The 72,089-nt window shown below is 41.4% G+C and overlaps 1 long non-coding RNA gene across 7 annotated transcripts; it reads right to left on the reverse strand.

Annotated features, from left to right (window-relative positions):
- Window positions 1–2,841: 2,841 nt before the first annotated feature.
- Window positions 2,842–33,052, reverse strand: LOC140687791 (uncharacterized). 7 transcript variants are annotated; one of them, XR_012062336.1, is made up of 6 exons: window positions 32,970–33,052; window positions 32,327–32,444; window positions 32,135–32,218; window positions 31,442–31,495; window positions 3,197–3,287; window positions 2,842–3,012 (listed from the first exon to the last, which is right to left on the reverse strand). It is a non-coding gene; the product is annotated as an uncharacterized lncRNA (long non-coding RNA). The 7 variants fall into 7 exon arrangements; XR_012062339.1 differs by lacking the exons at window positions 2,842–3,012; window positions 3,197–3,287 and adding exons at window positions 25,262–25,399; window positions 26,070–26,251; XR_012062334.1 differs by having other exon boundaries at window positions 2,842–3,287.
- Window positions 33,053–72,089: the final 39,037 nt, after the last annotated feature.

The following is a 72,089-nucleotide window of genomic DNA, read 5'->3' on the forward strand; positions in this document are numbered from 1 at the left end:
TCTCCTAATAAAAGGACTCGACTAGGAGATGCTGAATATTTTAAGCCCCTGGAGCATCCAAAGTGAGGTAATGTAGCGTCTATTTCAAAATAACCTGTGGCCTGTCATAAATGCAAATTCCCAGTGACCTGAACAAATGTACTGGATCAAAATCTCCGAGGTTGGTGCCCCAGAATCTGCATTTTTAAGAAGCATCTGGAGTTATTCATATGCATAGGAATGCATGTCGCATTGCAGAGAGCACAGGGGAGAAGAATCTGGGCTTCGGAGAAGACTGATCTGGTTTCCCCTTTGACCTGGGGAAATGATTTCTCCTTCCTAAGTCTCAGTGTACTCATCTTTAAAATGGGAGATAGCAATAATACCTACCTCCTAGGGTTACTGGGAGGATTAAAAAGAAAAAAATAAATACATAGGCATGGCAAATGCTTCACTCACCCACAGTGATTATACAATTCATGGCACTTAAGATGATTAAGACTATATTTTGACATTTAGAGTTCACCTATTTTTGTTCATTAAGGAGATAAAATTCTAAATTCTGAGAGGCCATAACTTTATCAAATGAACATCACTGCAAATGAAAAAAACAATTGTTGCTGGATAAGCTGGCTTTTGAAGGAGATTAGCTTTTTTGTTTGGTTTGGTTTGGTTTTAACCACAAACTTGATTATATCTCAGTTTTGGACCCACAAGGACAGTTCAGCTGCCCTCTAGCCTGATGCATCAAGTCCCAAAGTGCTAGGAAGATCAAAAAAAAAAAAAAAAGAGTGCAAGTATATCTTGTCATTTACCACCAACCGAACACAAGCATTGCCCTCTTCACAGAGGAGGTTGCCAATTTTCTTTCTTCTGGAGAAGCCCCCTTCTGAGCGGGTGGGGTTCACGCAAGCCCCATGATTCCCTGCTTTGCCCTCCTTCCCTCGGTCTTGTCTTTGATCAGACGCTACAATTACAGCAGCTCCAGCCAGCTGCCTGCTCTCCCTTCCTGAACAAGCTGCAGTGAGGGACTGATAGTCAAAATTACATGGAGGGAAATTACAGCTCTTCTCCCCTAGAAAGTCTGTTGAGTCTCTCCAGGAGAATAATCGCAGCGAAGCTGCTACCGATTTCTCTCTCTGTGAAGACTGAAACTCAGGTACCAATATTGCTGTTGGGGGTTAGGGATGGGGGAAGGAGAGAGAGAGAGGGAGAGAGGGAAAGAGGGAGACAGAGACTGTTTATTAAGGGGAGAGGTTAGGACAACTTTCCCAAACAAAGAAGTGTGTGAGTATTGAGAAAGATCTTGACTGGCTTCCACTGGGGAAGAGGAACTTGATTCCTCTGCTCCTGAATGTGCTTCATCCACACACCAGGGGGCGCCAGTGCCATTGCTTGCAGAAATGGCTCCTTTCCATTGAATTTTCCAAACACCGACTGGACACCTACTAAGTATCAGGTGCTCTGCTGAGCCCACAGTGGGCCTATGATAACACCTGCTTCAGCCATACCTTTCAGCCAAGGGTTGGCGGGTGGAATTCTTTTAGGGACAACCCTTAAAAGAGTAGAGGGGTCAGGGAGATGCTGTGGACCTAAAATGAAAAAAATGTCATTCATTCTTAAAAAAAAAATGGCCTGTGTTTAAAATGCCAGCTCGAGTTGTAACGCTAAACTCCAGCTCAGTTTTGTAAGCGGTCCTGAGTGGCAGCTGATGGTTAATTTGTGTATGTGTTTAGGTACCTGCCACCTCACTTTCTGGTGCTAATATTAAGCAACTGTGTGGGTTTAAAAAGGCTGTGCTGTTCCACTCTCCGTGGAGGTTACATTGGCCAGGTACGGGATGATTTGCAGGATCCATGATTGAGGCTGTGTCCTTCCAGAAGCTCCTCTTGCTCATTCTTTCTCGGGGAAGTGTCCCAGACCTAACTTGCCTCAGTTTTTCTCATGAATCCTTCATCACCTTCCTAGACTGCTACTCAGGCATCCTAGGTGATCCCATTCGTACGGGCTCCTGTGGCATCTCCAGTTGTCTGATGTATTGAATGTTAGTTTATAGCCAAACATTATTTGTTACTTTCACCTAACCAAGCCAATTTTCTTATCATCCACACACATTTATATAACCTGCCATGTGTTCAATGTGTTTGCTTACTTATTCATTCAAGAAATATTTATTGAGCTCCTACTATGCACAAGGCACTGTCCCAGGTGCTGAGGGTACAGGAGAAATCAAAACAAAGTCCCTGCCTTCATGTAGCTTATAGTCTGGAGGGGCAACGGAATAAACAAAAGAGTAGACATATACCCTGGGAGGTGGTAGAAGGTGCTGTGCAGGAAAATAAAGCTCAGAAGAGGACAGAAGTAACTGAAGGGCTCGTGTAATTTTAGATTAGGGGGTCAGGAGAGGTGGAGGGGAAATGACCCCTGTGGATGGAGGGATGTGGGGTGGTCTAAGCAGAGAGAATGGTCAGTAAGATTGCCTTGCAGAAGAGCTTGCTCAGAATATGCAAGGGAGAGCCTGGAGTCCAGTGTGGCTGCCCAGGAGTTAGGAGAATATAGGGATCAGGTCAGAGAGGCAGCTAATGTCAGCATCATTGCTCGTAGGACCTGGTGAAACCACAGGAGAAGGAGTACCAACTAGTTCTTGTTCTCGGGGAGGTCGTGCACACATTGTAAAAGGTGCCTGAGAGTCAGAAGGGGGCTCATTTATCAACCTATGGGCCCAGGATATGGTTACAGCCAATGGTCCTCTGTCTGCCTCGCCTGCATGAATCCTCCTGTTTCTTCCTCCCTTAGCAGAGTTTCTCTAGCACTCAGCAGAGGAGCATACTATATTTCATGACAAAATCCCCCATGTTTTCTCCAAACGTATTTTATTTTATAAGCGGGAGGTGTTAGTATCGATGGGGAACCCGAGATGGTACCCAGACAGTGATGTGCTCCAGAAGCACGGCAGCAGGTAACAGTCTCCTCCCCTGACAGGGTTTATCACTAACAGCTCCATCCATGTCTTTCAGGGCAGTATCCGGAAAACTGAAACAAGTAATTGAAGCACTGTCCACAGTGGGCAAGCCTTTAACTTTCCTGCTGAGTTTATTCTTATTCCTCTTCCAGAGTTAATCCCAGCAGACTATTAATTAGACTGATTATTTACCAGCTAAGTGCTGAAACGGCAACAGTGATAGATCTTGACAGTGATATCAGCAGTGATGCTCACCTAGCAGGGAGAATCTTGGTTTCAAAGGACACTGCACAATGCAGTAAAATTGTACTTTTGTTCAGAGCAGGTGTGATGTCCCTTCAAACTGCTGGAGAGAAATAGTCAGCTTGTTATCCTTTTAAACATTTAGCTTGGGTGGAATTAAATTTAGCAACCATTTAAAAATTCTATATTTCCCATTCTGTTAGGGAAAAAAAGCAAAGAATTCTTCAAAGTTGCCACAAGACGAAAAAGGAGGCATCTCCCTGTCCTCTTCCCTCAGTCTGTAATATATTTCAAAAAACAGAAAAATTATCTCAATGGCATGATTATTATATGTCCTGACAGCTCCAAGAAATTTAGTAAAATGATGTCCCCAACCTTTTTCCCTTTTCCCTGATGTAACATGATGCAGCTAGACTTTCAGTTGAGATCGAGTAATAAGGACCAGAGTCACTCTCCCACTAGAAACAATTAAAAACAAAATATGTGAAACAGTGGCTTTTAAGACAGTGGGCATCAGGCAGTGGAGGACAGTGGTCCCTGAGAGATGGAGACCAAACAGAGTGAGCCTACAATTACCTTTAGCTAAGTGCCTGGAGAAAGATTCCAGATGGTGGTGTGGGGAAGGAGAACCCCAAGAGGGAGTGCAGTCCTCGAACTGAGAAGATGCTGAGAGTTCAGGGAGAGAAAAAGTGGCTAGAGTTTGTGGGGCAAAGTACCTGAGCAGAGACAGACAGAACTCTGGACTCTGCACAGGGTCCCCTTGAGTACTCAGTAGGGTTCTAATCCGCACAGGCATACGGGAAAGCTGCCCAAGGCTGGGAAAGAACTGCCCAAATGGATCAGAGGGAATGGTGCTCAGAGTGCTCACAGTGCCTGTTCTCACCAGTCAGACTAGAAAACCTCAGGAGGCATGGGTCAGAGTACTCAGAAGGTCCTTAGTGCTAGGGAAAAATTAGCCCTTCACTAAGCATCACTATGGTCGCCCCTATCAAAGCAATGTCTGAAACTGTGTCCAAGTAATGGAATTGCATCCCAGAGTTCAGGAATATTTACAGAAACGTAAAACTATCCAGGACCCAACAAGGTAAAATCGATCATGTCAGACATCTAATAAAAAATGGACCAGACATACAAAGAAACAGGAAAATATGATCCACATTTAGGAGAAAAATAAGCCAATCAAAACAGACCCAAAACTAACACAGATGCTGGAATTAGCAGACAAAGGCATTACAACTTATTATTACTCTAGTCTGTATGTTCAGAGCTGAAGGAAAGATCGATCATGTTAAGCAGAGACAGGAAAGACCCAAAATGAACTTTTACAGATGAAAAATGCAATGTCAGAGATTTTAAAAAATATACTGAATGGGTTAATGACAGTCTTAATCCACTCAGGATGCTAGAATGAAATACCATAGACTGGGTGGCTTATAAATAAGAAGTTTATTTCTCCTAGTTCTGGAGGCAAGAAGTCTGAGATCAAGGTACCAGCATGGTTGGATTCTGAGGAGAGCCCTCTCCTGGTTGCAGAATTCTCACTGCATTCTCACGTGGTGGAAAGAAGATGGAGAGCTCTCTGCAGTCTCTCTTATAAGGACACTAATCCTATTCATTAGCTCCATCCTCATGACCCAATCACCTGCCAAGGCTCTAGCTCCTAATGCCATCACACTGGGGGTTAAGATTTCAACATATGAATTTTGGAGGATGACACAAACATTTAGCCCATTGCAATGACCAGTTAGCCACTGCAGAAGAAAAAACGAGTGAACTTGAAGACACGGCAATAGAAACTATTCCAAAAGAAACACAGAGAAAAAAGACTAAAAGCAAAAAATGAACAGAGTATCAGTGAACTGAGGGCCAACCTCACAAATCCTAGAATACCTCTAATTGGAGTTCCCAAAACAGAGGAGAGAAAAGAGGGTGGTGGGATAGGCAAAATTTTGAAAAAATAATGACCCTAAATTCCAAATTTGATGAAAACTATAAACCCACAGATCCAAGATGCTCAAGGAATCTGCAGCACAAGAAGATAAAGAAAATGACATCAAAGGACATCATAAGCAGCCAATCAAAACCAGCGATGACGAGACCATCATAATAGCAGGTGAAGAAACCCTGCTATGTGCAGAGGAACTGCAGAATGTGAAGCATCTTAAAATACCGGAAAAAAGTGGCAACTTATAATTTTATATCCTACGAACTAATCTTTCAAAAACAAAGGCAAAACAAACTTTTCCAGATGCACCAAAGTTAAAAGAACTTATCACCAGCAGACTCATATTAGAAATGGAAAAGGAAGTCCTACAGGCAGAAGAATAATGGTACCAGACAGAACTAGGGATGTATATACAAAGGAGTGAGAGCACTGGAAATGGTAACTATATGCATAGAGAGAAAGGAATGTTTCCCACCATTTAAATCTCTTTAAAAGACAATTGATTGCTTAAACAAAAATAATAACAGAGCAGGTGAAAGTATGTGAATAACACATATGTAAAAGTACAGTATATGACAGCAGTAATAATACAAAGGCCAGGAGGCAAGAACTGGAAATGTACTGTAAATATAGTTCCTTAATCATCAGAGAAATGCAAATCAAGACTACAGTAAGATATTACCCCACACCTGTCAGAATGGCTATCATCAAAAAGAACAAAAATAACAATGTTGGTGAAGATGTGGAGAAAAGGGAACCCTCCTACACTGTTGGTGAGAATGTACATTGGTGCAGCCACTATGGAAAACAGTATCGAGTTTCCTCAGAAAACCAAAACTAGAGCTACCACTTGATCCAGCAATTCCACTCCTGGGTATGTATCCGAAAAAAACAAAAACACTAATTCAAAAAGATACGTGCACCCCAATGTTCACAATAGTGCCTTTTACAATTGTCAAGATATGGAAACAACCTCAGTGTCCAACAAACGAATGGATAAAGAAGATGTGGTATATATGCACAATGGAATACTACTCAGCCAAGAAAAAGAATGAAATCTTGCCATTTGCAACAACATAGATGGACTTGGAGGGCATTGCGCTAAATGAAATAAGTCAGACAGGGAAAGACAAATACTGTATGTTATCATTTATATGTAGAATCTAAAAAATACAACAAACTACTGAATATAACAAAGAAGAAGCAGATTCACAGATCTAGAGAACAAATTAGTGGTTACCAGTGAGGAGAGGGAAGGGGGAGGGGGAATGTAAAGGTAGGAGAGTTAGAGGTACAAACTATTAGATATAAAATAAGCTACAAGGATATATTGTACAACACAGGGAATATAGCCAATATTTTATAATAACTACAAATAGGGTATAGCCTTTCAAAATTGTGAATCACTATATTGTACACCTATAACTTATATAATATTGTACAGAAACTATACTGTAGTGGGAAAAAAAACCCAATAACATGATCTCTGGATAAACTCCAAAATATTTGGAAATTAAAAAACATTTTCCTATACAATCCATGAGTTAAAAAAGCCATCGCATAACTGAAGGGATCCTGACATCTGGTTTCTTTTCCCAGTTCTTTGGGAAATTAAAACACCAGTGAATATCATGGTAGTATTTCGGGGGAATTATAAATAATAGTAATTACTTATAACAGTAATTGGGGAATGTTTCATTTTTTCTACAATTTCATAACAAATCCTTACAAATTTAGTAACTTAAAAAACAACATACATTTATTATCTTATGGTTTTCATGGATCAGGAGTCCAGACATGGCTTAGCTGAGTCTTCTGTTGAGGATCTCACAAGCTGTAATAAAGGTGCTGCCTGGGGTCTCATCTGGGACTCAGGATCCTTTTCCAAGCTCATGTGGTTATTGGCAGAATTCATTTCCTTGCAGCTGTGGAACTCACTGAGGTTTGCTTCTCCAAGGCTAACAGTAGAGGCTCTCTGCTGATTTTTTTCTTTTAAATCTCTGATCTCTAGATCTGCCTTTAAAGGGATCACCTGATTTGGTCAGGCCCACCCTGGATAATCTCCTTTTGATTAACTCAAAATCAACTAATGTGGAACCTTAACTATATCTGCAAATGCCTTCACCTTTGCCATATAATGTAACCTAACCATGACTGTGACACCCCATCATCATCCCAGGGTCCCCCCACATTCAAGGAGATGCGATTATACATGGGGCATACACTAGGATCCTGGCATATTTGGGGTCATCTTAGAGTTCTGTATGCCCCAGGCAGACAGGAGGAAATGAGCATAGGAAAAGATGATTTGTGAATTATTTGCTATTCATAATCTCTTCTCTAAGTGAGTAAACATTGCTCCTGGATGCAAACATTTAGCTTTGATTGGCTTTGTGTTATTTTTTCCCTCAAGATCATTCATAAGGTTTTGAATAACCTTAAGAATAATTATAGTAATGATAACAGCTACTGTTTCTTGAGTGCCTAAATTGTGCCTGGTATTTTGTACAGTATTGTACAGATAATATCACATTAGAGCTCCCCAACCAGTGTGTGAGGTGGGTATTATTGAGCCCCTCTTGCAGATGATGGGAAAATCCTGAGACTTAGAAATTTTAAGTAACTTGCCTACCGTAACACAGCCAGTAAGGAAGGAGTCAAGATTCAGAACCAGGGCTGTTTGATTCTAAATCCAGCGCTACAGACAAAAAAAAAAAAAAAAAAAAAAAGGGGGAATGCAGATAAAACTGTGTTTCCACTGCTTGTTCTGCTTTGTGAATAGCCAGTCATTTCTTCTTGAATTGTTTCCATTAATGATAAATGCAGCCATCCTTAGCTTTGGGGAAACGCTCTATCTGTTGGAAAGAACATTCAGCAAAGACTACTACTATATATATATTTCAACTCTGCCAAAGTATGTTTCATCAGTTAAAAACATCACTCCCCAGATCCACCTTTCCCCTACTTCATCTCAAAGTCTATAAGAATGTACAACTGTGACTAGCTGAATTGTATCTCACGGGTAAGGTTCTGCTTTAGAGAGTGAAAAATGTGTTCGGAAACTTGAAAACACGTATACAAGTGGTGCTCCCGTAGAATGCAATGATTATATGTAATTATTATACATAACTTTGCATGTCTGATTGTTGGTGGTGCTTCTTATTTTATACATTTGAAAATAATTTTGCTGCCTGAACATCTAAGTCCCATGGGAAAGCTAGCTCCTACTGGACTGAGTATTGTTCTCTAAAATGGGGGTTCCCGATCATGTGTCTGAAACCAAATGGCTAGTTAATCTGGTGCCCCCCCCCCCCCCCCGCCCCGGGACAATGCCTCGAGAGGGCACAAACGTCTTCCGGGGGAGATACAGCAATAGTCCTTAAGGAAAAAAATGCAGGTGGAGTGGACACAGAAGCTTTCGTGAAGCAAATGCTGTCACGCCTTTTGTCTCTAGTTTCACACGGAGAGAGGCTAATACCATGATCTCCAGGGGGAAATCTGGGAACCTCTGCTTAAACAGCATCTTCCAACGTGCGGGACTAAGTAATTAACATCGCCACCAGGGGGCAATAATACCACAGCGATGCTGGAATAGTAATAAGCTTGCCTTTACTGTGTCCAAATCATCTACGAGGATAATCTTAGGTGAACGGATTTTGTGCTACTCATGGTCTACAATGCAATTAAGAACCAATGCACTAATTACATTTCTCTTTTAAAGTAACAGTAATAATCAGCCTATGCAGCTGGGCAGTCCCGTTGGGCAAACCCTGTGGGGTAAACTGTTATTCCCTTCTGCTATCTTCCCCCATAGAAAGAAATCTTAGCCTTAAAAGGGATTATGATGGGAATCCCAGGATGGGGGGTGGGGTGGGCGTGGACAGGAGCACGAAAGCTCCCAGAAAAGGAAACTGAAGCCCAGAAACATGAAAAGTGGGTCCTCCAGCATTATCCTCCCAGAAACAGGACTCGGAGCCCGGAGATCTCAAGTCCCATCAGGGAATCCCACAAGACTGTGCAGCCTTCTCAGTGAGGAAAGGGGCACCATCTCCTTCGTGTACCCTCAACATTTAACAGGCTGAGTTCCTAATATGTGCAAGGCACTGGGATATACTGGAGGGAATAACAACAACAACAACAATAATAGTACAGATATGATCCCTGCCCCCCAGGGATTCAGGGTCCGGTGGGGATACAGATGATGAGTTAATGATCAGACAAATATTTAGTCACAAACTGTATTTAATGATGTAAGGGAAAGTAGAAACTGACACTTAACCTGAGGCTTGAGGGAAGAGACAAAGAAAAAAACCTGGGGAAGAGTATTCCAGGCTGACAGCAAGGTACACTGGACTAGAGAGAGAGGCTGGAGAAATGCAGGTGAATGCAAAGTGCCCTCTAGGCTATGTCAAGGGTTTGGGGTTTCATCCTCTGTGCAATAATAGTAAGTGTTAAGGGTTTTGTGCAGAGGATTGATATGGATCCAATTATATTTTTGTGAGATCAGTCTGGTTTCTATTTGGAGAAAAATTGGAAAGGGAACAAGAGTCAAAGGGAACAAAGTCAACCATGAGGCAGCTCTTCGAGTTGCCAGGAGATAAACAATGGATGCTTAGTAGTGAAGACAGAGACATGTAAGCAGAGTCCCCAAGTAATTTAAGTGAGACTAGATAAGACCTGCTGTTGTATTGGACGTTAGGGTTAAGGGGGAATAAGGCATCAAGGATGACCTCCTCCCTACCCCCCACCCCCTCAGATATTGGGAACATGATGGGGGATGGGGGATGTTTACTGAATTGGGGATGGCAGGAAGAAAAACAGAGATCAAGCATTTGGTTTTAGACCTGACAGCCCAGGAGGTCAGGAAGACATCCTCAGAAGGAAAGTGGATTCTAGAGATTCACTTTGGGGGGATAATCAGCATAAACCCTGAGAGCAGGTGAGATTGCCTAGGAAAACGGTAGGAAGAGAAGAGGACCAAAAAGTGACCCCAGGAGGACACCAGGCAGGAGATGGCTTCATGCACAAGCGACTCTGAAGGAGCTGCCAGGTCTTAAGGAAAAACCAGGAGAATGTGGTACCATGGAAGCAAGAAAAGAGGATCTTTCAAGAAGGCGGGAGTAATCCACTGTGTCAGATGCTTCCAAATGATTACTACGCGAGATAATTCTGAAAGGAGAGTTGGATTATGGAATAATCCATATGGAAAGCAATATGGAAGCCATTGGTTACCTTCTAGAGCACACTTGCATTTGAGTCATGGAAACGGAAGCCAGATTAGAGGGTTTGAAGAGGAAATGGGTGTGCAATATTCACAACCAATCAGGGAGGGATAAAGGAGGAGTCTGGGATTAGCAGATGTAAACTACTATATATAAAAATAGATAAACAACAAGGTCCAACTGTACAGCACAGGGAACTATATTCAATATCTTATAATAACCTATAATGAAAAGAATACATATATGTGTAACAGAATCACCATGCTGTACACAAGAAACTAGCACCACATTGAAAATCAACTATACTTCAATTACAAAGTAAGTTTTAAAAATTCAAACGTGGTTTAGGGATTTAAGTGTGAAAGGAGAAACTGAAACTTTTAGAAGAAAATGTGGAAGAATATTTTCATGATTTTAGAAGAAGCAGCAATTTTTTGAGCAATACTCAAAAAGGATGAATCATAAAAAGGCAGGACTGATAATTTTGACTATTTTGATATTAAGTTAATATTAAAAACTTCTGTTTCATAAAGAATGTTAAAAAAAAAAAGTTGCATGCCTGTGAACCTCCTATTTCACATCTAGAAATATAGAGAAAATCTTGCCCAAATGCCCAGAGATGAGCATAAGAATGTTCATAGTGATGTCATTTATAATAGCAAAAACCTAGAAACAACTCAGATGACCACTTTCAAAAGAACTGACATATAAATGGTGGTATATTTATTGAATGGAACATTATACAACATACAATGAAAGTGATTGAACTCCGTGGGTGTTTCTCACACACATAATATTGAGCAAAAAATTTGATGTGCAGAAGATTATGTAGTGTGTCCAGTTACACAAAGTTCAAGAGTATCACTTAGAAATACGAATATGAGTATCCAGAGAAAAGGTAAAGGAATTGGAAGTGTTTGCCCTTGGTCAGCCGACTTGGGCATAGGGAATAGGGCAGACTACATTTTTCAATATATTTGGTAGTAACAGTTGAATTTTTAAAACTATGTACATGTATTATTTCCATGAAAAATGTAAAAAAATCTTTTGAAGTGAGGAAACGGAGACTACCATGGGCAGCTCTGAACAGCTTTGGTTCTGAGTAGAAATAGAAGAGGATAGTTAGCCGTCACGGGAGATGGAATCAAGGAACAGTTGTTTGTTTTGGCTGCTTTTTTTCAGATCAAACTTATTTGATATCAGGTGAAGAAGCCATTCAAGAAGGAGAGGTCAAGGATGCAGATGAGTAGGAAGATAACCCAGAGTACCGTCCTGAAAAGGCATGAGGAGGTAGGGACCAAATCCCTTTGATGAGACGGTAGATGCTTTGTACGTGATAACAGGAAGGATGCAGGAGAGGACTGACACAGACACGGGTAGGTTGGTGGGTGGTGCTGGGTAGAGGGGATATGAGAAACTTCCTATTGGATGGGCTCACTTTTCTCTTTTTGGGGAAAAGAGATCATTGAGAAGAGGTCATTGGCTCAGAAGGAATTGCTAGGGAGAGGAAACGAGAACTTTGAGAGTGAGGACGTTACAAAACTGTCATTGTAGAGCTGGGCCGTGTCAGGTGTCCACTCGAAGCTGGGAATCTTGAGTTTATGTTGATATCAATTCACTCATTTGTGTAACCCCTTTAGCCAGAACTTTCAAACTTAGGGAGTATGTACCCCTCCCCCCGAGACAGACAGCCATGTGCCACCGTGGCTACTCAAGGCCATAGGATAAACATGGCACAACTATTGGAAGGTAAATTTACATGACAATAATTAATTTAATGCATTTTTTTAAAACCCAAGAACACCTATAAAATGGATTAGAACACAAAGTTTGCAAACATATTTTTATAGTAAATCAGAGTTATTTTAAATGGGATATGATTACAAGAAGTTGCTCTAGGCTCTCCCTCAAATTCCTGGGTAAGTGAAGTGCTTGCTCCCCTTTGCAGATAGGGGTGCCTGCGTGAAAAAGTTTGGGAACTACTGACTTAGGCTGTAGTGGGTGTGGAGATTAGGAACGGTTATTTTTGAACTCCAAAGCATGTGATTCTTCTACCTTCCCACCTACATCTATAGATTGCTCTTCAAGACCGTTTATTTCTGTGTTAGAATGTTCTGTTAAACTGTGTCCCAAGTGATGCATACAACAATCCTGTATTTCTTTTATTTAACAGACAATTGTGTATGTGGTTCTGGAATGCTGACTATAAATAGAATTTTATTAAAACCCGTGGCAATCTCTGCTTGCCATTTGGTGGGTGGACCACTCAGCTGTTCCAGGCCTCTCGGTAAAATTCAGAGCTGTACAAACTGGGCTCAACATTGTACTAATTCTGGACTCTGTTCAGGGAAATACTTTCGCATCTACAGCATTCTCACTGTTTGACAGATGAGTAGAAGGAGTCACAGAGGTGTTGCTTGAAATCCTAAAACTCACAAGCAGAAGCTGGTAGTTTCCTATTCTGTCAGAGTAAACGGTGCTACTATTTTTGGTTCGGTGTTCTTTTCCATTTCTGGCTATCTGTGATCAGAGAGACAAATTCTACTTTGTTTCTAAGATACTCTCTGATCTCTTTCAGGCAACTCACAGGCCATGTATTGTCACTGAGACTCTCACACAGTAAGGTCCTTGGGGGGTGGTGGCAGGTAAGGGATTATGTGATAAAGCCAGTGTAACAAAATACATAGAAAATATTACCTCAGACTCTGTGCCAGGAATTACAATGAAGTCTGTGGACTTCGCCCTTCTTTAATAACTTGTCAAAACCTGTTATCTCCTTAATGTTATGCCCTTTGCAAAGAGCCAGAGGTGAATAAGTCTCACTGGTAATGAGTAGCATTTATTGGAAAAGCATGTAAAGAGTGTTTGAAGGGGTAAAAATTATTTTAAGCGTCTAGGAAAACCCAAAATTCTATCTATATGCTAAAAAGGCTAATATGATAATGGAGTCTAATAATATAGTTGTAATCAGATTAGGGAGAAATTTGCCACTGACAGGAGATGCGAGACTGGGAGCCAGTGCCTTTGTCATCCTAGGAAGGGGCTTGGTTTTATGGGTACAAGAGAGGTGCACCCATTCCCTGCAGTGACTGAGAAGCTAGAAAAAAAAAGCAAATTAGGAGATTGTTATAGATACAGCCAGAATTTTCCATCGTTTATTACAACAATGGGGCAGTGGAGGGGTTTGCTTTACAATGCAGGGCATCTGGATGGAAAGTTACCAAACTCCATCCAGACATGGATCTGCCTCTCTGTGGCAGGTGGACTCTAAGATGCACCCCTCCCTCAATTCCTACCTTCTAATAGACATGCTTTTGTGTAATATTCTCTCCTTGAGTGTGGGCTAGCCTAGTAACTTGCTCCAATCAACGCAATCCATCCAAATGATGGGTGTCGCTTCTGGATTAAACTATGTAAGACTGTAACTTCCAGGTTGTAGCAGACCCTCTCCATCGCTGGCTATGATGAAGCAAGCAGCTGTGTTGGAGCAGCTCACGTGGCCTCAGGAACTCAAGACAGCCTTTGGCCAACAGTCGGCAAGGAACTGAGGCCCTCAGACCAACAGCCTGCAAGGAAATACATCCTGCCAAGAACCCCAGGAGCTTAGAAGTGGAGCCTTCCCCAGTCAAGCCTTAAAATCAGACCCCACCACTGGCCAACACCCTGAATGCCGCTCTGTGAGAGACTCTGAAGAAGATAACCTGATTAAACCACGCTCAATCCTGACTCACAACAGTGAAACAAGAAATGTTTGCTGTTTAAGTTGGGGGAAAAAAATACCATCTTACAAGTGCATGGATCCATCATGCTCTCTCATACTTGCCTCCCTTGGCCAGCTATCCCTTCTGCCAGAAATTTCCTTCCTCTACCAACCCTTCCATCTGGAAGATTCCAACTCTTCTTGCAATGGTCAGCCATGATCCATCTTCCCTGAAACTTTCTTGAATAGTCAGGCTTTTCCCCTCGGCGCCTTTTTGGCACCTGTTCTCCTTCTTGTCACACGTGCTGCATTGTCATTGATCCAATAGGGTCTGACTGTTCACTAGATTGTGAGATCCTTGAGGGAAGTGGCTGAACATCTCCATCTATTTCTCCAGCATCTACCAGAGTGTCTACCTACTGTTGTCAATATTACCATTTGCCAGTTGGATAAACAGTGTCCAGAAGAAAAATACGCAGACCATGCCTCTGTGAACATGCCAGGGGCCCCAAACTCACACCGGTCATACCTCATTGTCATAGATAATTAAATAAGTAAATATTTCCCAGTTTGTGTGGCCGGCCCACCAGTTTTGAAACCACACTCATTGTGGTTCACTGCCTTAGCATTCCAGCATAGTCAAAAGACCTGAGATATACTCAGATAATCTGCTGCCAGGAAATTTTACTTCAATAACAGAATGAGCCCTGGATGTCTAAGATATTGCCCAGCATTCCAACCCTTTCCAGACTATTCCTCCACTTTGCAGCCGTTCCTGCTGTCCCACTTACACATTCCTCCTCTGACCATCATTTTTTGTTTCTCTGTTGCCCAATCCTCTCCAGCCACGGCCTCCACACTAGGCTCTGTGTAGGATCATTGGCACAGCATCTAGATGGTAAAGGCAGCCTCCTTACCCTCCCTGGTATGTCAGTGAAATTGCAATCTGTGGCTACCTCCTGTTCAATATTTCTTGCAACACTTCTGTCTAATAATAATAAGAGCTTTATGCTGGCTCTTGCTTTGCTTGGCAATACCAGCCAGTTGCAAAGCCTCACGGTGGTGCACTGGGAGATATCTTTACAGCTTGGTGGATAAGAGCATGGGCTCCAGTTAGACTATCTTGATTCAAAGTAACTGCTTCCGGTGGGAGGGTATAGCTCAAGTGGTAGAACGCGTGTTTAGCATACACAAGGTCCTGGGTTCAATCCCCAGTACCTCCTCTAAAAGTAAGTAAGTAAAACTAATTACCTCCCCACGACAAAATAAATAAAAAAAAAATGCCCATCGGGGTTTCGTTTGTTAAAAAAAAAAAGGAACAAGACGGCCACTTCCATTCACAAGCTGTCACCCCTTGGGCAAGCTACTTCTCTGTGTTTAAGTTTCTTTATCGGTAAAAATGTGGTGGTATTAAGAACACTTACCACATAGAATTGTTTCAAGAGGATTAAGTGTATTGATATGTCTCTGAAGCTCTTGAAATAGTCTCTGGCACCAGATAACTGCTTGCTCTTGCAGAAGATTCCAAAGTTTGCCAAATAATAAGAAATGTGTGAAAATGCTAAGTTCTGGCCAGTTCTAGAGAAACACCATGCAGGAAACATTCAATATTGTGCCATTGGGCAAGTCCAGGGTATGTTAAAGGAAGCAGTTTGTTCAGCCTATCTCTTATTTTCTTGCTTTTTCTACTTGGTTAACAAGGCGATGCCCTTCCTTCAGACATCTCTGTATCCTGGCACCCTCATCCCAAGAATCTTGGCCATCATTCCTTCCAACTGTAAGAAAGGACAAGTGTTACCTCCATTTTTCCAGCTGTGAAAACTAAGGCACTAAAAGATATAATATGACCTGATGGATACACTTTGGCCTACACTAACCTAAAATCCTTTTAGGTTCAAGGTTTCCTGCCAAAGCTTCATTAATGATGGTCGTCCACATTCATTTCTCCTTTATAAAGCTTACAAAGTGCTCATTGCTCAACTAGGCATGATTTTGTTGCTCTCTGCTTCATACATACTAGTTTTGTTTCATAAAGGAACCTGAACACTTACTAAGGCTGGGGACTCTATCTTGCACATTTGTGTTATTATTCATTCCTCAAGGGAAATACTTCATACTGAGTTCTGAGAAATGGATTGTGAGGGAGGGCAATGGTGGTGGTGGGGGGATCCAGCCATTTGACAGTCTCTAGAAAAGGAGGGAGTGCCTATGTGTCAGTAAGGAGGTGGCTTTTCCTAAGATGCATTATCGACTAGACATATGCAGCTTCAACATCTCTGGATCCCTGGGAAAATTTCGGCACGGGAATTAGTAATGATTCCACCAAGAATACATAGAGCTCCCTCCAGACCAGGCAGGTCTGTCTTTTGATTAGTCAGTCCTGGTCCTCATAATTATTGCTGATCTGAGGCCAACAGGAATCTGTTTTTTCCCTCCTTCTAAATTTTTGGTGTTCCATGCTAAAAAACTACTTTGTTGTTCTAGATCATCCTGGCTCAGTAAAAGTTAAGCTAAATCTTAAAAAAAAGTTTGCACTCACATTTGGAAACTGTAATATTGACCAAATGAGCATCCCATGCAGCTGGAATTGGAATGCTTGTAAGTAACGATCAGCTGATTTTTTTTTTCTGACTTGCGATTGGTCCACCAACAGGCATCCTTACCTACTCATGCCCACCACCAATTCCTACGTATCTTTATTCTTATGGAAGATACTCTGTTTATTCGACTAATTACAGTGATTCTTGGTTGACCCTACCTTGGCCTTTACTTCATCTGACAGCTTCTGCTTGTTTTGCAACATAAATTCAGATTTATTTCTAAACTTCCTTTCTCACACGGGTCACAATGAACTTAATAAAGCCCATGGTACATTCATGCTCAACTTCCTTTTTTCATAACTCATTTTCCTTGTTGACCCTCCCTTTAACTTTCTCTTCCCATGTGTCACAGTGTTTATAACAGATGATCTCCATACTTAACAACCTCTGATCTTTACACTGACCTGAAGTCATGGGGTGTAGGGGACAAGAGTGAAATTTCAAGTGTCTGATGATGGTTTTAGATGATGGCTCCACTGCTCATGTCTTTGGTCAAGTGATTGATCTCCTTTAAGCCTCAGTTATAAAAAGATAGTAATAGTTCCCTTATAGGGTCATTGTGAGCATTAAAAGATTTAAACATTTCTGATCTAGCACAATGCCTGGGACATAGTAAGTGTTCAGAAAGTGTAGTTACCCATCTTTCCTCTTATCAGTAGCTCTATCCTCTGTAACTAAGGACTCCAACTTCTCCCCCAACATGGTGGGCTGATATCTCACCAAGTTAGCACAGTGCCAGAATAAATGTAATGCTAATTAAAGACTCCTGGATTAATTGCTGGTAATGTTTGGGTCATAAATGACATTTGTCTACATTTATGTCAAAGGGAGGGATTATAATTGCCTTACCGTGCCCCATGTTCACCTCCCCAGGATGCTCTGAACTTGAGTGTTAACTCTGAGCGCAAATTTTTGGCCTTGACTTGGTGTCAACTTCCCTTTGCAATCAATCTTTGGCTCCTGCAGTCTCAGGCAATTCTAGACTTCCTCTTCCCAGATGCCAGAACTCTGGAAATTCTCCTAGGGCTGTTCAGACATCGATACCCTGCCCCCACCTCCTTCAGGAAATATGGCCTCACTGCTGCGGCAGAGTCCACTATCTGTCCCCCAAATCCTACTTTTCCAAGGAGCCCACAAGGATTTATCAGAAAAGGCAGAGTTCCTCATTATTGTTCAGGAACTTAATGAATGAACGATGGCTTACAGCTTCCAACAATCAACTGGCAGTTCAAGCATGGGGGTAGGGATATTAAAATATTAAGTGTTACATCCTATGGTAAACCTGGAGCAGAAACCCTCTGGACCAGGCATTATCTTACTGTCTCCACAACTGGATCACCTCTCCTTCTGTAGTTACGAGCCACTTCTTCAAGCTCTTTTTTCTGGAATTTTTTTTTTGACCACTATTTCATTTATACCTTGGGTTCAGTACTCACTTGAAGTCTCTAACCTAGAGACCTAGACAGTCTTACTGTTCTGTCCTAATTTTTTTTTTTTGGTCACTAACTGCTTTATTGAAATGTAATTCACATACCATTGGTTCCCACTTCTAAAGTAGATAATTCAGTGGTTTTAGCATATGCACAAAGTTGTGCATCAATCACTACTGTCTAATTCCAGAACATTCTCATCATCCCCAAAGAAACCCATAACCATTATCAGTCATTCCCCATTCCTCCTGCTCCAGACCCTGGCAACCACTAATCTACTTTCTGTCTCCATGGATTTGCCTTTTCTGGACATTTCCTATAAATGGAATCACATAATATACAATTTTTTGTGTCTGGCTTATTTCACTTAGCATAATGTTTTCAAGGTTCATCCATGTTGTAGGATTTATTAGAATTATTTAGATTTATTAGAATTTCATCCTTTTTATGGTGAAGTAATATTTTATTTTATGGACATGCCATATTTTATTTATCCACTCATTAACTGATGTATGTTTGGATTGTCTCCACTTTTTGGATATTATGAATAATGCTGCTATGAACATTTGTGTACAAGGTTTTGTATACACCTTGGGACTTCCTAAGAATATATTTTTAACTTTTTATTATGAGAAATTGCAAACATATACATAATTTGAGGAATAGTCTATCCATCACCTAGCGTCAGGAACAATGATTAATTCATGTCCGACCTTGTCTCATGTATACTCGCCGCCCTCTTCCCCCTGCTTCTGGGTTATTTTGTGACAGATTTCTGACAGCATTATGTTTCATGCATAAATATTTCAGGAATTATACTTTTAAAAGATAACTTTATTGAGATAAAATTAATATGCCATAAAATTCACCTGTTTAAAGTGTATTTTAGTAATTGCCTAATTCCAATGTTAAGAATTTTTTCAAGTGCTTGTTGGACATGTGTACATCTTCTTTGGAGAAATGTCTAATTTAAATCTTCTGCTGCCTATTTTTAAATTGGGTTATTCATCTTTTCATTACTAAGTTGTTACATGTCCTTTATGTATTCTAGATACAAGCCCCTTATCCGATTTTAAATTATTTTCTTCCATTCTGTGGGTTGTCTTCTCACTTCCTTGATGGCATCTTTTACAATATGAAAGTTTTTAATTTTAGTGAAATCCAATTCATCTATTTTTATCTTGTTACTTGTGCTCTTAATATCATATCTGAGATGTCTAACCCAAGGCCACAAAGACTTACTCCTAGATTTTCTTTTAAGTATTTCATAATTTTAACTCTTATATTTAGGTTTATGGTCCATTTTCAGTTAACTTTCACGTATGATGAAAGTGGTCCAACTTGATTTTTTGTACACGGATATCCAATTGTCCTAGCACCATTGTTGAGAAGACTATTCTTAACCATTGAAAGGTCTTGAGACCCTTGTCTAAAATTAGTTTCTCATAAATGTAAGAGTTTATTTCTGGATTTGCAATTCTATTCTATGCATCTATATGTCTGTTCTTATGCCAACACCTGATTCTTGATTACTGTATCTTTGAATAAGTTTTGAAATGGGGAAGTATGAGTTTTTCAACCTTGGATTTTTTTTTTTTTTCAAAGATTGTTTTGGCCATCTGGACCCCTTGAAATTTCTGTATGAATTTTAGTTTGTCAATTTCTGCAAAGAAACCAGCTGGGATTTTGATAAGAATTATGTTGATTCTATCGGCCAATTTGGAAAGTACTGCCATCCTAAAAATATTGTCTTATCTATAAACATAGGACTTTCCCCCCATTTATTTAATTCTCTTATTTCTTTCAACAATGTTTTGTAGTTTCCAGCATACAAATTTTGCCCTTTTTTGCTAAACTTATTCCTAAGTATTTTATTCTTTTTGATGCAATTGTGAATGGAATTCTTTTTTTCATTTTATTTTCAAGTTGTTCATTGTTATTGTACAGTAATACAATTGATTTTTATATATTGATTTGGATTCTGCATTCTTATTTAATTCATTTATTATGTTGGTTTTAATCTTATCACTTTAATCTTAATCTTGGAGTTGATCACTTTGCACAAGTCTTTTTCAAGATCTGTCTGGGAGGACCTTGTCAATCCATTCATATGTTATGAGTATTTTTTAATTGATGTATAATTTATATACAACACAATCATTAACCTTAAGTGTACAGCTTGATGAATTTTTACGTAAATATACACCAATGCAATCACTACCCAGATCAAGATATAAAAAACACTTCCATCATCTCAGTGAGTTTCTTCACGAGTGCTCCTTTCCAGTTAACAATCTACTCTCCACCAAATAATTCTTCTGAGTTCCATCAACTTAAATGAGTTTTTCCTGTTTTGAACTCCATATAAATGGAATCATTCAGTTTGACTCCTTTGATCTGTTTTTATTAACTCAACAAAATATTTCTGAGAAGCATGCACCAGTAGTTCATCCTTTTTTTTTTTTTTTTTTTGCTGAGTATTATCCTATGTTATGAAACTACCACCGTTTATGTATTCTCTTGTGTATGGTTATCTGGGTTCTTTTCCATTTTGGGGCTGTATGATTAAAGCAACTATGAACATTCTTGTACAAGACTTTTTATGTTGCCCACTTACCTATCTTAGATACAAATATATTGCTAGGTCATGTTTACCTTTACTAGAAAGTGCCAGCTTTTTCAAATTTGTTGTATCATACTTGTCTGTCATTGATGTCACTAATGTATCTTTTTGTTAGCTACATATTGAAGTCTTTTGTACATTTTAAATTGATTTATTATTGATTTAAAAGAATTCTGTAAATATCCTGGAGAGTAGTCCTTTATCTGAAATATGTCCAAAATAAATAAAAACCATAGTTCTGGTCTTCCCAATGCAGAAAGTATGGTGGCCTTGATCTTTCCTATATACAAATTGAGACTGAAATTCTTGTATGATAAATACCAACGTGCCATTGCCTTTCTTTGAAGCCAAACCTGTATTACTGGTGCGTGAAGGGAAGCATATTCCCACCATGGTTCTTTCCAAATTTAAAAACTCTCTTAGAAAAAGATCATTTCTTCCAATGTATTTCTTCTTCTAGATCAATGGAAAAAGAAAAGAAAAAGCAACTTTCTAATGAAAAATGATTTCTGAGTGAAAATGCAGAAGATCTCATGTTCTCTCTGAGTAGTTGCAGTTAATGAAATGATTAGCATGAGTTAGAATTTTCCAGAAAGTATGAGTAGAGAGTCCAAAAAGGACTCTACTCTGTATAGACTAAATTTATAAAGCCTAGATTTTTGTGTGTGTGTGTATATATATATACACAATATATATTCTCAATAATGAGAATAGTTACCGTGTAGGTAATACAGCATTATCAATATACAGACTGGATTTGTCCTTCAAATAAGATTTTACATGTGATTATAATGGCTGATAAAATATCACTGGCATAGTGAAATAATGTTTTTCCACCAGGCTAAGTTAAACTCTTCATTTCCTAACACTGATCTAAGCTACTTTCGTATGCAAAGTCAAATGTTAATAATGACAATAATAATCATAACAATGATAAACACTAACATTTATTGAACACTTATGATGGGTCAGTATATGTCTTATGGATATTTTTTCACATTGTGTGGCTTACTTTTCATTTTATTAATGATATTTCATAATTTCAGAATGCTTCCTAATTTTCTCTTTGACTTCTTGGACTTGTGGGTTAGTTAAGTGTGTGATTTGGTTTCTAGGTATTTGAGAATTTGCAGGCTGTCTCTCCATTACTGATTTCTAATTTAATTCCATTGCCAAAAATATACTTTGGATAATTTGAATCTTCTAAAATTTATTGTGAATTGTTTTACAATCCAGAATATGATCTATCTTGGTAAATATTCCATGTGCACTTTAAAAGAATTACATTCCGCTGTTATTGAGTGGAGTTTTCTACAAATGTTAGTTAGGCCAAGTTGGTTGATGGTGTTGTTCTAGTCACCTTTGTCTTTACTGACTTTCCCTCTAGTTGTTCCATCAATGATTGAGAGGGTGGTTGAAATCTCTGACTGTAACTGTGTATTTTTGGCAATGGAATTAAATTACGCATTAATGAGATACAGGACTTCACATAAGAAGTTCTTGGATACGGCAGATCTAAGGTTTGGTTAATTCAGTGGTTAAAGTATGTCATTCAGGCCCAGATTCTTTCTACTTTTCTGCTCTGTCTTCCTCAGTGTTAACCTTGTCTTTGGGTAGCTTCTTCTGGGTCAAAAGATAGTTGCTTCTGTTCAAGATATTACATCCAGACACTACTACAAAAATGGGCAGAAGAGGAACTGTTTCTTCCCTATTTAATGAAACATTTTCCAGAGTTCCCCCCACCCCGCCAGCAGATTTATCCCATATCTCAGCCAGAGTTACGTAACATGTACACCTTAAACAATCACTGGGGAGAGGGAATGGACCACCATGATTGTATGAGGCTTCTAGAGATTTATTTGTGGGTTACAAAGAAGAGTAATGGGCACCAGATAAAAGTAAGTGTCCTCATAAGCAAAACAAAAGACAGCCTACAGAATAGGAGAAAATATTTGCAAATAATGCAATTGACAAGGGCTTAATTTCCAGAATATATAAACAGCTCATCCAATTTAATAACAAAACAAACAACCCAATCCAAAAATGGGCAGAAGACCTAAACAAGCAATTCTCCAATGAAGACATAAAAATGGCCAATAGGCAGGCACATGAAAAAATATTCAATATTGCTCATTATCAGAGAAATGCAAATCAAAACTACAATGAGATATCACCTCATATCAGTCAGAATGGCCATAATTCAAAAGTCCACAAATGACAAATGCTGGAGGGTGTGGAGAAAAGGGAACCCTCCTACACTGTTGGTGGGAATGTAGTTGGTACAGCAAATATGGAAAATAATATGGAAATTCCTCAAAAAACTAAAAATAGACTTACCACATGATCCAGCAATTCCACTCTTGGGGGCATATATCCAGAAGGAACTGTAATTCAAAAATACACATGCACCCCAATGTTCACAGCAGCACTATTTACAATAGCCAAGACATGGAGGCTACCTAAATATTTGTCCATAGACAGATGACTAGATAAATAAGCTGTGGTATATTTATATCATGGAATACTTCTCCATAAAAAAAGAATAAAATAATGCCATTTGCAGCAATGTGGATGGACCCGGACATTGTCATTCTAAGTGAAGTAAGCCAGAAAGAGAAAGAAAAATACCGTATGATATTACTTATATATGGAATCTAAAAAAAAAAAGACACAAATAAACTTACTTACAAAATAGAAACAGACTCATAGACATAGAAAACAAACTTATGGTTATCCGGGGATAAATTGGGAGTTTGAGATTTGCAGATACTAACTACTGTATATAAAATAGATAAACAACAAGTTTGTTTTGTATAGCACAGGGAACTATATTCAATATCTTGTAGTAACCTATAATGAAAAAGGATATGAAAAAGAATGTATGTATGTATATGTATGACCGAAACATTATGCTGTACACCAGAAATTGATACAACATTGTAAATTGAATATACATCAATGAAAAAAATGCAAGGGTCCTGCCAATAAGGGAGAATTTAGGATGGAACCAGCAATGTCTGCTATAATACACTTCCATGGTGATTTATTCTTTAATCTTTTTTTGGGAGGGGGAGCTAATTGAGTTTTTATTTATTTTCTCTTCTGTAAGTTGGCGATAATAGTAGGGTCACTGTCAAGGACAAATGTATGTAGAGTCTCTGTCTGTCACAGTGCCTGGTGTGCGGTATGTATTTAATCAGTGGAAGCAGCTACTGTTATCACAGAGGTGCATACAACTGAAGTCGCCACTTCCTGGTCTTGATTAGTTGGGTAAATAAGTCTTCCTTCTTTTTTGGCTTCCTCATACTCTGTAGGGTGAATCTGCCCAGGGGACACAATTACCTAGAATGCCTCCATTAATACTTTGCCATTTTCAGATTAAGATCAGGCTTTATCATTTTGCTTTGTAGAACTTGTGAACATAGAAAAATTCCTTGCCATATAATGAAGTCAGTAGTACCTATACTTAAAACTTCATGTCATGGGTTAAAAGTATTAGAATTGACAGCTAGGGTCAGAGTGAGGTTTTGGTGATATCTTAATGGTGCACCAAGACAACTCCAAAATGTTTGCTTTATCTCCATCCTCAAGTCATCAGAATGAGCACTGGAAGGATTTTTGTTAATAATACATGGGACACCCTATCAGACTGACAGCAGTGACTAGCTGTCTAAAAGTCTTTCTGGGACAAGGCAGATATAAACAAACTAACCCATAAAAACTGTCACCAGGGAGACTTTCTCCTTGGGAATATGATTTCAGGTGGAAAATTCCTATGTGCCAGTTTAATAAACTATTTTTAAGTTTGCTCCTGTGGCAGAAGGGCCATTTTGGTGTTAGCCCAACATCCAAATGGCCTGTGCTAAACGTGGCCCTCCTTAAAGAAGATGATATTTGCATCACTTCACGTAACATCCAGATGAGGCACTAAGAGATGTCCTAACAATGGGGGCCAGGACGATTTTAGCTTCCCTTCGTTTTTCCATTTACATGTGATAGGATCACACTGTGAGACAGCAAGACATCTGACAGATGATAGCCACACACATACTACATGAATTGAAATCTCAAAAACCTTCCACACGAAGACGAATGACCAGACTGTAGTCTGCTTCAGCTGCAGAAAGTAAGGCTGCAATCCGGGCGGTGGGGGTGCTTTTCTTCTCGTTCTAGAGCTGCTTGATACGTGTAAATATAGTATCTTCACAATTTTAATGCAGTTAAATGCCCTCACCCATAAGGCAAATGTAAGTGCTGTAAAGTGGTTTATCTGCTAGAATCTCATGAAATTATTGCAAATCAAGGTGACATGAATGGTTCAGAAATAAATGTAAAATGAAAAGCTTTGTGTCTGAGCAAATAATGCCATATATTGAAGCTCATGTGAATATACTTTAAGACCTGTATTTTTGTGTTATGCTTTCTTTTCACAGAACTGCTCTTCAAGGTCCGTCTTCAGTGGCTGTCTAAACATCATGTGTATGAGTTGGAGGTTTGGTGCTACTGAAATGTGATAGTAATATGGTCTTTGTTATTAAAGGGACTCTCTGGGGCATATTCATTTCTCTCAGGAACTGATGTTTACTTTGAGTAGGGACTGTGGAGGAGCTGTGATCATCTTTCAGAAGACAAAACAAGTGAAGGAACAAAATAGAGCAAGGCAGTAGTTGCTCAGGGTATGTTGAGGCCAGGTGTCTATGAATGGAATTAAGAGAAGAAATGATTTTGAACCAGATTGGGATAATTTAGGACTTAGAGCCAAATCCATTCCTCTCAAATTTAATCCTCCGCACAAGACAAATAACGACAGCCTGTATTTTCACTTGTCCCACGGCTACCCAAACACAGTGGAATCACACAAATGACCACTGGTGACTTCCTTAAAAGTCACAAGAGGATGAATGGCGCTTAAGCCTAGCCGAGGCCCTTGGCAACTTGCAATTTACAGAATGCAATACTGTCACTGTCCTCATATGACTTCCTAAACTGCCAGGTGAAGAGGTAGCAGGTGAGGGCCTGTGAGGTAGTGGGAAGTGCACAGGCTTCAGAGTTACAGACCTGGCCCAAAGCCTCTGGTGCTGCTGAGCAGCCACTTGCTGTCTCCCAGGTCCAGTTAAGAGTTCCTCGTATGCAAAACAGCAGTGGAGGAACTAACCTCCAAGGGCTGCTGGGATGATGAAGTGGGATCATTTATGGGAAGCGTTTTGTACACAGTAAACAGCTGTTGATGCTATTACGGTAACCCAGTGGTGCTGACATCATGGGATTTACTATCTCAGTCATCCTTCCTAAAATGTTCACCGGCAACTGGGGGGAGTAGGTGCAGGTCCCTCAGGTCTTGGCCCCCAGCACCCCCCCTTATCACCTGAAAATGCTGCTCATCCTTCTGGGCCCAGCTCTCTGCTGCTGCTTTTGATGATGTCAGGCGACTCTGGCCTCCAGGGAGGAGTTGCTTCCCCTGGTTGACCTTATCGTCAGCTTGGGGTAGGTCCTTTCTCTTAATCCCCATTGCAGGGAAGATAGCAGCTGTGCTTTAATGAGAGTTTGCTGTAAGTTCAGAAGTAATAGATGGGAAACACAATTCAGAAAGAAATTTACTGACACAGCACAGGTTCTGTGCCGTCCTCCAGGTTGGCTTGGCCGGGTCCCCACAAGAAGAGCTCCAAACTGCTCCGTATCTCAGACCTGGGTCCAAAGCCACTCCAGGCCTGGGAGAGAAGAGGGTATTTCCTCTCAGCCAACTTAAGATCTGCCTCTGACTTCTCTGTTCCTGCCCCATACGGAACTCTTCCTAAAGTGACTCTCATAGGAAGAAACCCACTCCCCCTGGAGGAACGTGCTCTGGCCAGAGCAAAATATGGCGCCAACAGTAACTGGGTGGGGAGGGGAGCCTCAGCTTGGTTGTGCCATGGTGACCCGGGACTTGTGACCCTCCCCCACTGCCCTTTTCCAGGTTTTCTGGAGAGAGTCGCAGAGACTCATTGAGCCACCGGGGTTGGCAAGCAGATGCGGCTAGGTGACTGGAACCCAAGTCTGGGTCCTGGGATGCAATTCCAAGATCCACCCATTGGCAGCAATGAGATTGTGGCTAGTCTTCCCTTTCACAACTGCCTCAGGAATTGGGCCCAGTGGAGGCAGGCAGGGCGTGAGTGGACAGCAGTTAAAGGAGCTAGAGAAGGAGAAATAGAGGAAACAAAGTGGGGCCAGAAGGACGGGCATGTCTCCTTAGATTTCCCTACCTATCTATCTATCTACCTATCTACCTACCTACCTATGTATATACATACTGAACAGTGAAGTCAGTTGAATGTATGTACTGAATATATACAAACTGAATATTTGTGTTAGAGTTCTCCAGAGAAACAGAGCCAACAGGATATAGGTAGGTAGATAGGTAGGTAGATAGATAAGAGGAGGCTTATTATAGAAATTGGCTGACATGGTTAAGGAGGCCAAGAAGCCCCATGATCTGCTGTCTGCAAGCTGGAGAACCAGGAAAACCAGTGTTATAATTCAGTCTGAGAGTCTGAAGGCCTGGGAATCAGAATGACTATGGTCTAAGTCCCAGTATGAGTTTGAACACATGAGAACTAAGAACACCAGTGTCTGAGAGCTGGAGAACAGCTTGAGCAGGGAGAATGAATTCATCCTTTCTACACTTTGTGTTCTATCCAGGCCCCCAGTGGGTGATGCCCATCTGCACTGAGGTTGATTTTCTTTTCTCAGCCTACTGACCCAAATGCTGATCTCTTCCGGAGACACTCCCAGAAATAATGTTTTAGCAGCTATTTGGGCATTCCTTAGCCTAGTCAAATCAACACATAAAATTAACCCTCACATGTGATGTCACTCTTGTGGGTATGGTACATTTGCTTTAGTCTGTCTGTCTCTCTCCCTATCTCTGTTTCTTTCTCTCTTGCTAGATTTGAAGAAGCAGGCTGCCGTGAATCCTACAATTGCAAGGGAATAAATTTTTCCAACATCAGGGAGCTTGGAAACAGGTCCTCCCTGACTCAGGTCTCCAGATGAGACTCAGCCCTGGCCAACACCTTGACTGAAACCTTGCAGTGGGCCCAGCTAAGCCGTCCCTGGACTCCTGACCCAAAGAAACCTTGAAATTCTTTAAGCAATTTAATTTGTGGTAATTTGTATACACTATAGGAAATGATTCAGTTGACATTTCTACAGAGTACCTTTTCCTATCCTTTAATTTCAACCTTTCTGGAGCCTTATGTTTTAAATGCATTTCTTATAAACAGCACATAAATAGAAAACAATCAATCATCACAGTATTAAATTGAGTATATATATGTGTGTGTGTGTGTGTGTGTGTGTGTGTGTGTGTGTGTGTGTGTGTGTGTGTGTGTGTGTATGTTATACATTCAATTGCTCTCTTTAAATCTTTGGGTTTTACTCCATCCACCAGTATTTATTTTTAAAATTTCCAACACCATTTTCTTCCTTCCTTCTACTTGTCTCCCAACCTCTCCTTTAAAAACAGCCAAGATATGAAACAATGATTTTTATTATTTGTTTTCTTCTGATTTGTTTTCTTATTAACAATTTTTAATACACAAAGCGGCTGAGCCTTGTATTTGATATTTACTTGCTTTTTACTTATGCAGCCTCTGAACAACTTTCTCTCACAGTCTGTGACCTTCCACAGAAAAACGTCCCCACCGTTGTTCTAAGTAAACACTGGAGCGAAACGCCAGATAATGCTGCCTGACTGTGGAATGCTGGATAGCAACCTTTGCAGCTCAGCCAGCCTGGCAGGGAAAACATTTAAGAGGGCTCTTTGTATTGGAGCAAAGCAGCAGGATAGAACTAAGGGCAAAAGAGGTAACACAAGCCAAAGCTTGCCGTCATCTGTGGGACTGATTCCTGCAGGTTTAATATAGCTTGAGTTAATAGCACACATGTGGTTGTGAAGTCAAGCATCAATAGAACCGACTATTAAGACTGGCAATGGGGACTTGCAGGCGAAATGCTTGGAACAAATGTATGTTTTTTCTCCAAGACAGGCTAGGAGAAGCCCCGTCAAGATACTACAGTTCTGATGCATGCCTAAAACTATGAAAGCAAGGAGAACCAGCATCAGAAAGAGAACGATTCAAAGCCCGGCTGTGTGTTTGCCACCTGAGCTATCCTTGGCAAGGTCATGGGGGTGACTTCAGACCTTGGGTCAGTCTGGTGAGATTTAATGGGACTGACCAAATGTTCAGCACGTCACATAGACATAATCCCAACTTCCAACCAAATAAAAATAGGACCAGTTCTATCAGAGGTGTGTTACAAGGCAGTACATTGTACCCATGAAGACTCTACTTCACTCCAGATTTCTAAGGATTATGCCTAATTTACATGGGATTTCTGACTCCAAAGCTCAAAAATCACAACACATCTTTACAGAGTCCTGCTTGCATCCGATTGCATGCATGGGGACACTAGCTTGTGACAGCATCTGGTGAACGTGACCTCCTCAGCGCTATCATTCCCCTCTCCATTAAACAATGTATTCAGATTCTTAGAAATCTGAACTAAAAATGTTCCTTCATTCTTTTCTGGGGGGGTGGGGGAGGGATTCTGAATTTTGATATTTACATTATACCTAATATTAATTGAGATCTAATATATGGAAGGCAATATATGAAGCACTTCGCATGATTTGGTTAATCCCCTCAAATTCTATAACTCTAGGTAACTTTTTTGAAATAAAGTAATATTTTGAAACCGTATATGGAAAATTGACCTACAATAACCAACACGAAGGCCTATTCCAATAAAATGACTGGATCTTAAAGAAAAGGAAAAAATTCTGTTGGGCATCTAGCCAAAAAGAACACACAATTTACACAGGAAAAAAACTGGATTATCATCAGACTTTCTAATAACAACAGATGAAAATAGATTACAAAGAAAGAAGAATGTGAAGTAAGGATTGTATATCCAGCAAACTGACTCTCAGGCATAACTAGGACATACTAGTAAACATGCAGGGATGCAGGGAACATTGTATGAGCTCCTCCTGAAGCATCTACTGAAGAATGATCCTCAGACAACCAGGGTAACTAGAGAGACACCGACATAAGAACAGTTGGTGAACTTTAAGCGTACTGTTACTTTTACAACTAAAAGGGCTCAAAAGGAAAAGAATATAGTATGTAATGGATATGTGCCCTGACAATGTAGATACTGGAAGACAGATAAAAATGGGAGTGTGAGGAGCATCCATGCTCCTGGAGAATGTCATTCTAAGTGAAGTAAGCCAGAAAGAGAAAGAAAAATATCGTATGAGATCGCTCGTATGCGGAATCTAAAAAACAAAAACAAACAAACAAACAAAAACAAAGTGTAAATACAGGACAGAAATAGACTCACAGACAGAGAATACAGACTTGTGGTTACCAGGGGGGTGGAGGGTGGGAAGTGATAGACTGGGATTTCAAATTGTAGAATAGATAAACAAGATTACACTGTATAGCACAGGGAAATATACACAAAATGTTATGATAACTCACAGAGAAAAAAATGTGACAATGAGTGTGTGTATGTCCATGAATGACTGGAAAATTGTGCTGAACACTGGAATTTGACACAACATTATAAAATGATTATAAATCAATAAAAAATGTTAAAAAAATAAAATAAATAAAAAAATAAATAAAATTTAAAAAAAATGGGAGTGTGAAAACTTTTTAAAATGTTTTCAGTGATTACACCGATGGTGGCCAGATTAGCTTGCTTTTTGGAGACTGTTGTGAATGCTTTGCGGTTTAAACAAATAATTATGGTATATTTTAAATCTATTGTCCCCAGTATCCTTTGGAATCAGGATTCTTAGGGTGGGAGAAAGGAAATAAAAATGGAATATAGAAAAGTGCAAGAAAAACTCTGTAATCTTGAATTTACATAATATATAAACATGAATTCGTTAGGTATTTTATGTCATATGTATTTTTTCTCACTCTGTACACTAAAAATACCTTAAAAACAACAACCAACACCGTAGAAATATGTACCCCTAGCATCTACATGATGGAATTGGAACACCATTTGGTTTCCCACTGGATGATAACAAGGATTCTTGGGAAATGGCTAATTCTAGATTAGGAAGGGGAAATACACAAAAAGCTCCTGGACTATCCTGCCATCTCAGGCAAGGAAAATAAATAAAAGGCGTACATGTGGGGAAGGAAGAAATAAAACTATCTCCCTTCAGAGACAATATGATTATCTACATAGAAAATACCAAGCCGTTTACAAAACAAGCTCCTAAACTAATAGGTCAATTTAGCAAGATTGTAGGATTCAAGGTCACCATACAAAAATCATTTCTAGATACTGTAGCAATAAACAATTGGAAATTATAGTTTTTAAACAAAGTGCCATTTGTAATAGTTCCCAAAATCAAATATTTAGGTCTAAATATGACAAAACACTTATAGGCTTTCTATGCTAAAAGGCACAAAACATGATTTAAAGAAGTCAAAGATGCAAAGAAACGGACAAGTTTTCCTAAGGTCTTGGGAGACTCAGTATAGTTAAGATGTCAACACCTCTCAAATTAACCTACAGATTCAATGGGATTTTAATTAAAAATCTCAGCAGAATTTTTTGTAGAAATAGACAAGATGATTCTAAAATCTGCATGGAACATCAAAGGAATTACAATAACCAAAAGAATTTCATAAAATAATAATCAGAGAACTCACATTACAGGATTTGATGACTTACAGTTATCAAGGGTCATGTGATTCTTGCATAAGGAGACACACACAGAAAATAAATCTAGGAATAGATCCACACAAATATGGTCAATTTATTTTTTGACAAAGGAACAAAGGTATTTCAATGGAAAAATACAGTCTTTTCAACAAATGGTCCTGGAATAATAATTGGACATCTATATGCCTCACATCATATACAAAATTAACTTAAAATAGACTTCATACTTAAGTCCAAAATTTTTTAAATTACAAAACTTTAGAAGAAAAGAGGAGAAAAATCTTTATAATCTTATTTAGGTTAGGCAGAGTTCTTTGATATCACATCAAAACCATGATCCATAAAAGAAAAAATGATAAAGTAGACATCACCAAAATTTAAAAATTAGAACATTTTGCTCCCAGAAAGACAATGTTAAGAGAATGAAAACAAGCCATAGAGAGGGATAAAATATTTGCGAATTTCATATGCATCAAAGGACTTGTATCCAAATATACGAAGAACTCTTAAAACTCAATAATAATCCAATTTAAAAATAGGATATGAGTAGACACTTGTCTAAGATATGGGGATATCAAATAAAGCACATAAAAATATATTCAACACCATTACTCATTAAGGAAATGTAAATTAAAACAACAATGATATACTACTGTGGGTCTGTTAGAATGGCTAAAATAAAAATGAAAATATAAAACTTACCCTTCCAAGTGATGACGAGGAAGCAAGGCAACTAGAACTCTTCACGCATTGCTGCTGGTGGTAACGCGAAATGGCGCGGTCGTTCTAGGAAAGAGTAACAGTTTCTTACCAAGAAAAACATACCTTTACCGTCTGATCCAAAAATCCCATTTTTAAGTATTTAACCTAGACAAATGAAAACTTCACACAAACCTGTACATGAACGTTTTATGAAAACATTCTTCATAGTCACGCAAACCAGGAAACAACCCACATAGCCTTCAGTGGGTAAGTGGATTAACAAAACTGTGGTGGTCCAGTCAGTGGAATCCTATTTAGCAATAAAAAGATACTGTAATGGAGCAGGACCCTATGGGGACTTCCCAGCACAGACCCCTCCCCCATATCCTCTGCTGTAGCTCATCTCTGAAGGACCCAGATAATAGTGTCTTATGAGTATTTCTTGAGTTTTTCAGATGCTAAAAATTACCACCAAATGGAAGAAATTAACTACCTGATTGTCATGACCTCAGACCTTCTGGTATCTAAGGATTGATTACTATCAACCAGAGAATTGTGCAGAGCTGACTGCCTACCCTGGGACGCCCTGCCCTCACTCAGCCTTAAAAAGGCTCAGCTGAGTCCCTCCTGGGCCTCGGGGGTTGTGAGCCAGAGCTCCTGGTTTTCCTTGCCCACCCAGCAACAAACCTTTGTCTGCTACAGACAGCGCCATTTTGTATTAGTTGGCCTCACTGTGCATTATGCTGTTGCCCGGAAAACTGTCAAAGCTCAGTTGTGACACCAACCTGCAGCCAGGATGGAGACCAATCAACGCTCAGAAAGTTGAAGAACTCACCTTTATTACACAAGATGACCCCAACAAATTGACACAACCACTCCTGGACGCAATCTGTAGGTTTACACAGGCCTTTTATAGGCTGCCAGTTTTACACTTTGCAACATCGTATGCAAATAAAGTACAACAGAAGTTGACCAACCGGGAACAAGCTTTGTAGAAACAGACCAATCAGGAGTGAGCTCCATGCAAATAAAGTACTATGAATGGACCAATCAGAAGTTAGGGAAGTGGACCAATCAGAAGTAAGAGCAATAACCAATCAGGAGTGAGAGTAATAACCAATCAGGAGTGAGAGCAATAACCAATCAAAAGTGAGCTCAGGGAACCAATAGAATTCTAGGTGTAAGTTAGCCGCTTCAGAGGCGAAAAGTGAGATAAAGCCTCTGGGCCACGGAACCAGACGGTGCTGGGAGGAGAGCTGCGGCCCTGCCTAAGGGGTCCTGCTGGCCTTTTTATGGGGCTTCCCACCTCAATGCAAATTAACTTGCATTCAGTAACAATTTTGGTAAAGCCTGTAGGGGAGAAGTCGGCGCCCGTGGCCTGTTGACGCCAGCGGCCTCCCTGGGTCCCAGCCGCTGCCGGAGCACACTTCACTCTGGGGAACCAGGAGGGAGTCTCCCTGACAGACACCGGCCGCCCTTGCACGAAGCTGTTCGGAGTTCAGAAACGTCCAGAGCTACGGTCCGCAGTCGGTGTCGCCTAGGGGTGAGTCGCTCCAGCTTCCACAGGCTGGGAATTCTCTCCACTCTATCTGGGCTCATTCCCACTGGGACATGAGCTGCTCTGGGCTCATCACGAGCCACTCTGGGTCTGTTTCAAGAGCTGGGCCAGTCCATTTGGAGGCCTCCGTCTGGGAGTGGAAGTGGACATTTTAGATATTCTCTGGGGATATTCTCTGGGTTTTTTTGTGACTGTAGCTAATTTGTTGTTTGTATTTTTGTGTGTGTAGTTTTGGGGTGAGCCACTGCTGCTTGTACAGGTTGGGAAAATTCTCCCTGCTTCACCTGGGCTCATTCCCTTCTGGGAAGTGAGCCATTCTGGGCTCATTGGAAGCCACTCAGGGTCCATTCTCTTTTGGGAGCCCTGCCACTCTGGGAGTGGAAGTGGAATTTGGGGGCTATATCTCAACTGACCTTTTGTTGGTGGGACCATATTTATTTGTATGTGTGTGTATCAATACTTGCATTGGCCGGTTGAGACGTTTTCGGTGAGCAAAGGGCTCGCATGTGATACACCAGGGTATCCTTTCCTGTTGTGTTGGTTGGGTTTTTCCCTTTCTAGCCCTGGTCTTTCATTCAGCTTCATCTCTGGTGGGGCATTGATTGGGGTTCACCCCTTGTGGACTGCTGGAGCGTTGGTTGGGAGTCTCCTTTTCTGGGGCTAGGGACCTGTGATCCTGAGACCGTTTTGCATTGCATTGGTTTGCTTGATATTTGACAACACCAGTTGTGAATAATTATTTTGGATATTCAGAGCTCTACTCCATCTTATTGCCCCCTGGTGTATTTTTGCAAAACTGGGAGACCTTTAGCTGTGCTCCCATGAATGAAAGGAAATAATCAGTTTTTATTTTGGTGGTGTATGTGAGTGTTGTCAGTGTCTTGGTACCTGAGGCCAAATCCTGTTTGCTTTTCCTGGTTTTGCTGAAAATAAAGCATGTGAATGTGAGCAAATTATATGTATAACAAATAAATTAAGATGGTGGGGTTTTGTAAAAGCAGTTAAAGGAGAAATTTGCATTTTTCTTCCTGTGCATCTGAGACGTACATGGGCTACCTGAGCTCTCAAGGGAAAACAGTTTTTTTTTAAACTCAAGCAGAAAAACCGCGAGATCCCTGGTTCTGTCTTTATGTAAAAATTAACTTGTGAATGAGCTCTGTTGACTTAAAAGTAAAAGTAAAAAATTTGCTTACAAATGAAATACTTCTAATTATTAAAAAAAGAACAAATTTCAGGTTTACATGATCTAGGAGATAGTCAATATTGAATTAATATTTGATGTTAAAGCTAGCTTAATCTTGTTGGTATAATCAACACAGAAGTGTCTTTTTTTGTACCTAGGTTTACTGAAGGTCAATAAGTTCATTTCTGTTGCAGAATTTGTCAGCAGAAAGAAAAAGATTAACTTGGAATGATGAAATTCTCATAGTTAAATTAAATGCAAATGAGATAAGAGCTTTGGGGTGAACTCTTTAGAAATGATTAGGTTTTAGGAATGTCTACTTAAAATGATCTCTCCAGATATTTGGGAACCTGAAATTTTAGAGTTGTGCTAATTTAAGTTAAATGATGGAAGTATATTGAATAGTTGAATAGGTAGGTCATTCTGAAACAAAATAAGGTACTGAAACATTCACTAGAAATTAAGATCTTTTCAAGAGTTGAGGATTCTAATTCAAATATGTAATTAAAGCTACTAAAAGTAATGAGGGAAACATTTCAGCATACGGTAGGAAAGTAGGATATATGTTTTGAGTAAAGAAGGGTATGAGGAATGGAATTGCGTTTTGTGAAGGAAAAGGAGACTAATTTGGTCCTAGAGCTGGTGGTTTCTGGATGGGGGAAAAAAATAAGGGCCAAACTAATGTGGATACAGAAAGTTGTGGAAAATTTGTAGAAAGGGAGCCCCCAAAAAGGAGTTTTGTGCATCGTTGGACTGAGATGAGTAAGCCTAATTAGGTAAATGGATCTTGTTATTAAAAGTAGTCTGGTGCCAGGCTAGATTTGGTTCTTTTCTGTTAAGAGAACAAGTTTACTTGATATGCTTCTGATAACAAATTGTGTGAAACTGTGATCTTTTTGGCAAACTTCCTATCAAATTCTAATTAAACTTCTTCTGTCTTCAGCTGACTTTGGGATGCTTCAGAGGGTCCCTGAGACTTCTCAGAAAAATGTTGAACTAGGATTGGTTGGCATGTTGAATTGCATGGGAAGCATTGTCAAATGAGTGATAAACCCCCTCAGATTGTATCGTATGGATAGATGCTATTAATATAGATATTCTAGAAATGACATAGATTCTGAGATTTGACTGTCTTTTGGTATAATGCTGTCAGTCATGATCCTGGTTGTTACCTTGGGATGTTGTATGTCACAGTAACTTGATCAAACTTCTTTGTCAAAAACCTGGTAATCAAATCCTTTACCTTACCTTTTGGGGTTTTTTTTGTTATTCATAGATAGTTAACCTGATGCTTTGCAAACTGCTTCATCTTCAAGAAGGTTCATAAAAAGGACTTTTTGACAAGCACAGGTTTCTTTTAAATTATACTGCCGATCTGGGTATAATACTTTAAAAGCCTAATAAACTGATTTCCATAAAACTATTCGTAAAAAGGATTGAATGAACTTATGAATATAGTCACAACTTTTTGGTTTTGACTGAAATATTACTGACTTTTAATCAATGTTTTCTAATTGAACCATTTACCAAATATTTGTCTTCCTATCAATATTGGCCCCAATATTTAGGATAGAAAGAGAATTCTCTAATGGAGTTGTCGCAGAGTATGACTGCTCATGATGTATGACTGCTTGCTTCATGTCTGTTGCTAAAAGCATGCGTACTATGCTTATGTAACAACTGGGTGTAACTGATAAAATAGATGGTCTATAAAGTGTGTCCCCATTGACATATCTCTGATCCTGTTCATGTCTGATTCGTTTTCCCCCAACATGGATAACTAGACAAGTATAAAGGAGGCCTATCACCACAGGACATGATCTGAACCTGGGGCAGGAGCTAGCACCCCAGCATCGAGGGACAGATATTTTGATCATCAGTGCTTTCTTCTGAAGGATTTTCGGTCAGGAGGGGAGTTGATGGAATGGACCTGCATGTATTGAGGTGTTGGGGAGGTCATTCTGGCTTGTACACAGTTCAGCTGGGACTTTGCTGACCAGGGCGGCCTGTTCTATGGTGTTTGGGACACACATTGTGCATATGCTTTGCCTTGAGGAGGGGAATGCATTTGACAGTCTGAGTGGAGTGGCTGTGGTTTAGACATCCAGGGTAGAGCTGGGTGACTGTTGTGGACGTGATTTCAGGCACATTCCTGTGTTGTTGAGAATGTGAATTTTCTGAGCTTTATCACATTCAGGACACCAGCAGCCATTCTCAAAGCAGTGTCTGCTGGCAGATGGCAGCTTCAACCTTATGCCCTCCAGGTCTCCTCTTGTAACCATTAAATTTTTAGACAATAAAATTGCTTTAGATCAGATGTTAGCAGAAAAAAGGAGACGTGTAGTGACCAATAGTTCTTATTATATATATGCTAATACCACATCAAAAGTTAAAATCTACTCAGATAAAAGTAGACAGCTGGCTACCTGGCTACCAGTCTCCCCCAAAGTGCCAGGTCCAGGCTGGTTTTCAGGCTTATTCTCCTGAATTCTTCAGGGAATGTGATCTTAATCATACAAGACTCAGATCCAGAACTTAGAACTTGGAAATTTTTCCAACTCGTCCATTCCCCAAATTGAGGTAAGGGTATGCCCCATTTCAGCAAGAAGTAGCCAGAAGTGGCTGTCACCTCATTCCTTGAAATATTCGGGGAAGGGTAAAACAGGATTGGACATTAAAACCAAGTTCCTCCACCGAGTTTATGATCAACTTGTCTATCCAAAATATGATTGCTCTTCTTGTCCAATGCCTGTTCTCCTCAAAATTGAGGAGTATCAAAGAAAAGGGGGGAACTGTAACTGAACAGGACCCTGTGGGGCTTTCCTGGGAAAGACCGCGCCCCCATATCCTCTGCTGCAGCTCCTCTCTGAAGGACCCAGATCATAATATCTTACGCATATTCCTTGAGTTTTTCAGATGCTAAAAACCACCACCAAATGGGAGACATTAACTACCTGATGATTATGAGCATGTAGCCCCCAGACCTTCCGATGCCCAAGAATTGATCACCATCAACCAATCAGAGAATTGTGCACAGCTGATCACAGGCCCTGGGCTGCCCCGCCTCTCAGCTGGTCTTTAAAAAGGCTCAGTTGAAACCCTTGGGGAGCTTGGGGTTTTTTGGGCATGAGCCACTCATTCTCTGAGCCACAGTTCTCTTTGCTTGGCCCTGCAATAAACCTTTCTCTGCTCCAAACTCCGAAGTTCCAGGAACTGTTTGGCCTCACTGTGTCAGGCACACGAACATGCATTTGCTAACAATACCAAGTATGTAGATGAATCTCAAGTGCATTATGCTGAGTAAAAGAAGCCAGTCTCAGGGCTGCAGGCCATGCTGTTCCATTTATATTACACTCTGGGAAAGGCAAAATTCTAGAGAGAGAGATGAGACGAGTGGTTGTCAGGGGCAGAGGAAGATTTGACCAAGCATAGCATGAAGGAATTTGGGGGGAGGGTGGGGAATGGAAGTACTCTGTATCCTGATTATGGTGGTGGTTATATAAATACATGTGTGTTATAACTCAATGAACTGTATAACCAAAAAGTTAATTTTACAGTATATAAATATTGAAAAGATAGACAAGACTACACTTGGATCAGAAAGAATCTGAAGAAGGTGATTGCTATAAAATTTAAGATAGTGGTTGCTTTTTGGGGGGGAGGGAACATGGAGGAAATTTTAGAATGGCTGGCAAATTTTTTTCTTTACCTTAAAATTATTTCTTATGAGGCTATACACACGTGTAATTTTCTATATCTATATTTTATTTAACAATAAAAGGATATGTAGCTATTGTATCAACAAAATTCCAACAAAAATTCCAGAATGGTTTTATATGTCAAGGAAGAGAAGTTCTAAGGTATTGAAAATTCTGTCGCTTAAGCTGGACAAGTGAGCATTCATATTATGAGTACCGTTTAAATGCTACACACCTTATTAGTATAGTTTATTCTTTGCACAGATGTTTTATACACTCTTTTTTGTGTGTGATTTATTTCATGATAAAATCTTTTAACTGAACATTAACTCAGAGCATTTTCAAACATGCCGAGTGACGACACACTGTTTATTAAACTGACATTTCCCTACCTACCTAATCTATGCCCAGCAAGGGCAGGATCTTTTGAGGCAGACAAGAAAAGTACAAGCTGCCGCTTGAATATTTTACATGGAGATTGTCTTCATGTTTTATTCCTGTCAAAAGACAAATAGAATTAAAAGTAAGAAAAACAACAAAGCTTATGTCCTGCTTCAGAGAATTGGGGTCTTACTCAGGAGGTGAGAACGCTAATGAAAGAGCCTTGGGGAGCTGTTAGACTGAACTTCTAGACCTCTTGCCGTGAGCGTGCAAGTGAGCGTGCTGTGTGTCAAGGATGTGCACTTCGGGGAAGAGCTGATGCACGCAGTTGCACCCCAGCCTGTGTAGGTATTCACCCTGGCCACGCTTAGGTTCAAGCTTATTAGACTTTTAAGTCCACCTTTTCCAGGAGAATGTATAAACACGGAACAACATATTTTAAGCTGAGATTCAACAGGAACATAAGCTACCATAAACAGAAATGTATTTTACAGGCAGCTTTCCAGGGTGGCACCTATTCTAAACAGCAGAATACACCTACTTATGTATTTAGCATAAAGAAGCTGAAGGAAGTCAGACTCCAATTTTTCTGTTTTCTTATATTTCATGACATTTTATTACAGTTCATCTGCCTTCTGACTTTTCCCCATAACCTCCAGTACCTTAACATTCCTCCCTTTTGCCCTCTTTTTAGAACTGGGACAGCCTAACATTATTAGCTTACTGTTGATTTAGAAGGTTCACTGGATGGCCGTTTTCAGGAACTCTTTTGGAGAGCAGTAGAAATGAGGCCCAGTGGGATTTTGGCATCATCTTCTGAGCCTTAAAGACTATATAACTTAATGTCTGAACTGGACAGTTTTGAAAAGCCGGGCCACTGGTATTTACTCGAGGTTAATGTAAACTAGGGCTGTCCTAGACAAACAGGGACACAGGTCACCCTGGGTGTAACCAAGTGGTAATATACAGAGGAGACAACCAGGAGGGCACTGGTAACTGACATGGTGATGGATGAGGCACTGTGGCCGTCTGGCCAGGTAAAGAGATGGAGGTAAAGGTGTGAGGACCACCTGGTCGGGCTTCATGCCTTTGGTGAGTAATCAAATTGGACAACCTCTGTGAGCCTGTACAGATTCCAGTCATGGATGGAAAAGCATAGAGCTGTCAAGGTTGTGTGTGTTGAATGTGAGAGTCCGTGTTTCGTGGTGTGAGAGTGTGTATGTGTGAAGGAAAGTGTCTGGCCGAAGTAACTCTTTCTGCTCACTTTCTGGATTCTGCTCTATTTTTATGGGGATACTGATTTTTTTTAAAAATAGAGTTGGCCCACTGCTCGCCTTTCTTGAGTAGCCATAAAATCTGCTATGATTTCTAGGGGGTTCAACATGACTTTTTCTTCCTGAGTTGTGACAGTTTATGAAGTTACACCCAGGATCATGAGCACACATGTGGAGGTGCTGGTTGGATGAGATCTTGGCATGACTGCACAGAGAGATCAGAGGGGAACAGGGGGCTTTGGAAGGCACTGAGAGAATACATGCATGATATACAGTGAAACAGATCAGAAAGTCCCCAGAAACTATCCTACCTAAACACGCATCAGCCCTGCCCTCGCCTCTTTCTCAGCACACCTTTGCTCACAGGTCTCCAATATACACAAACCTAACGTTCTTTCATCCATTAAAAACATGTATGCATCAGGACCCTACATTCTAGATGCGGGGGACAGAGTGGCGAGTAAGACAGGCAGGCTCCATGCCTTCTCTGCAGTGAGGATGATGATAAACCAACACAAAGAGCTAAGATAATGTCAAAGAACAAGGTGTGTGATGTAACCATAAAAGCTTAATGAACAGTAACTGAATGTTTACTCTGCCTCAGACATTGATCTACATCCTTTACATGTGTTAATTCACTTAATCCCACTAACACTTTTATGCTGCTACTGACATTATCATCCTCATTTTATAGATGAGGAAACTGAGGCACAGAAAGAAATATTACATCACTTACCAAGGTCATCCTGCCGGTAAGGGGTAAAACTGGAATTTAAACACAGACCACCTAATTCTTGAGCCCACATTCTTAGCCATTATGTCACATGACTCTTGCACTGCTGGGAGGACCCCAGGTGAGTGAAAAGGTAGAAGGTGCCAAGGAGGACCTAAGTCTAGCTGAGATGAGGAACCTGCGTTAAATAGAGTAATCAAGGAAGACTTCTCTGAGGAGGGAGCGTTTAAGTTGAAACCTAAATAATGAGAAGTACTATCAGTTATGTGAAAAACTGAGGGTAGAATTTTCTAGGCAGAGAAATCAGCTAGTATAAGGATCCAAAGGCAGAAATAAGCTTGAATTGTTTGAAGGACAAGGCGTGGGCAGTGGAGTGATCATGATCTTTGTGAAAAAGGAATCCAAATTTAAAGCAAAAAATCTGGCTTACTACTGCAATCTCATTTCCTTCATTTATAAAATGGAAATGATGAGTCAACCTTGCTCATTACAGAATTAAAGGAGATCCGTGGTAGCCAGTATTATAATCACTAATAACACGTTCACAGTGAATATAGCCTGGCTGGCTTGCCTTTTCCCATAAGAATATGTCTCTGTTGCTAGTTAAAGCTTAACTGAGCAGGTACTGTGTACCTAGCACGTGGATTTTTTTTTTAATTGAGGTATAGTTGATTTACAATGTTGTGGTAGTTTCTGGTGTACAGCATGGTGATTCAGTTATACATATATATTATTTTTCATTATAGGTTATTACAAGCTACTGGATATAGTTCTCTGTACACACATGAATTTTAAAGTCATCACATCTATCTTGTAAGGTACCTGTTACCCTCATATTGTAGTTGAGAAAACGGAGTCTCTCAGAGGTTAGATAATATTTCCAAAGACAGATATCCAATGCATGGCATAAGACTGCAGTCCTAACCCAGTTTTGTCTTGCTTTAAAGCACAAGGGTTTCTTTTCTACCTCGCTCCCTTGTAAATCGCAAACTCATCTGTAGCAGGCTGGAAACAGGGTCCTGTCTGGATTATAGCATTGCCTCAGATACATACAGACACTGTGGTAAATCTTTTCTCGCTGGGGGTTATGATGAAGATGTTGATAATACTGGAGTGATGAAGCAGTAAAACAAAGTGAGTTGGAGAAATGGATTGCTTCGGCCACGTTCCTGCCCTTAGAGGTCGAAATGCTCCTGACAAAAGCATGCTCTTCCGCGGCTCTTAGGCTGTGCGGGCTTGGCCTGAGAGAATCAAGAATAAAGCTGATTGCAAACTTGGTGCCTAACAGAGAAAATAAAGACATCATTTACTGACTGATTTGGACTAAGAAAAGATGTATTTACTTGCAGTTTATTATGTTGAATGTGACAGGCATACATTTGGGCTTTTTATTGAATGATGACTTACTACATACAGGAATTGGTGCAATTTGTAATGCAGATTATGTTTTTAAACAAAAAAGGGTGCAAATACACTGATGACTGTCACATGACTTGCTCTGCACTTCTCAGAAAGTGGCTTGAGCGTGGGCGGAACGACAAATATACCCTAGATGCACAAATGTAATTTCCAAAGAAGACGATTCTGGGCAGCTTCCAATTCAGTCGGGCAGATTTAGACAGAAGAATCCGTGGCTAAGAAAAGCGAAGGATCTTAAAATAGCCGGAATTGGAGTAGGATCATTTGAATCACTCTCATTAACTGCTGAGATGCCTCCAGACAGAGCAGGATGAGCCACAACCAAAGTCGGGGTGTGGGATGGGGGAGTAGGTGTCCCATCTTTGTAAGCTGGCATGAGTTACACTCCTGCAAATCCTGTTTTTCCTCCTAATAACTGGAGGTGGGGGCAGGAGAGACGAGGAAGAGCTCTCCATTCCACGTGGAAAGTGGCAGAGAGAGAGCCCGGTCCACAGCTTATTTTCTCAGTAATGAGTTTTGTGACCTCATCGGCTTCTAGGCATTGGGCCAAACCTCGTCTTGTGATACATTCGTGCAATTCCTCGAGGTCGCAGACTTGGGTTTTCCACTTGGAGCGCCTTTGTGAAATTTCCCTGTGGGCAGGATTCAGCCTGTTTTCCCCGAAAATCAGCCCCCTTATTCATAACTGCACGGACCATCCCAGTTTCTTTTAGATGAAGGCAAAATTGATCCATTGCTTTTCTTCATCTGTCTGTTGGGCTTTACAGCTGATTTCATCCAGGACCCAGCCATTAAGAAAGCACGTTCATTCATGTTAATAACACCCATTTAAGCTGCTGGTGAGTAATATCGGAGGGAATGTGTGACGGAAGGTGCAACCCCTGCAAAGATGTGAAAATAAGTGGAAACATTTTTACTTCAAGACTTTCATGTGTCTCCAGGGAGGGCAGTGCAGGGCAGGATATTTTCAAATCGTGGGTCACGGTTTTCTCATTTAAAATGAAAGCTTTTTTTCCGTGTAACAGAGACGTGGCGTGCACAACGGGACACGTCAGAATGCTTTCTTCTTGCAAAATCTTGGCACTTCACAATGAATTCCGCTGTGGAGACTTTGACTCCTCTCTCCCTCACTTGGTAACTTACCAAAGGCAGTTTCCATCCTGACGATGACATGACGGGTGAGCCCTGCAGCTCACCCAGGCTGGAAAGCCCTATGCCCCCCCCCCCCCACCGTTCCCCCTACCTCCGTCTACATTTCAAAGAAAAGCTCAGCTTGCCAGCTCTTGTCAAAAGGTACCACAGACAGCGGTTCCATTTAAGGCCTGGCTGCTGCTTTGGAGGCTGGAACAATTCGGGTCTGCGCTGCAAATCCTTGCTCCCAACAAATGCCTGCGATTGAGGCTGACAGAGGGGTCGTATGCCTTGTTTTTCTAGGTGGTGAGGCCTCCGGTATTTAATTCTGGGCAGCCCATCAGGGACTTCCTTGCCTTGCCTTCTGCAGGTGTGCTTTTTTTCTCCTCTGATTACCCAAAGGGGGCCTGCAATTGTGCGAATGATCTGGGTGATGAGATGGTGAGAGAGCCCTGCCAGAGGACTCGGCTCCTCAGAGAAGCCAGGCCATGTGAGCACAATGCCTGGCTTAGTCTTAAAACCAGCTGTTATTTTACACAGAGATAGTTTGATCAATGGCCTTTGGTCTTATTTCATTTGGTTCAAATTCATGGCGGAACATGATGGAGGAAAAGGGGACCCATGATAACCATCCCCCCTCCTCCTCCCCCAACTTACCTGCCCTGACCACCCCACAACCTCACCATACCCCCCAGATGCCTCCAGGGTAAACCTTAGGGGCTGACTGGGTGCAAGGCAGTGGTGTGGAGAGGGAAGAGGAGGTACCTTCTTGACCCCTTCTAGAAGTAAAGAAGTGGCAGTAAGGACAGGTTCCTTTCTCCTCCAGCACTAGTGCCAATTTGGATGAACTCTTGGAGAACCTGTATTAGTTTGCTTGAGCTGCGTAACAAAGCACCACAAAGTGGATGCCTTAAACAGCAGAAACTATTGTCTCACTGTTCTGGAGGCTTGATGTCCACGATGAGGTGCCAGTAGTGTCGGTTCCTTGTGAGGGCTTGAGGGAAACTCTTGTTCCAGGCCCCTCTCCTAGCTTTTCATGGCTAACTGGCCATCTTTGGCATTCCTTGGCTTACAAAAGCATCAACCCAATCTCTGCCTTCATCTTCATGTGGTATTCTCCCTATGTGCATGTGTCTGTGTCCAAATTTCCTATTTTTAATAAGGCTACCAGTCATAAGAGCCCACCCAGATGACTTCATTTTAACATGATTACATCTGTAAAGACCCTCTTTCCAAATAAGATCAGCGGTTAAGACGCCAACATATCCTTCTTGGGGACGGACATATTTCAACCCATAACAAAACCCATGTTTAATTTCTTTTCTAATTCCACTTCCTGTACACGTGCAGCCTCTAGCACGTTGGTCATGCTCTCTTCAAATTTGCTGCTGTCCCTGAAGGACGCCTTGGGCATTCTTTGACCTTGATATTACATAGAAGAGGGAGTTTTCCTTTCCCATGGCTTTGAGTTTCCCATGCTTGTCCATGAAGAGAAGAGCCAGTTCTGTGACTATTTACTTGATGTTACACTTGAGGACCAGTACTCTTAAGGAAAGGAGAGAGTTATTCAGCAAGTGCTTGCTGTGGGGGCCCATAGTGGCCGCTGGCCCTGAAGACCAGGCCCTCTGCTCCTGCACAGACAGAAACAAGTTGTACTGGCAGCCTCCTCCTCTCCCCACATCTGCCAGACACAGCTGTGAGCCCCTGTCCACCTGCACATGAGGAGGATGGGGGCATCAGCCAGCCAATCGGTGTCTGCACCAGAATCAGGGCTCATTTTCCGTGTCTTAGGTTAACAGGTGGTACTCTTATTTGTGACCTGCTAGCCTCTGGACCTGGCCAGCCTGCCTTCAGGTTGAGAGGATGCTCTGGACCGGCTCACATCTATCTGGATCACCAGGGCCCACCTGACCCTTGATATGTATTTTTTTTTATCAGTAATTTGATTCCTCACCTGGCCCAACCTGGCACATGGGCTTGGCATCCAGTTCCCACCTGAATTCAGAACCCCCTTCCCCACCCCAGAGCCGTTCTAGATCTGCACATAAATTGGGGTCCTCACAACAGCCTTACTGACAATTCCTATTTTACAAATGAAGGGACAAAGATGAGTTTTAGTGAAGGTGCAGAGTTAGTGGTGAACACACTTGAGATGCAAATCTAGAATTTCTGATTACGAATCCAGTGTTCTTTCTGATATCCCAGGAGTAATGGCCATGACACTCAGGAAGCAAAATTGACTGATGGTGACAACTGCTGTGCTCCCAATCCACCTTTGTGCCCACATCCAGGCCACGCTTCCCCTGGGTCTGCTCCAGGCAGCGACCTGGCTCTACAGAGTCCTGGCGTGACCTACTGCTGTGAGATTGCCCTCCTCCCACTGGGGAGTTCAGCTTAAGGACTGCATAGCTGCCAGACCAAGATTTTCTTAGCAGCGTGCTGCAGGCTGAGGTTCTCCCTAGCCAACCCTCCTTTCTTTCCTTCTTCCGCAGAGGTCAGCCCTGCATCGTGTTCCAAAGACTGGCTTCATCTCCGCTGGCTCTCTCTTCTTTTTCTCTCACAGACTGTAAGCCCCATAAATCTCTTGCGCGTCTCATTCTGTCTTGTTATCTACTCCTCAGAGGACCTGAACGATCATGCCAGGCTTCCCTGCTCTGCCTGGGAAGTGATGAGCTCGAATGTCAATTCATTATCTGTGGAGTATCTTCCAGGGACTCAGTGTTTTCAACACTTGGCTGGGGCTAGGGAAGGAGGAATTAAAAATGGCAAAGGAGGACAGAAATGAGGAGGGATGCAGAACAATCAGATGCCATGAGACTCCTGCACATGAAACATCAGGGAGATGTAAGACAGCTCTCTTGTTGAGTGCCAGCTTACATGTGAAGGATGTGACTATTGTAGGCATCAAAGGAGACAAATACTAAGAGACCTGGGGTCTTCAAGAAAGATGAATCATCAAGGAAGAGGGATGATGCTGGAAACTGGGCTTTGAAGGATAGGTGGGGTCTTTATAACTAACAGTAGATGGGATGGCATTCCAGGAGAGGGAAACACTGCAGGTAAAATGCGTATGACGTTCCTGGGAGACAGACAGGAGCTGCGTGAACCTGGGTATTCTTTGGGTTAAGGTTTTAATATTTATAAAACATTTTAAACAGTCCTGGGAAAGAGTAAGTACCATTCAAGGGTTTTTAAAATAGATTGGTGAAGATGAGTCTGTATTCGGGGAGGCAGCGGGAAGGAGTTTGCGGTAAAAAGTAGAAACAGGCAAAAAATGCAATGTCTCATAGCAGGAAATGAGAGTCACTTGTTCAGTGAGGAGAAATAGCATGATTAGAGATTACTTCGGGGAATTGTGTGTGTGTGTGTGTGTGTTGCAGTGATAGAGGCAGACATTGGAAATGGGAACCTGGGACCAAAAAGGACACACCTCAACAATTATTGATTCTCTTCTGAGAGTATATGTACATGCATATGGGGAATGAAGGAAAGAGGAAAATCAAACATGATTCCAACCTTTACGGTACGAGTAATGGAAAGAGTGTTGACGTCTTTAATAAAGACAGAAAAGGTAGCAGCTGAAGTGTATTTAGGGAAAAAAGTTACAATTTTTGGAAAGGATTGGGTGGGGGCCAGGAGGTCTTCTGAAGTGAAAGCATCTAGTGAGTAATTGAAGATGTGAAACTGGAGACCCAAGGAGGTTTCAGATCCAGATTTTGGATTCGTTGGCATTAGCTGTTGAGATAAACCAAGAGGTGAAGGCCTCATGACTGAACCGCACAAGGGCGTTGCCCTGCTGGCTGGAGGAAGTCCTCAGAGCTCGCCCTAGTTCAAGGTCTCAGGAAGGCAGAGCAGCTCAGTGGCTCCTAAGCTAGTGGTCCGCGTGATAACTTCTTCAGTGTGTAAAGCAGTCAGGCAGCTCTGGAAACAACTGATAGTTTATTGAACTTTCAGAAGCTTTCTGTCTTTATTTCTCAATTTTCTTTCTCAGTCAGGGCTATATATGGAAAGTCTCCTCAAAGGAAGCTGTATTATTTAATTCATTCATATCTAGCCACATCACGGCCTGGATTGGTCTGTTATTTTAGCTCACAGTCATTTGGAAAAAAAGCAAAAAATATTTTAAACATAATGACTAATCTGGCTTCCTGTCCTATATCTCCCAGTTTCAAATCAGAAGTTTTCAAACTTCTTTTGACTGTGACGTTGAGAAATGTATTTTACATCACAGGACACATATACCTAAAACTGAAAATTACTGTATGCAAGGCATTTCATTCTTTTCCTTTCCCTTCTATTCCGTTCCAGTCTGTTTTATTTGAAAGAGTGCTCTTTGCTGCCTGCTAAACCAGTTTCACGGCCACGGGTGGGCCATTACCTGCAGTTTGAAAAACACTGCTCAGCCTCTAGGAGCATCCGCTGCAGGCAGAGCTCAGGTAAGCCAGCAGAGGCTTGGCGCAAGGTCAAGGCAAACTTGTGGCTCAGCTGACTTTCACCTTGAGTCCTGTTCTAGCAGTTGGGCTCTTTGTTTCTTGTACTCTAATTCCAATCCTGGATCACTGGGGCTCTAGGACAATTCCGTCTTTTGTATTTTATTCTTCCTATACTGAAGTCTTGCTTCTGAACTCCCAGCCACATGGCTGTGTTCTCACTGCATGTGCTCAGATTTCCCCAGCTCTGACTTCAATTGTCCAGCAGCTGTGGTAGCACCCAGCAAAGAGTGGCCTTCATTGGCCATTCAGTAAATACAGGCGTGGTAATGGTTTGCGGCTGACTACTTAGGCAAAAAGGTGCTAACTTTTTGCCCCCTTGGACTTCCTGCTAAGCCCGTGAAAGCCCTGTCAGGAGTGTCTCAGTGCCGTCTGCAACCCACCTTGAGTTAAGTGAACACCAGCTGAGCTCCTGAGGGAAGAAATAGGTTGGAGTTGGAAGCCAATCAAAATGGTGGCTCTAGCAGAGAGGCCTTGGGTAACGGGAGAGCACAGAGCATCTCAGATGGGAAGCTGATGGGGGTGGGCAGTGGAGAAAGACTGGTTCCAAAGGGGCTTCAGAGAGGAAGGGGGACAGCATAATGAGTCCCACAGACCTGGCACTTACTGAGTCCTGACTCTCTCCTCCAGCTTGATGTCTCACACTTTCTATACCTGTACACTTGGAATCGTATTACCACCTAATAAACAAGGCTGTTGCAGGGATAGATGAGAGAGCAGTTAATCCAGTCAGCAATGATTATTTAGCAGTTTTGCTTGCAGCTAAGTTTGAGAACAGTTTGAGTACAGAGTTCTTAGATTTGGCTATGGCCAGCCTGAGGCAGATTCTGGTGTCCTCTTTTCTTCTTTTTTAGTATTCCCCTCCCTTCCCACCTCCTACTCCCTAGTGTAAATTATTCCTGTGAAGGTAGCTGGATGACGACTTGGAGAGCTTCCCCATCCTATGGATGGTGACATTTTAAGAGAAGAGTAAGACTAAAGGTCTTAACCAACATAATTGAACCCGTTGCTACTAAATGAATTTCAGGCATTATGATGAAAGTGGAGAGTGTTATTTTGGCTGGGAAGGTCTCAATGGTATCTCTCAAAACATTATAATTGGGATGGAATTCAGGTTTAGAAGTTGGCACCACAACTCATGGCTTCTATTTATACATCTAGCCTTGACCCTAATATTACATAAAACAAACAAAATATTTTTTCAGCTTTGCTCAAAGATTAGGATTTTCATATTCTTAGTAAAAATCCATTAAAGCCAATCATTGGTCCACCATGAAACACTGGTACATCATCATATAATTTAATTTAACTAATTCTAATTATTCATTTACTTGCCTCCAAAGAATTCTGTCTCCTACCTTGAAAGCTAACTCTTACAATAACATTTTTCAAGCAAGGTACAGTACTATATGTGGAAAATCTGGGTAAGGCATGTGTAATTAAAAATGGGTTGGGTACTCTTATATCACACTCTTTTGTTTACACCTCTCCCAGGATGGTGTATATGTGTGTATTTGGGTGTGATGTGTGTGCATATATATATGTGTGTATCTATACATATATATATAATCTGTATATGTTTATAATATTCAGACATATGCTTATAAATATTCATAAGGCAATTCATACATAACTGAATAATTTAAGTTCCTTAGCATCACCTGATCTGTTTATAGAATTCCCGTTCTGTCCCAGTTGAGCTTCATTTCATAAAGTACCTCTCAAACACCCTCTCTCAGCTAGAATCCTGAACAAGCCTAACGCAGCTGATAAAGTTGACAGAACTGTGTTCCTTTCCCATTGTTTTATAATAATTGCCCCAAAAGTTGGTGGCTTGAAACAATGCAAATTTATTATCTTACAATTCTGGTGGTCAGAAGTCTTAAAATCAAAGTATCAGTTACCTTCTGGAAGCTTTAGGGAAGACTGTTTCCTTGATTTTTCCAGCTGCTAGCAGCTGCCTGCATTCTTTGGTCCATGTCTTCTTCCTCCATCTTCAAAACCAGCAATAGAGCAACTTCAAATCTCCCTCTGGCTTTGCTTCCATCATCACATCGCCTCTGACTTTGACCTTCCTGCCTCTCTGATAAGGATTCCTGTGATTACACTGGGCCCACTTGGAGAATCCGGGGTAATCGCTTCATCTCAAGTCCTGAAATTAATCACAATTGCAAAATCCCTTTTGCCATATAAGAGAGTAGGTTCCGAGGATTAGGACGTGGACGTTTTTGGAGGACCCTTATTCACTCCGCCACAAGAACAAAAGAAAAAAAGTGTAATGTGATAATTTTATGTCTATCAAGCTCTTTCTTGCAAATGGAGGGAATGGAGTTTGTGCGGTATGACACATAGCTTGCTCTAACTCTCTAGTTGTTGTACTTTTGATGATTTTACTGTTTGAAACACCGAATACATACAGGACTACAAAGAAATGAATACAGGCCTCCAAAGTTGTGAAGTCTTCACAACAGAACGGGAAAATCTAAAAATACTTCAAAATTATTAATAGCTTACTTCGTAATTTTTCAAAGTGTTAGACCTTACATAGTTAGGTTAAAAAAAGTTGCCATCTTGATATTCTCCCTATTTAAAGAAACCACTAAAGTCAATGTATTTGAAATCACTCATTCTTTATTAAATCATTGATTTAACCAGCCAGTGTTTACTGAGTACCTGTAACATATCAGGCACTGCACTGAGCACTGGGGCCTAACGTTGACCAAGATTGACATGGTCTTTGCCCTCATAAGCACATAGCCTAGTGGAGGATAGGGAAAGTAGGGAAGTGATTGCAATACTGTATAGTAAGTGTGTGATAGGAATGTTTTTCACTATTGTCCAGTTACTCTCAAGTTTTAGTGCAGAAACTTATCTACCATCTCATCTCTGGGTGTCAGGGCCCCAACACTCTGTTGGGAGAAGAATTTATGAGTATCATAAGGTCTTAAAAAATGGAAGGGAGCAGTAACTATGCATGCATTTCAGATGGAAAGCAACAAACAATTGAACTATTATCATGGAAGCCACCAAGGACAAGATGAATAGCTGACGCGACTTTGCCGTTTGTAGAGTGCCGTATGCCCTAGAATGGTCTGCGAGCACTGGTTCAGCTTCAACAGGAATCCCTCGTGCTGTTCCCTATGTAGGCCGAGTTGGAAGGCCTACAGTATATGATTTAAAGACCCAGCTGTTCCCTGTGGTTAGCAATTTTTCTGATGCTGACCCCGCTTCTCTGCCTTTGTCCTGCCCCATCAGCCCTCTCATTCCCAGCCCTGACCTCTTCTAAGGTCATGCCCATCCCCCACCCCATCACACACCCACTCCTCAGCCCAAAGGACCTTCTGTTTACATGTAGTGATATAGAGAGGCATTACTCCATTTTTCTTTTATCCTCTCTCTACTTCTATTTTTATGGCCTGAACTCTGTCCTCTGATTCCCTCAGGACTTCTCTTCAGATATTCAAAAGCCTGTTTAGAGGTTTGAAAAAACAAGAAATACTGAACATTGACTGTTTCCTGCTTTTTCAATGCCTGCTTTAACTATCCTACTTTTCCTCCAGGCAAAGTAAATGCCTCTGATAAACAGAAAAGTCACGCAAGCACAAGGATGCTGGGAAAAGAAGAGCACAAAGACAGATACTTTGAGACATTACCATGCAATTAGTGTTGTGACAGGGACAGGGGAAGTGCAGGGTGCTGACAGGTGGGTTACACAGGGCCCATGAGAATGTTAAGAGAGTTGCACTTCATTGCAGAGCTAATAGTGGTCTTAAGCAGGGGGATGTCATGATTATATTTCAGTTTGAGGACACCAATTTGGCTGCAGTTTGGAGAATGGATTATGGAGAAGAGACCGAGCATGGGGAGGAGAGTTAAAACATAAATGTAGAATCAAAGCAAGAATTGATGGTGGAGTACACTAGGATAATACAGTGGGGTTAAAGGGCTTGGATTATTTTGTGCGATATTTAGGAAGTTCAGCTGGTAAAACAGTGACTGACTGAATGTGGGGGATTGAGGAAGAAGAGGAGTCAAGGATAACTCCCAGGATTCTGATGTGAACACTTGGACTTTCCATTCCTGTGAGATTAGGAACATGGGAGGATGAGACAGGGAGCCAATACAATGAGTTCAGCTTGGGGTGTGTTAAGTTTGGGTACTCAAGTGGAGAAATTACATAGGCAGTTGAATATAGGGTCTGGGGCTAAAGAGTGAAGTCTGGGCTGGAAATAGAGATTTGAAATTCATCAGGGTAGACATAATAATGGAAACAAAAGGAATGATTGGGAATGTCTGGAAGAATTTTTTTGAAAATGAGGGAACAAATTGAAGTCAATTTCTTTAATATAGAATAATTTTGATTCCTCATTTCTTTTAGTTTTAGTCTTAGTAAGTTAATATTCATCAAGGAATTTGTCTATTTTATCTAAGCTGTCAAATATCAGTAGTCATAGAATTCTCTTATTACCCTTTTAATGGCTGTGAGATCTGTAGTACGGTTCCCTCTTTTATTCTTGATATTTGTAATTTGGAGCTCTAGACAAGGCAATAAGATGGGTAAAAGAAATAAAGGGATTTAGATGGGAGTTTCTTTATTTAAAATAAAGAAATAAAGGATTTAAATAAAGGAATTTATACAAATGGTGTAGAAAAGAAGGGGTACCTAAAGACACAACAAAACTTGAGTGCAATGGATATATTCACCATCTTAATTGCAGTGATGGTTTTATGGGTTTCTGTGTCAAAACATAACAACTTGTAATCATTAAGTAAGTTCAGTTTCTTGTATGATGATTTTTATCTTAAAAATAAAAGAAAAAAAGGCATTCAGATTGCAATGAAGAAGTAAAATGGTCTTTACTTGCACGTAACATGATGAAAGAAAGAAAAAAGAGAGAGAGGGAAGAACTGAGTTGAAAGGCCTACAATATATCATTTAAAGACTCAGTATAAATTTCAGTGATGTGACAATGTGACAATGTGACAGTGGTGTTAGGGCACACAAATGGAGTGGTGGAATACAATGGGGTCTAGTCGTCATGTCACATATATATGGTTAGTTGATTTTCAACAAATGTGTCAAGAAAATGCAATCAGGAAACAAAGTTTTTTTTTTTAACAAAATCGTTCTGGAACAATTGAACAAGTGCATGAGAAAAATCAACTTTGAACCCTACCTTATGCCTCATAAAACTAAATTCAGAATGAATCATAGACCTATACCTAAAAGCTAAAACTATAAACGTTCTAGATGAAAACATAGAAGAGTATCTTTGTGACCTTGCGGTAAGCAAGTATTTCTTAGTTTTAGTACTTTTATGTCCCTTCTATCAGGAAAAATCCCACAAATTTTATTTCATGAAAAAAATTTAAAGTCATTGTTAAGAAAATATTCCCAGTGTTGATAGTATGACAGATGTAAGTATCCAGAGTATGTAGATCAAGACCAACGTTGAATTACTGGTGTTTCAGTAAGAGGCTGCTACATTTAGATGGAAGTAGGTGCAGTCCTCTGGTACCCTGAGCCAGCCCTAGGGCCCCCGGGGTAGAGGCTTTCCCAAAGGTATCTCAGAACATGATTCACTCTCCTGGTTCCTAAAGTCTTACCACAGAACTTTTGCAAGTCAACTTGTAACACTATATTTTCATGCAATATCTAGCTTAGCTAAACCCTCTGAATTTTGCAACTACAGGAAGCCCTGAAGGATTTGAAAAGCCGCGTCAAAAGATTTCTGAAAATCCTGTATGTGGTTGGGTAATCAGGGCTGTGGTCATTTTAATTCAATGAAGGATAAATATAGAAAGTTACCAGAAAGTCTAAGACTCTCAGGAGGGAACATTTATACAGTTTTTCTTCTCAGGGAGTCACGCATCAGAGAATTGGTTGGTGTGTTCAGTCAGAAGGTTTATACAAGTGTTTGAATTTCTTTGAGTCAACAATATTCTCAGGATAATTGTTAAAGCCATATTTGCATATTGTAGAGATTTTGAGGCTTCAAATAATCAAAGGGAAAAAATTTCTTATAATTCCATCTTCAGGTGTTCTTATTCCTATCATCATAGTTTAGATCATTTCGTATCTTGCTCTCTTTCTCCTAACATTTGATTATAAACATTTCTCTATATTTAAAATTATCTGCAAACAATTTTTCCTTAACTATTTCCAAATAAATGGTAGATATTCAAATTGTTTCAAATTTTTCTTTCTTTCTTTTTTCTTTCTTATTTTTATTGAAGTATGGTCAATTACAATGTGTTAATTTCTGGTGTACAGCATAATATCCCAGTGGTGCATATATATACATATATTCATTTTTCATATTTTTCATTAAGGTTATCACAGTATATTGAATATAGTTCCCTGTGCTATACAGAAAAAAATTGTTTTTTATATATTGTGGTTAATATTTGCAAATCTTCAAAATCCCAAATTTATCCCTGGTAACCATAAGATTGTTTACTATGTCTGTGAGTCTGTTTCTGTTTTGTAGATGAGTATATTAGTGTCCTCTTTTTTCTTTTCTGTTTTTTTTTTTGAGATTCCACACATAAATGATATATGGTATTTTTCTTTCTCTTTTTGGCTTACTTCATTTAGAATGAGAATCTCCAAGTCCATCCATATTGCCACAAATGGCATTATTTTATTCATTTTTATTGCTGAGTAGTATTCCATTGTATAAATATACCACCAGTCATCTGTCAATGGACATTTAGGTTGCTTCCATATCTTGGCTATTGTATAAATGCTGCTATGAATATTGGGGTGCATGTATCTTTTCTATTTAGAGTTCCCTCCAGATATATGCCCAGGAGTGGGATTACTGGATCATGTGGTAAGTCTCCTTTTAGTTTTTTGAGAAATCTCCATACTGTTTTCCATAATGGCTGCACCAAACTACATTCCCACCAACAGTGTAGGAGAGTTCCCTTTCCTCCACACCCTGTCTAGCATTATTGTTTGTGGACTTTTTAATGATGGCCATTCTGACTGGTGTGAGGTGATACCTCATTGGAGTTTTGATTTGCATTTCTCTGATAATTAGTGATACTGAGCATTTTATCACGTGCCTATTGGCCATTTGTATGTCTTCATTGGAGAATTGCTTGTTTAGGTCTTCTGCCCATTTTTGGATTGGGTTGTTTGTATTTTTGTTATCAAGTTGTATGTCCAATTTTTCTTTCTTTATGCAATGAAGAATAATGTTGTAATGAACATCTCTATGCATTCCTTTTTTTTGTTATGCCCACAGTATTTTTACTGTGGTTATCCAAGTGATTGCTGATTATTTTCAAAATCTATTTAAGAATATATTCTTAGAATTCTACCCAGAATTCTGTAATACCATGTCAATGGATATGAAAAATATTAAGGATCTTGATGTTCCATCAGACTGATTTCCAAAATCTTTGTACCCTTTTCTAAGTGCCCTAAAGGTGCCTTTTCTACCACGTCTTTAAGAGCATTGAATGTTCTCAGCTTAGAACCTATGCCAATGAAATCAGTGAAAAACACACTCTTTGAATCTACTTTAGAAATGAGTAACTTCAGTTAATTTTAATTTTAATCACCCATTTCCAAACTTGGAATATATTTATATATTTTATATATATAAAAAAGCTCTTTCCTCTAGTGTTGTTGTCCACTCTGGTCATCTTTCCTATTCTTTCCTACTATCCCTCCACTTTCCTCCTCCGAATTATGAGGCTTGGTTAAGATTCGCTCAGAATATCCACTAGATGTTGGTGTGGCTGCTGGGTAGGGATGTGGGGGAGGGAGGATCCAAGGTTCTATTCGTCAGAAACTTATAGAAGGCTGGTATGAAACCTTCTTATAGCGAGGACTGAATACTACCAATTTTCTCAAATCATCAGAATAGGGGTACAGTAACATGAGAAAAGTAACATGGGAGTCATGGAGAGATAAGGAGAGAGACAGAGTCGCAGAGACAGAAAGAGTGGGAAGTCATGAAAAAGACACAGTCACAGAGACAGTCAGACACAATGAGAGATGAAAGAAAGATTGTATCTATGTGTCTCAGTATTTGTGTGTGAGTAAGAGAGAGAGAGAGAGACAGACACTAATGTGAAATGGGATTTAACTTTATGCAGCACTGATGTCCCAAAATATACCTTTACCTGCAAGGCTCCTGCAGGTTCATTTCAGCACTTGGAAAGGCTGGCTTGATTTGCGTGGTCTCTCAGAGCTTCCTGGGGTCCCTGGCCTTGAGTCTGTGCCCTTGTGGGTGATGCCTCCAGGCAGAGAGCTGTTTCTGGTGGCAGTAGAGGACATGAAGCATCCAACTATTGAGCTGATGATTCCATTAGATGGTTCTAGAATAAAAGTAAGTAACCAGCAAAACAGAATTCAAAGCAAGGGAGCAAAATCCACAGGTAAAACATTAAAGACCATATTTACTTTTTTTTTAAGCTCACTAGAAAGCCTAAGGGAATCCTAGAAAACAATGGCTAGTGAGGAATTAGGCTCTTTCAGACAATAGGAGAAACATCAGAAAGCTTCAGGGCTGTTGTTTGACAGAATGTCTCCCTAAGGGCCTCCATGGAAGAAGTCCTACTTGCCAGTCTCTTCAGATTGCAAGACAAGACATGTGCTATTTTAAAAAAAAAAAAAAGAAAAGTACCCCTAAAGAAGAAAGTGACTTCAGATATTGCCTCTGAGCACGTGGGCTGCTGCTTCTGGAAGAGCAGGTGGGCAGCAGACACTGCAAGGTGCGGACGGTCCATTCTCAAGGGAAACACCTGGAAAATGTGGCAGTGATTTTGGAGTAGAGAGAGAAAGCAAGCTCTTCTGTGATGTTATCATCAGTTATTCACAGTTGGCTCTGTCTGTCTTGCTTCTGTATAGGACTGGGAGCCAAAGGTCCCCACATACAGCAGAAGCAAGGGAGGTGAGCCTGGGGAATTGCCCTAAATTCCTCCAACTTCCTACCTAGCCCCATAGGAATAAATGATGCAAGGAACAATACAGCCTTTGATTGTTGATGTTAAATGAAGGTAGCTGAGCTCGGCTGAAGGCTGGCACACCCAGGGCTTCCAAACAGGAGCTCCTGCAAGACTGAGCATGTGACTGTTTCCTCGGCATCACAGGTTTGCCCCAATCCTTTTATCACTGTTGAGATTTCCCGGCTTTGGGGTGTGCTGTCTCTGCCTTGTTCAGCAGATGGAGCTCTGTAACTGTGCAGGGAATGACACGTCTAGGCCCAGTGATTTTTCTTTTTTGATTCAAAAGAGATCAGACTTTTTTGGAGAGCGCAGAACGCCGCAGACTCTGGTGATAACCTTGATTCTTGTGGGGTTTTCTTAAAAGAAAGTGATTCTTGACACGTTGCTTCCGAGAGAATGCAGCACTAGAAATTGTTCCTGGTAAGCGTTTTCCCTTTTACTATGAGTGGTATTCTTTGCAATTATTCCAGGTCAATTAAGTTTGGTTTGGGGGATTGGATTTATTAGTGCTATTAGCACTCTTGGCACCGGTAATGATTGCAATTTGCCAAGTGAACATTGGGGAACTTACTGTTTCACTTAGAACCACGAGAGCCTCTCTCTCCAGTTGTTCATTAAGCCTTGAGGTCCTAGTTCTACTAAAATCTGAGGATTTTTTACCTATTTACACATGTTTACTTTCCCAAAGCCATGTGAAAAAATTATTTTGCTTCCTTCAAAAGATAGAGTTCCCCCAAATACAGCATATTTATCATAAACTCTTGACAAAAGTGCTTATGGTTAGATAAAGATGTCAGTAATAAGTGTGTTAAGGAGAAATTATACATCTGTGTTGTCTTCTCCTTTGCTCCTGCTTCTAATGCTGGAAATTCTATATGCAATACTGAAATACACAAGACTTTGCCTTGACACCATTCTATGACAGTTTAAGCTTAATTGACATTCATTGGTGAGTGAATAGGAGGGTAGATGGATGGGTAGATGGAAAGAGGGATACCTTCAAGATACCTTGAAGCTTGGATGATCCTTGCTGAAATTTGTCCACAGTACAGGACTGGTATAGTTGCTTTAGAAGTATACAGTGATTATTTTTGTGGCGCTTACTAAGAAAAGTTAGCCAAAATAAATGTTCTACGTTCATCCGTAACTGTTGCATATTTTGCCTCGAAAATTTGCAGACTTCTGAGATCATCAGAAATAAGAGACATACAGTACAATAGTACTTTTATTTTCTCCAGCACATCAGAAATAAGGGAAATTTTTAGATCTGGTATAAACTGATTTTTATGAATTTGAGACTTACACAACTCTTGGCGAATATTACACAAGTAAGACAAGAATGATTAAACATGGTATTTGTTCAGTGTGACAAACATTGATTAAGAACCTACCATGTGCCAGGAAGTGTATTAGGCACTGGGGACTCAAGAGTGAACATGTCCATCACTGCCTCTGAGGACCACAGCCTCATAGGGGAGGTGCCATATGAACAGATGACATTGATACATTATGATAAAATGATACCGTTACCACAAGCGATATGGGAGGAGGGTTACACTGTGATATTCTTGAAAACAGGTAGTACCTTATTCATCTTTATTTCTTAGTATCTAGAGAGTCTCTGGAAGACTGTAGGGGTTTAAATGTATTACTGAGTGAATGAAACCTGGAGGCTGAACAGAAATTTCTTGATGGAGATAATGTCTGGAAGATCAGTAGCAATAAGAAAATGAGCGATGATGGCTGATACTTGCTGAAAGTTTACCGTATGCACTGTTTAAAATACTCATTGGTGTCATCGTCACAAAAACCCTCTGAGATGGATACTGTGATTATCCCTATTGTACTGAGGGTAAAATAAACACACAAAGAGAGGTTAAACATTTGCTCAAGATCACCCACTAATAAGTGTTAGAACCAAGATTCAAACCCAGCATCCCTCCAGAAAAACACGGAGGGGCATTCTAGACACGAGGAGCGGTAAGAACAAAGACAGCAGTGGAAATCAGTGTTTGCAGAGATCTGCTAAGGAGGTTGGATTTGCTGCTGTAGGGGATCAAAAAAAATTACTGAATTGTTTAATCAAAGAAGTGACATGGTTAGATTTGTGTTTTCATTAAGGCATTCCAGTCGCTGGGTGGAAGCTTGTGGTAAACCTTGGGGGTAAGATTGAAGGGGTACTGCAGGATGAAGAAGAGTTCATCATGGGAAAGATATGAGGAGAAGGAAGTGTGTGAGGCCCTGGGCAGAGCATGTGTAAAGGCTGTGTGATAAGAGAGTAGCACTAGAGGGAAACTAAAGTACTTCACTTTGGCTGGAACATAAATTGCCAGGGTATTAAGAGACGAGGGCAATAAAAGAAGATGTTAAAGATGTAAATGGGAACCAAATTGAGGCGCTTGAACTTATTTCTTAAAAAAAATAAAAGTAAAACCACTGAAGAGTTTTTAAGGCAAGATGGTTAAATGTATATTTTAGAAAGACCTGTCCTTTAGGTTAGAAAAGAATTTGGAAACCTGCAAGACTAAGAGCAAGAGACGATGGGGCACCAGAGCCTGAGAGAGATTGAGGAGATGGAATTGACAAGATTCAGTGACTGATTGATGGATCGATCATTAAGTGGCGAGGGAAAGTAAGAGGGAGAGTCGCTTTGGGTCCCGGTTTGCCCAGAATAGTCCTGGTTGTGCCAGAGTAATTACTATGAGCACCTCCTTTCACTCCCATGAATGCAGTACTTCGAATCATAAATTTTATGGTTCCTCTAGTGAGAATGGAAAGATGTCTTACAGGGTTTTGATTTGAGCCACAGAACGGATGCCATTCGCAGAGACAGGATGAAGGAGGAAGAGCAGTTACCAGGATGAGTTGGTGGGGTAACTTCTGGACACGTTGAGTCTAAGTGCCCAGGGTTAGAGGACCATGGGAGTCTTGACCATCCTGTGACACATCAGGGCAAGAGCTGGAGCTTTAGGAAGCATTTGCATGAAAGGAATGATGTCAGATCCAGTGAATACAGCTGCTGACGCAGATGAAGGCGATGCTCTGACACATTTTTGTCTTCAGGACCAGATGGTTGGTAAAATTTTGGAAAAAAGGAATTAATCAAAATTTTTTTGTGGGCCTTCCATTGAGTGGATGGATGTTTCCAGCACAGGGCTGGTTAAGTGGGAGGATTCTATGTAGGGCCATCTAGTAATTGGTGTAACTGGAATGGATTCTAATGACCCGGGGCAGAAGGTCACGCTACTTATGGAAGTGTATGAGAGTTGGTTCTTGTCACGAGAGACCTTATTGTCAAGTCAGTGAGATGCAGCCATCTCTACAACTAACTATTGTCTGGTTAGTGACATAGAAGAAACAATTAAAATGAATTTATTTTTAAAGTGATACATTTATATATTCTAAGTTGGCAGTACAAACTAAGAGCATTTTAGAATTTCCAAGCAGGGAGGGAACACTGTGGGCTGGAAAAGTGGCAGCCATTTGCTACCTTGGCATCACATTTTCCCGAGATGTTTTCGGAAACAGGAGAAGAAGGACCCCAGTGAGCGGTTCTGTAGGAGTTTCTGCCAGCCCCTAAACACTGCTGTGCACTGCCTTGCCTGATGGCTGGACAACCCAGCATTAACATCATTTCTCCAATGGAGAGACCACGTGGAAAGCCTGAGGGTGGGGGTCCTGGGCCTCGGCGTTCAGGAACGGGCATCCCAAGCTTGGCACACCCAGCAGGTAAACGAGCAGAGCGAGTGGACTGAAAGTGAGTCTGGTGTGGCCGAGAAACGTTAAGGAGACTGGAAGTCCTTGAGGGTTCACAGGGAGCAGGAGCGGAGGGCAGGTTTAGTGAGAGCCTCTTCTCTTTCCTGGAGCACCCTTCTGCCTGTCCTGGCAAGCCCCTGCTTCTCTTTAAGGCCCAGTCCCAATGTCATCACCTCCGTGGGGGTTTCAGTGACTCCTCCGGGCAACCAGGCCCTCCTCTCTGCGTGCTTCCAGGCGTCTGTTTTCCTCTTACCGCAGCCTCGATCATACTGCTCTGAACATGTTTGCCAGGCTGATTCCTCCATTAGGCTGAGTTATTTGAGGACATAAACCATGTCTTTTTTTCCCCTACGTCCCCAGGCCTCTAGGATAGTACTCAGCCTACAGAAGGAAGTCGGTGAATGTTAGCAGATTAAAGATTTAAATGACAGATATGGTCGGACTTAGTTCTCCTACCAAATAGGTTTGCTGACTGTCCTGGGACAAACTTCCCCCTTCTCTGTCTCTGCACATCAACCTTCCCTTCAGAGCAACTCTGAACCTCCTCGCTTACCCTCTACATCTTGTGTGGTTTCCTGGGTACTTCCCACAGCCCATAGCTTCTGTGCAGCCTTCCCTGATGTGCACTGTATGCCTTTGCATTCAATCTTTGAATCCTCTGAATTCAAAGACTCTTACTCTCCTAGACCTGAATCCCCCATTTTATAATAAGGAAATGGAAAACAGCCAGCGTGGTGGCTTCACCCTGAAGTTAAGCAGCCCACATTCTGTAAAGCGAGAGCCCTGCTCCGTGAAGCTCCTTTCCATTGTCCAGGCAAAGAGGGGCATAGCTGAACAACCCAAGGGAACCAACACAGGGGTCTTCTCTGTGCCATGGCAGCCCCCTGCTCCCTAGGCTCTGGTTGTGTTCCTACATGATTATGTGTCAGAACTCTTCTAGCCCAGCCCTGCCACTGCCTTTTCTATCTGTGACCCCACTTCTGACAGTGGGTAAGCCCCTGGCTAAGGGAAATAAACTGACATCTTTTTTCTAGATCTCACTAACCTTTTTGCCTAGACTTCTAAGCACAGCCAACTGTAAAGAAATTCCTCTGTGTTAACACGTTCTTAGCAGGGCACTGTATCAGGTAAATGCAAATAAAAGTGCCTGGACAAATCGTTGAAACACGTCTGTGTCTCCGAGTGGCTGTTCTACCTGTAGTTAAACTAAAACGAAGGATCATTGCTTTTCTCCCCACCAGAGAGCTTTCACCAGTTTCAAAGTGGGCCAGTAACTCCCCGAACAGAAGAAGCAGCAAACTATATTTAAAGCAGTGCCTGCCTGTTTCTGTTTTAGCCATTTTGGCACACCACTTGAAAAATGAAATCTTTTGGCCCAAACTCAGTTAAATCTCAGATGCCGTTACTGTGCCAAGATCATTCCAATTTAGCATCACCTTACATTATTTAAAGCTGTGACTGGGGAAGCATCCATGGGGGCCGTTCCGAATAGAATTGGCTTGAAAGTTTGGATCTTGTTTGTTTTTTGTGTTTGCTTGCAAAGGGTGGGGGGTTGGATATCAAAAATATATGGCAGATGGGTTTGGGAGACAAAGGAAACTCATTGGTTTACCCATTCAACAAACATCTTTTTAAGCACATTGTGCCAGATACTACACTAGGTGCTAGAAATAAAGTGATAAATGAGATCCAGTCTCTGCCCTTGAGAGGCTCATGGAGATTCAAATATTTATAACCACACCAGGAGTCCTGAAAATATAAAGTGCTAAGTGCTGTTGGTGGGGGTACCAAGAACATAGCACTCACACTTTTAGAGGAGGCTTTATTTGAGCTGGAACTTGAAAAACAAGGGAACTTTGCCTGGGGAGAAGGGCATTCTAGGCAGAGGAAAGAACTGGTGAGAAGACAGAGAGGCAGGTTCTAGAAGCAAGAAGTAGTTGCAGGAAATAGAATGTTAGAGAGGTGTGAGGGACACACCTTGGAGGCAGATTTATAAGGGTCTGATTAACCATAGCAAGGACTTGAGATTGATTCTGTGAGCACACGGAGTTATTAGTTACGTTTAACAGGCAAGAGAGTCAGCAATGTTTGGGAAGGAAATGTCAGTAAACTCCATCATAGGCAGAGATTCACCACTGTGATCACGTTCCGTGTTTTAGAAAGAGAACGCTGACTGCAGTGTGGAAGATACTTGGCACGTGGGGACCGTGGGCAAGCTTAGGGGACTAGAGATGAGCGGTGATGAAAGTCTGAACTACCGCACTTGGCACTGGCAAGGAGAGAAGAGACCAAATTAAGAGATATTTTGATGGTAAAATGAATGGGATTCAATCTGGTTAAGTTTCATCGTGACATTGATGGAGGAATCACGCCAGACTCTGATTGGCCACTTAGGTGGCTGTGAGCTGCCAATGTCGGAATAGGATTCCAGGGGAGCTGGTTGGTCAGGCTCAGAGAAAGGACAGTGAGTGAGGGCAAGATGATGAGTCTGGCTGTGAATGTGTCAAGTCTGATGCATCTGCAGGGCACCTTGGGCAGTAGTTCACCATACGCGACGCCCAGCCTGCCCCAGACCTGAGGAATCAGAATGTCTGGCAAACAAGCAAGGCTTTAAAATAACTTCTTGGGTGATTTTGAGAAGATCCTCGCCCCACTGGCCTTGTTTCTGTTCCAGAAACTCCCAAGAGCCGTTCCTTGTCTTTACAAGCCTGTTGCCACCGATCTTCCAAATCTTCCCACTTAAAGACTCTTCTGTGTTATCAAGGTCTCAGCTTAAAATTCTCTCTTCAGGGAGACCTTCTCTGTCTACACAATCTAATGTAAAGGACCCTCCCTCCTCGGGTCACTACACGCAACCCTTTTGGTTGTCATCAGAGAACTTTTATTATCAAAAAGTATGTTGTTTATAATGTGGAGTGTTTTCAGGAGGCTGTACCCCACCGACCATGTCCAATCCATGAAAACACAAGTGCTGCTTTTATAGCTCTAGTGCTTAGAATACTCATAGCACATAGTAGTAGGTGGGCAGTAAACACTTGCTGAAGGATCTAATAGGGGAGGTAAGGAGAGGGGGAGGGAGGGAGCTAGGGAAGGAGGAGGAAGAGGGCATCACAGGAGCCCAGAACATTGGCTCTAACTCAGGACACAGGAACCAGGGATCTTCTGAAAGAAGTGAGGTCAGGCTGAATCTTGAAAAATGAAGAGGTTCCAACTAGGTTGGGAGAATGGACTATTGTATCAGCTGGAGTGGACGGAGATTGGGTGGAGAGATGTCCTAGGCAGAGGCTGGACTCTTCTGTAGCAGACCATGGAGCATCCCTTAGTGGCTGAAATGTGACGTCCCAGGCCTTCATTCTAGCAAGTCTGTTGACTGCCTCCTGTTTCTGTGACCTTTGTGGAATTGACCTGACACACCTCTGTGTCACCTCTTTCTCAGCCTGGTTTCTTCTATTAAATTCCTACCAACTGCAAGCATGCAATTAGAAGAGGTAGTTTGAAAACAGGAAATGGAAAGGTCCTTCAAAAAGTACCCCATTTTGGGGGTCGATACCTCCAGGAGCCTGCCTCTACTAAGAGAACTGGGCTCTGAGTGCTCTGTGTGATCTGCCTGCTGTTAGACTGAGCCCCTGCCGCGTGCTGTTTGGGCAAGATGTTGGTGAGAAGAATGCCGAGTGATTGCTGTTTCTCTGGGCCCCTCTAGAAACTGAGATGCTTCTTCACGAAGACCGTCTCATATGCTGCATTCAAAGGACTTATTTCTTCTGGATTTCTTTAACTGGTCTTTAGTGCTTGCCTGTGAGGCTTTCCCTGTGTGCTTCCTTTCCCTCACATCATCCCCCTTTTCTGTCCCCTTTCCTTTAAATCCACATCGGAAATAAAAACCTCACAGATTTAGAATCGTTTAGTTTCGACAAGATTAAACAGGCAGAGTCAGGCTCATTCTTAACTCAGTGTTTCCCCAAACTCCAGCTCGTCGACTCCGTATCACCCTGGTGGCCTTTTCCATGGGCACATGATGTCAGCACCATCGCTATTTTTCTTTCAGTAGACTTCCTGTTTACTTTCTGGGTACTCATCTTAAGCATTGTAAAGTCGTAAGTAAGATGTTATGTTTAGAAATTGTCCAAAGGCACATTAAAATAATCAACTATTAAAAGGAAAAATATCTGGGCTTCTCAATAAAATTGGGGGGAAAATCTATTCTTTACCAACTAAATTCACCATAGGAAGGTTCTGGAACTTGGGAAACACTGGCCCAAGGCCAAGACCTGAGCAGTTTACATCTGCAATGGCTGACCTCATTGCTGCTGAGGATGCTGACCCAGCCATGGGGTTTTATGTGGCTTCTTCAGGCATGTTTGCTTCGTTTTAATTGGGATCCAGGGTTACTGAATTCTTAAGAGTGTTTTGCAGGCTGATCAATGAGTTAATATTCATAATCACGCTTCGCAAATCAAGAGAGTCAAAGGCATGCTAAATACCATGACTTTGAAAACACTTTATAAGCAGCAGTCACCCTTTATGTCTAAAAGAGGAAGAGTTCTCTTTCAGGCCTCCAGAACTCTGGCCCTCCCACAGCGCTGTATCACCCTTCCCTTCTCCTGCTGAATGTTTTATAGTCTCCCCAGTTTTGAGGCTTTTATCCCTGGTCTTTCTAGTTTTTCCTTTGAGGCTTCACAGTGCAGCTCTTACCAGTCAAGTTTGTCATCACGCGTTGGCTCTGAAGATATTCCTGCGTGTTTTGTAACCCTTTGTGTATATCCACTTACTGAGTTTTGGAAGGCAATGAGGTGTTCCATACCAATGAGTCTTCAGATAATTAAAGCTTATCCTCTGTACGCTCCCAAATATTTTTTAAAATCTCAACCGTTTTGATAGAAATCTTTCTAAATATATTACACACTTGGTTGCCTTCTTATATCAACATCATATAATTTCACCCTGGAAGACAGAAATATGTGTATAATAGAAGCAGCATCTCAAATCAGCCTGTGTTTGTTTATGTTTGTGGTTTTCTCTTTGACCCAGCAGTGACACCATCACATGCTAATTAGGTTGATTTTGGGGGGGGGGTTGTTTTGTTCTGACTCCTAGGTCCTGTCTTCAAGGAGCTCACAATTCTATGGGGGAAGTAGAGATGTGAATATGCTGAAGACATAATTAGTGATCAATAGTGTGAGAATCTAAGAACATATACAGTCAAGGACAAGTCATAGTCTTGTTGGGTCAGAGAGGATGCATGGGAGAAATAAAAAAATGCCTGAATTTGTAATGATGAAAAGTCTGTCTGGAGGACCAGCTAGGTGAATGTATTCTGAGGGAGAGAAGAGAAAAGAAAACATGGAAGCTTGAATAAGTGACTTGTCTGCTGATAAAATCTGCAGAGCTGTGAATGTAAAGATGGCTGTGTTTGCCAAGTCAATTTTCAATTTTCCTTTGATTGCAATGAGGAGCCCTGAAGATTTGTAAAGGATAAAGTGACATGAGAAGATCTCAGTTTTAGGAATTCCACTCTGGATTGTTCTTGCATTCAACAGCTAATTAAGTATCCGCTCTGAACAGAAATGGACCTGTTCATGCACCTTAGACAAGTGACCACCGTGGGCGAACTCCTTGCTCTCATGGAGGTAGAATTGGGAGTGAAATGGGAGTTAAGCCCATTAGGAGATAAACTAAATTTGTCCAAGAGATAAGTTTTGAGAGAGTTTTGCACTGATTGAACTGATAGGAATTGATGTAATGTAGGAGATGACTCTAGGAATGTTCCCACGATTCAGGCTAGGGTGTAGATTGATGGCGGTGGGCATTCACTGAGACAGACCAGCAGCTCTTTGTGGGAAGAGACCGTCTCATCTGTCTTTGGGAGTGTTCCCTGGCCCTGCTGACTTAATAATCTCCCTCCACTCTGAGCCACATAATCATCTTCTTTTTCATGCTGTCTCTATATCTAGTACATCCTTCTAGTTTTACTTCTGTTATTAAACTATAAGTTACATATTTGTTTGTCTTTCTTTCCTACCATTCTCTGAAATCTCATTTATCTCTGCAAGCCCAGGACCAAGCACTTAGACACTTGGTACTTCAGGAAACCTTAGTTGAATTATCAGTAGTGAATGAAAGGTGCTTAGCGGGAGGGCAAGGTTTTTTGATTGGGGGTTGGGGTGGGTTAAGAAGTAATTGACCAAGATGACTGGTTAAACTTTGAACATGTTGAATTGGAAGAGAACACGTAAGGAGAAAGAACAGAGCGTTAGATATGGATTTCAGATGCACCAGCACGTATTAAGATATGAGTGTGAATGATATTCATTGGGCAGAGGCTTCCCAAGCATTTTATTCTTAGAGTAAAAAAGACTCAGAATTTTAAAAAGAAGGGGCTATTGGAAGACCATGAGGTAATCCCAAAGCAAAAGGAGATCAAGGGGAGGGAATAAAAAATGAGTTTCCAGAGAAGTAGAAGTAAAACAAGAAGAGAGGAGTGCCATTTAATTCACAAAATAGAATTTCAAGGAGGTATCTCCTAAGATAAGAGTACAGTGCGTCCACCTTTCTTTGGCAATCACCTAGGCTAGGATGGTTTCAGTGTAATGGTGGGGCCAACAGTCAGACTTGCATCAGGATGGTGCAAAAATGCAACTGTTCAAGGCAGTCTGTTCTTCCAAGGAGCCTCAAGAGGGGAAGGGGTAGAAAAGGGTAATTACTGAGGTTGATGGGCTCTATCCCAGAAGCCAGGGAGAGGTTTCCTAAATTGTGAAGGATTTAATATACTTTGTACCAAAGGGACATGGAAGAGGAGATAGCTAATGGAGCAAGGTCCCTCAGAAGACAAGGTGGAGGCGTTGACTTTGAACATGAGGGAGATGCCTGCTCTTCAGGATGGGAGGGAAAGACACGGAATGAATGCTTGTAGGCAAGGAGCTAGGAGGTTGAGAGAATGCATGGTAGATGGCCTGAACGTTCTGTTTGTAGTAAAAATGCAGGGATGTAAAAATGAAGAAGGGAACAGAAGGACAAGGTCTGGGGTCTCAGGGAAGGTCTTGAAGGCTTGGGATCACATTTTGAGGAATGGAAGATGCTAACTGGCGTTGGGCATGTGGAGAAATACCTGAGAAGGTATTGCCCCGCCCATCTTCCCAGCCTGACTTCCACCATTTATTCTAAGTCTCTGAATCTCTTACTGTACCGATTCCAACGAACCCTCTGATCTCGCCTTGCAACCTGCTAGGAGGAGCGATTTATCTTTCCCCTGTGCTTTCGAGTGGGAAGGAACAGCTTCCAGCAGACTGCAGCTAAAAACACTGCCCCTTGGAAACAAAAGACGCTTTCTTTTCTGCCCCTGCCTGCTGTTCCCTTTGCAGGATCTGGCCAATGAGGATTTGAGTATTACTTTCATGCACATCAAAATTGTCCCGAGACTTGATTTTTAAAACGTCCTCTCACTTTTCCTTCCGTCCCCGACTGCGTGTGTGGGCTGCATCGGGTTCTTTACTCTATGGTTAAAGGGCCTGGGAGGCTGGGCTTTTACTGTCCTGGGGTCAGCTTTTTGTAGTTATGCTGACTCTTCCCTCTCTCCTTTTGTCACCTATTGTCAGTCTCCCCGCCTGTGATCGCCCTCACGTATACTAGGTTCCTAAGACTGTCATAACAAAGCACCACAAATCGGATGCTTTAAAACAACAAAACTCTATTCTCTTGCATTCCGGTGGCTAGAAGTCGAAAATCAAGGTGTCAGCAGGGCCACACTCTGTCTAAAGCCCAGGGAAGAATTCTCTCCTGCTTCTTTCTAGCTTCTGGTGGCTGTTGGCAGTCCTTGGCAGTCCTTGGCTTGACACTGCATCACTTGGATCTCTGCTCCGTCTTCATATGGTCATCTTTCCTCTGTGTGTGTGCGTCTGTTTGTCTGTCTGTATCTGGGTCTTGTAAGGACACCAGTCATTGGATTTAGGGCCCGTCCTAATTCAGTAAAAACCTTGGCTTAACAAATTACATCTGTAACAACCCCTACTTCCAAATAAAGTCACATTCCGAGGTTTTGGAGGGACATGCATTTCCGGGGGACCCAGTACAGCCTTCTTCTGACTTCCTATTGTTAATGTGCTCTGAGCTGGGATATTCGTAGAGCCAAGCACAGCCTCTTCTTCCCTGGAGTCTCGAGTCGGCCTCCCTCCCGCATCCTCAAGCTGGCTCTAGCCCCCAGATTTCTTAGGAAGTGTTACTATCTCTGCTGTAAAAGGTCTAGGAGGAAAGCCTATCCATGTCTGCTGTCCTCCACATGAGGCTCACACAGAGGTGGTGGAGCAGGTGGGGACTCCTGACCTGTGGCCATGGGGCCTCTAGATGGGGGTCACAAGTAATAATTCCTAGTGCCTAGCATTTTTTTTTCTGGACTCTTCGTATCAAATGAAAGCTACCCATCAAACCAAGACCTCAAACATCTCCTAAAATGAAATATTAAAACTCATGCTATGTTGGATTTCAGAGTCTGTGTGCTTGCTGATAAGCGTACTTGATTTCCACAGATCAGATAATTCTTTTTATTATTTTTCCCCCTTTTCACCATGCTGAGTGGAGTCATTTGCTGGTAATTTAGCCATCAGGTATAATTTTTGCCCCTTCCTGATTTTCATTTTTAATTTGCAGACTCCCACTTGACCTACTTATTAGGCTTGAAAGCTGCAGGTCTCTGGTGCCTTCCTCACCCTGCACAAAGACACATGGGAAGGGGCATGCCTTCTTCCCACTGAGTTCAGAGGAGTGTCCCTAAGGGAGCAGCAGGTGGAGATGCTCCCCTCTGCCTTCCTCTGGGACCCTGTTCTCCACAATGTGACGCTGGCCTAAATGTGTATTACCGATGTCTTGACTTATTCAGTGTGTACCTCAGAGGTTTTTCAGTCACCTCTTGTTCTGATGTTGAGGGAAGCATTCTTAACAGGCAGGGTAGCCATTGCTTGAATCTTTAGTATTTTCTCCAAGGTGACTCCCCCCACCACTCCATCTTCAGATAAACCCCCTCCCCATCTTCAATCAAGAACATACGGGAGTAAACACGAGCTGAATCAAGAGACTTAAAGCAGATGCTGGGCAGAAAAGTACAAATTAGGAGTATTTACAGGATGACAGAAAGGGAGCTGGGAGGGAAATGTATAGAGGAGTAAACAGGAGGGTTTGTCCAACCAAAGAATTACCTCTCCACGTTTTATTTTCAATTATCAGCTTTTAGTCAATCCTTGATTTCTTATACTTCCACAAATTCTTTTTTTTTTTTAACTTCCACGAATTCTTACACAGTGTTTCTGTTTTTCTTACTATTGATTCTCACTTTTCTCCACCTTGGCTATCTTTTTTTTTTTTTTTTTGCACCCTGTTGGAATATTTATGACTGGGTAGCTTGAAGTGATTTTGGTCAGGCATTAATTTCTCTCTGAGCACTTTCTATTTCCTCCGTGGCTTTCTCTTCAACAGCTTTATCCTGTTTCATTTCCCTGGGCACTTTCCCCCTTCTTCCAAAATTAGCTCTACTAAAATTTAATGTCTTTAGTTTCCCCTTCTGCTGTGGCTTCAATTCTCCCTCGTCTAAACACAACTATTATTAGCCAATCCTTTTGCTCGTGGGCAAGTCTGTCGCTCCAGCCTCCCACACTTTCATGATGCCCTTGGTCCTGGATCCAGACAAACACTGCTGATCTCGCTTCGCCTCGTGCCCGTGGTTGGCATGAAGCCCCGCCCTGTGCGAGGGACACACCTATGATGTAAGCTTCCTCTGCTCGCAGGGCGTCCTAGTTTGTCACCGAGCCCGGCGGTGTCCAGCTGACTGCTCCTTCCTCTGATACTATGAGCGCTGCCTAAACTGCTGTGACAGTACATCCCACGGTTTAAACGCAAATTCCCTTTGGACTGTTAAAAGGGAATGCACTGAAGAAAACCACAGCCTGATTTTTTTCTTTTTCCCCCTCATGTGCTGCATTTTCTGACACTACTGAAACATTCACGTGGAATGTGCAGGCTTTCGCTCTCAGCTTTCCACTTTCAAGATGTTCAGTCTGGGCTTGCTCTCCGCCGTGTTTAGGGTATTTTATTCAGCATTCAACTTGAAAGCTTAATTTGATGGACATGACTGAAAGATGGAGGCAAAAATTGTTGCTGTTTATGCTCCCAGCCTTCTGGAATAGTGGAAAAATACTCACCTCTCCTGAACATTTGCTCCGCTGCTGTTGCCAAATTATCTAACAGCCAGTCACTCTCCAGTGTGACAGCATGGTATTTATTTTTAAAAAATTATGCATTGTGGTGTCTGTTTCTGCCTATGACAGGTTCCTTATAATAATAATGGTAATGCCTTTGCCATTCCATAGTGCCTTTTAATTCAAGAATCTTCCAGTGCTTTGGGCCCTCAGCGCCTCTGTGGAATTTCATAGCCAAGGAGGCAGGGACAGAGATAAAGTTACAAGAAAGGCAGAGCTGTGTGTTGGGTTCTCAGCAGCCTGGGTCTCAACCAATTGGAAGGTCTTTTGTCTCCAATTTAGGGACCCATTTTTCCTTCTCTCTTCCCAGCCCCACACTCACCATCCCCTCCTGCTTTCTCTGTAGTGGTGAGCTGCTTCTCAACTCCCTCTCTTTCTCTCTGCATTTCCCCCACCATTCACAGACCCTCGAAGGTGGGCCCAGGAACGAGCGAAGTGCCTTCCACTCCCAAGGCACTGTGATAGCGGAAGCCCCACTTTTCTCTTTCGCAGTTTCTTGACCTCACTGGGATTTTTATGGTGTGAAACGGTAACAGGTTAGTATGAGAACTGGATGGAAGGATAGTCTTTCTTCTCTAAAGGGAAAGAAGACAAACACTTGTCTGTGGACCCTTCTTATCTGATGGTCCTCTTCCATAGCCCCAGCTGATACCTAGAAAAGTGTCAGTAGTTCCAATAATTTATTTGCTTGTTTATAAATAAGTGGAAAATATATTGATTCAGTTCCTTCCCGCAGATATCCATTTTGACAAGGGGATGTGCTGTAGGGGTTGGTCTGGGGCACAAAGATGAGACTAGGACACGTTGGCTGCCCACAAGGAGCTCTGTGTAACTCAGGAAGTGGGGGATTGACATGAGTGTAGACACTTATAGGAGGAACACAGACCTTGTGAAGAGAAATGCAAAGCTCAGCTGCTACTGAAAGTGGGGGGGGGGCATGTGTAACTGAGGGACCCAGGAGAAAGTTTTGTTAAAGAGATGAGATTTGAGGTGGATTTTAGGGGACGAGAAGGATGTTAAAAGACTGAGACCGGAAAAAGAACAGCATAAAGATAGAACAGAAAGCCAGCCCCTTTGGCTCAAGTGCAGAGTGTAAGTAAGGAGATTGGTGGGACCGTGGGAGTGCG

The sequence above is a fragment of the Vicugna pacos genome, chromosome 20 (genome assembly GCF_048564905.1).
Source record: "Vicugna pacos chromosome 20, VicPac4, whole genome shotgun sequence".
NCBI lineage: Eukaryota > Metazoa > Chordata > Mammalia > Artiodactyla > Camelidae > Vicugna > Vicugna pacos.